Source organism: Apium graveolens, unplaced genomic scaffold, assembly GCF_009905375.1.
Source record: "Apium graveolens cultivar Ventura unplaced genomic scaffold, ASM990537v1 ctg9139, whole genome shotgun sequence".
In the NCBI taxonomy this organism is placed as follows: Eukaryota; Viridiplantae; Streptophyta; class Magnoliopsida; order Apiales; family Apiaceae; genus Apium; species Apium graveolens.
In genome coordinates, this window is record NW_027421771.1 from 2,128 (window position 1) to 74,216 (window position 72,089).

Here is a 72,089-nt window from a genome sequence, read left to right on the forward strand (position 1 = left end):
TTAAATTATAAATAGTTGGTTCTGTTTATTTTTAATTATACATATGGCAATTCTGGTTAATAATATTCTGGTTGCTAATTTTTACGTGTGTTTTATAGTGGGCAGCCAAAACTCGAAAGTCCTACACAAGGCAGGAGCTGGATGAGGTGCGGATGGAGGTGCTTGAATTTATCCAAGACAAAATGTAAAAATGATAAGTATCTATATATAGCTTTCCTCTGAACTATGTGAATTGATATTGTGTTTGCTGGTGGTTGGTGGTTAATTAAGGGATGTTTGGTGACAATTACATCCATCATTCTGATTTATGTTTGGAATTGTCGAAATTTGACAAGTGGTACATATTAACTAGTCAAACACGTTTAGAATGTTGGATGTAATAACTAGAGAATTTGGGTTTTATTATTTTTAGTTGGGATGTTTATTTTAGACTTGGAATGTAATGTCCGAATTGAGCTCTTGTTGGATTGAATGTTAGTAAATTTGGTATCAATGTATACCTCTATATTTTTACAAATTTGGTTGGATGTATTGCATATTGTTGGTATTTTTCTGGTTGAAAATGCAATTGGTTCCCTGGGCTATTAATAGTACCAGGATGGCATATGCAATTTACAGTATATATAAACATCAGAATGGTAATTTAAAACGATGTAAAAATGAACAAAAGACATCAGGTGAAACAATATTAAAAGAAAAAGAACTACAAAAACCAATGTCAAATAGTCATTTGACATCGGTTCTGTAAAAAAATCAATGTATTTTAAGCCAAATAACATCGAATTTTCAATAGCTGATGTCTTAAATTTTACAATATTAAAGATTAAACATCGGTTAGAAAAAAACACTGATGTTAAACAAAAGGATTTAACATCACCAAATGAACGAAACCGATGTCTAACCCATTATTTTACATCGGTTGATAAAAGTACCCGATGTCTGATGGACCATTTCACATCGGTCAGACAACATAACCGATGTTTGATCTAGATTTTCACATCGGTTTGTTTGAAAGATTTTTAAAAAAATATCTTTTAGAGCTTGTAGGTTTCATGTTTTAATGGATAATTACCCCATAATATATATTCACCTAGAAATACTGTAATATAAGCTAAAATTTGTTGCAAAGACATCAGAATTATTCTTAAAACCGATGTATAGCACTGTAATAGACATCGGCTGTGAACCGATGTCAAAGCCTGATGACATTTAACATCACACGCGAAGACATCGGCTCAGTTTTTTTTAACATCGGTTCAGAACCGATGTCTGATCCCATATTTTTAGTAGTGTAAAAGCAAATCTTTACTTTTATTTAGATAAAACAGGGATTTATCTATTGTATCTCTTTTGAATGCACTTTCAAGTAGAAACTGAGCAAGGGTTTCATACCATGCTCTAGGTGCTTGCTTCAGTCCATAGAGTGCTTTATCAAGTCTATAAACATAATCAGGATGTTTAGGATCGACAAATCCTAGTGGTTGTTCAACATAGACTTCTTCTTCAAGTTCTCCATTGAGAAATGCACTCTTGATATCCATCTGGAAGACTTTGAACTTCTTGTGAGTAACATATGCCAAGAAGATTCTAATTGCTTCCAACCTAACAACAGGAGCAAATGTCTCATCATAGTCAATACCTTCCTGTTGAGAATATCCTTTTTCCACCAATCTTTCCTTGTTTCTGATGATTGTTCCATCGAGATCAGTCTTATTTCTAAAGACCCACTTTGTGCCCAAAATTGACATGTTCTTAGGTCTAGGTACCAGATTCCACACTTCATTTCTTTCGAACTCATTCAATTCTTCTTATATGGCCATGACCCAATCTGCATTCTTCAGTGCATCTTCTACTTTCTTTGGCTCTTTTTTGAAAGTAGATTATGATATAAACATTCATTCTGAGTTGCACTTATTGTCTTTACACCATCATCAGGATTTCCAATGATCAGATCAGGAGTATGATTCTTAGTCCATTTTATGGCACTGGGAAGTATCCTTCTGGAACTAGATGCTCCCCCTAAATTGTATGCCTCATCAAATCCATTTGAGGCTCCCCCTAAATCTGTTGGGTTATTTCCTGATGAATTATTGGGACTTGACTCATGTTCTTCTGATATTGAATCACATTATATTGAGAAGAACTTTAAGATGATTCTTCAGTGTTAGTATCATCAGCTGACCTTCGCTGTTGCTCCCCCTCAACTTGTGTAGGCTCATTAGCACAATGATTATCTTCAGAATCTGAAGGAGTGTCAGGATTTAGATCATCAGGATTTGACAGTTCATTAGAGTTTGATCCAGATTCCAACAATGCTTTTTCATTTGCAAATATTAGACTTTCATGAGTGTCTTCTTCAAAACCAGGAATCTTCTTATCATCAAAAGATATATTGATGGAGATTACAACAGTGTGTGTTCTTAGATTGAACACTCTGTAAGCTTTTGATGGTGAGTATCCAATAAAGATTCCTTCATCAGCCTTTGATTCAAACTTTCCAAGCTGATCAATATGAGTTCTTAAAATAAAGCACTTACATCCAAATAAATGAAAATGTTTGAGGCTGAGCTTCTTTTCTTTTAGCATTTGATAAGGATTAACACCATGTCTATTTATCAGAGTGACATTCTGAGTATAACATGCTGTGTTTACTGCTTCAGCCCAGAATAAGTGGGTAGTTTTGCTTCTTCTAGCAGAGTTCTACCAGCTTCAATTAGGTTCTGTTTTTCCTCTCAACAACACCATTTTGTTGAGGTGTACCGGGAGTTGACAATTGTTGCTCTATACATTTGTACTTACAGAATTCCTTTATCTTTGAGTTTTTGAATTCAGTGCCATTCTCACTTCTCAGGATTTTCACTTTGTGGGTAGATCCATTTTCAATTTGCCTTATGTGATCCAGAAGAATTTCTGGAGCTTCATCTTTCCTATGTAGAAAATAGACCCATATATCTAGTGAAATCATCAACAATTACAAGTGTGTACCTTTTCTTGTTGATGGACATTATATTTACTAGTCCAAAAAGGTCCAGGTGCAACATGTGATATAGCTCAGAGATAGAGAATTCTGTTTTGGTTTTGAAAGATACTCTTCTTTGTTTAGACTTTTGGCAAGCATCACAAAGACCATCACTTGAGTATAGCATGTTTGGCAATCCTCTTACAAGCTCCTTCTTGGCAAGTTCATTGATTGAGTTGAAATTGAGATGTGAGAGCTTCTTATGCTAGTTCCAGCTCTGATCTACTGATGCCTTAGAGATAAGGCAAGTAACTTCCTTTTCAAGACTTTCATGTAGCCTTGCTTCATAAATATTACCATGTCTGTATCCTATCAAGACAATTTTCTTTGACTTGTTATGAACAACTTCGTAGTGTGAGTCTTAGTATATAACATGATAACCTTTGTTAGTGATTTGACTGATGCTCAGAAGATTATGCTTCAGTCCTTCCACTAGAACTACATTCTCTATTGCTACCTTTCCAATTATCAAGTTGCCATATCCCAGAGTATGTCCTACATTTCCATCTCTATAAGATACATCTGGGCCAGCCTTCTTCTCAAATTCTGACAGCAGGGATTTATTTCCAGTCATGTGTCCTGAAAATCCACTATCCAAGATAAGTGTATTTTTCTTGTTACCCTGTAATCAAAAGAATAATCAATTAGAAGGACTTTTAAGGACCCACACTTGTTGGGCCCTCTTTTTGGACAACTTAAGCCTTTGTGTGTCAGGAGTACTTTTGACAGTCTTTCCTTTGTCAGGATTTGTCTTGTCAGAAGCAAGTTTAGTAAAACCAACAGAATTAATCACACAAGCAACTTTATTAAACTTAGGCAAATGTTCATAGTAATTGTGATAGAACTTGTGATAAGAACTACAAGTATAAATCAAATGCCAACTACTACCACAATGAAAACAAGGATTTTGTGGTTTATAAAATACTGATCTACCCCTAACATCAGACTCAGGAATAGCAGTTTTCCTTTTCTTATTCCTCCTGTAATCAATAGCAAGATAATTAGTATCTCCACAGTTAAAACAAGTTTTCCTAGGAGCATTGGGAACAACCTTGTAAATTGAATCCTTAGAAATACCTTGCTTACCATTCCTGTTTCTCTTAGGACTTTTTGCTTGAGGTTTGTCAATACCTCATATATTTTTTTTCAATTAATTTGCTGACAAAAGTCCTATGTTTTTTTTTTCTTAACAGACTTAATGGTTTCCTTGCTTTTCTTTCTTTGAGTTTTATCATTTACCAGTTCTTCTTGTGATACTGATGTTGAACCCTTTTCAAAAGTAGATTTGGGTTCATCAGCTTCTGATTAAATAAACTTAACAGGAGTTTTAAGGGAAATTTTATTTTCAGTGTCAACATCCTTAATTCCATCTTTATAGCCTAGGCATCCTTTCCAGTTTTTCTTTGAGATCATCTCATGAACCTTTTTTCCTGAATCAGTCCAGGCTTTAAGGGTTTTTCTCTCATTCTCCAGATTCTTTTCTAACATACTGTATCTAGCCTCAAGAATCTTAACTGTATGTATCAAGTCAGACTCTAACTGATCATTCCTAGATTTCAATGTCTTAATTTCAGTTATAAGTCTATCATTTTCTAAAGTCTTATTCTTAAAACTACCATGCAAAGATTTAAGAATAGATTTCAATTCAGATATATTTTCAGTATCAAAAGTGAAGAAAGGAGTTTGTACCTTAGGCTCAGAAGCAGCAGGATCATCAAGACTGTCCATCAGTGCATATCATGTATTTTCATCTTCAGAGTCAGAGGAGTCCACCCAATTCTTGCTTGAAGTGATCAGGGCTTTGCTCTTCCCTTGATCATTTTTATTTTCTTGCACTCTGAGGCAAAGTGACCAGGTTCAGCACAGTTGTAACACTTGATCTTTGTCCTGTCTAGCTTCCCAGCTTTAGAGTCCTTTCCATCTTTTCTCCCAATTGACTTCTTTTCACCTCCAATGAACTTCTTCCTGAAGCTTCTGTTGTTCCTAGACTTCCTGAATTGCATTCTCCTGAAGCCCTTAACCAGTAATGCAGCCATTTGCATGACATCAGAATTTGTCATGTTCTCATCAGTTTCAAAATCAGTATCATCATCTGGAAATGATGATGAATCATCAGTATCTAATTCTGGCAATTTGTTCTTCTTTCGTACAGCTCCAACAGACTTTTCTTTTGAAGCTTTATCATTAACTTTCAAAGCAACAGATTTCCCTTTGCTGCTTTTCCTCTCTATCCTTTGCGAACCTCCAAATTATGAGTTCTTACCATGCCATAGACTTCATCCAGAGTAATTACGTCCAAATCATACTGATATCGTATGATTGAAGTCTGAGTCTCCCATTCTTCACTTAATGCTCTTAAAAAATTGGTGTTTAAATCCTCTCGATCATACACCTTTCCTACCAAAGACAGATTATTGAGTAGAGTCAGAAATCTGTCATAGATATCAGTGAGACTTTCATCAGGCTTGGCCTCAAAGTGTTCATATTCTTGAATCAGAATATCCCTTCTGTTCTTCTTGATGGCCATGGTTCCTTGACATTGAGTTTCAAAGCATCCCATATTTCTTTGGCAGTCTTGTAGGCTATGATCCTATTTGACATCACAGAATTAAACTGTTATGCAAAATGTTTATTACCTTTGCATCTTTCAACACAACTACTTTCTCTTCTGGTGTCCATTCTATCTTCTCCTTCAGTTGATAGTGTTCAGCAACCGAAGGAGTTGCAAGCACCAGTTTTGTTGGCATGAAGGGTCAATCATTGATTACGTCTAGATAATCTGGATCTGTAGCTTCCAGGTACATGAGCATCTTCACCTTCCATGTTGGATATTCAGTCTTTTTCAGAATGGGAATTTTAATACTTTCATACTTGTTCAGAGACATATTTAGATCGTTTCTGATTATAAATTTATCAGTGTGCTCTGATACCAATTGTTTCCAGTAAAGATACAATTGTTCAGGGGGGTTGGATACAATTGTATAAATATTTCGAACAAGTAATAAAATATAACAGCTTTTTATATTTATGATAAAAACTGTTACAAAATTCTCTCAAGAAATACCGATGTTCTTGAGAGCTGCTAGGTCGAATGATCCTCGAGTGTTGTTCACTATGTGATGACCTAAACCGTGTTTATATACTACACAGCTACAACAGATTAATCTAAGATATACATTATCAAAAACTAACCGAAACTGATACATATCTTAAACTAAACAGATAAAGTCCTATCTCTCAGACGTAACAGATATCTGCTCCCCATTATAAGGAACAAAACAAATCCTCTAATGCTGACTGTCTTCAAATACTGATGTCATACAAATCCTGATGACATACCAAATCCTGACGGTACATCAGATCCCGATGACATCTGAACAGCCAGATCCTGAGCTTCTTCTGATCATTGAGAATTCAATATATAACAAAGCCAACAAAAGATTTAATCCCAATTCCTTGACTCCCAGCGACCCAAAAAGATGACTTTTATTGGAGCTTCTTTAAAGGAACCCCTGACGTTGATAAAGTTCTGACAAGAGAACAATGACATTTTTGCGTGGTCAGCAGTTGATATGCCGAGTATTGTTTTGAATTGATAACTCATAAGCTAAATATCGACCCTAACCGAAATACAGTAAAGCAAAAGAAAATGAGTTTTGCTTTGAAAAGAAAAGAGGCCATAAAACATAAGGTAAAAAAGCTCTTAGAGGTTGGGTTCAATGAGGAAATACAATTCATGGAATGATTGGCTAATCGGTGATGGTGAAAAAAGCTAATGGAAAGTGGAGGATGTATGTTGACTTCACTAACCTGAACGATGCATGTCCAAAGGATAATTTTCCTTTCCCACAGATAGACACTTTGATAGATTCCACTGGAGGGCATGAGATGCTGAGTTTCATGGATGGATTGAGCGGCTATAATCAAATCAAAATGCATAAAAATGACAATCCAAAAGGTATTATTCATCACCAACTTTGGTATTTTTTTATTATCTTGATTATGACATTTGGTCTCAAGAATGCAGGAGCCACTTACCAATGGTTGGTGAATAAGATTTTTAAGGATCTTATTGGAAAGATCATGGAGGTCTACGAAGATGACATGTTAGTCAAGAGCCTTCTAAAGGTTGATCATATAGCCCATTTGAGGAAAACTTTTGAGGTTTTGAGATATCACAAGATGATGTTGAATTTCGCCAGGTGTCCTTTTGGTGTAGGATCTGGAAAGTTTTTAGGATTAATGGTCTCCAGAGGGGAATTGAGGCCAATCCTAACATGATAAAGGCCATCCTGGATATGGAACATCCACGCTCTGTAAAGGACATTCAGAAACACAATGAAATGATTACTGCTTTGGGACGGTTCATCTCCAAGTCCGGAGACAAGTGCCAGCCATTCTTCAAATCTTTAAAGAAAGTAAAAGATTTTTCCTGGACCGATGAATGTCAGATGTCGTTTAAGGAATTAAAGAAATACAAGGTTCAAGCCCCGTTGTTGGCCAAACCAGTTCAGAATGAAACTCTGTATTTGTACTTGGTTGTTTTTGAAAGAGCCTTGAGCGTTGTATTGGTAAAAAAGGAAGCCAAAACCCATAAACATATCTATTATGTCAACAAGATTCTACACGCAGCTGAGTTGAACTATTAACTATAGTAAAAGTTTGCTTTGGCCTTGGTCATGACTTTAAGAAAGTTACTCCCTACTTCCAAGCACATAAAATCGAAGTGTTAAAAAATATAAGCCTTTGAGAAACATCATCCATAGTTCTAAGGTCAGTGGAAGGCTGATCAAATGGGCCTATAGAGCTTGAAGAATTGACATTAAGTATAAGCCTAGACCATCGATAATAGCTCAGTCTTGACTGACTTCGTGGTTGAATGTACTATTGACAACCAAGAAGTCGGAGGCAGGAAGATATAAATCAAGGGCAATGGATGGCCAAGATGGAGAAAAGATAGTTGAGAACAAAGAGTTCTGAGTGCTCTATTTAATGGGGCATTGAAAAAAATTCAAGTGGAGCGGGATGATTTTACAAAGCCTCGATGGTGTCTTGATTGAGTATAATATAAAGTAAGATTTTCCTTCCACAAATAATGAGGCGGAATATGAAGCCCCACATTGCAGGACTTGGCTTAGCTGGAACCTTGAGGGTTAAAAACTTGAAGGTCTGTGGAGACTCGAAACTTGTGGTGTCCCAGGTCAATGGAGAATTTGAGGACGAGAGATGAGACCATGGCCATATATGATGCGACTTGTGAGAGCTGTGTGACTTAGTTTGATGACTGTCATATTTGTATAGGGGACAAGTAAAAAGCCAATCAACTAAAGCATGGTGGTAAAACTAGTTTTATGGCACTTATCGGTATTTCTTGGAACCAGATAAACCGTTGAGAATGATTATAAAGTTTGGAATAACCTGAAGCACATTCAGTTTACATGTTGTTATTTAGGATCGCTAGTATGGAGTCTTTGTGAGGATATGCAGTTTCCTCCTTCAGGAAAGACGTCTCAAAGAAAATGGAAGAACTATGGTGTGACACATTTATATGTCTATCTCTGTAAAACACCTAATAGAACACCAGGAAAGTTGTTTATTGCCTTGAAGATATAGACTTAGTAAATTAGCTTCAAAGCTACGTCACAAATTTAACACAAATAATTATTCAATATAATTTACTATGGTTTATCTTGTAGAACACCTCATAAACAAATAATTAGTTAAGAGTAAAATTTTACAATATGCTAGAGAACCTTTGTGTCTACTATGTATGAAATTTTTTTAGTGAATTTAAAAAAAAGTACTTGCACATTTTTCAGAAGCAAGGAACTTTTTATTTTTTTAATAGTAATCATATTTGTACTTTAAATTTGATCAAAATTTGTCGCTTTTATAAACTCGACCAACTCAAATGGAGTCATATTTATAATTTTTGACCAAAAAGTAACCTAGTCAAATTATAAAATTGATTGATTTTAACGTCGTTGGCCGACACATTTGTAACAACAGGCGGGAAATTCAATTTTTTATCGAAATTTTTGAGACAAAAGTCAAAATATAAAATTGACTGTTCGAAGTCAATTTTAGTCTATCAAAATTGAAAAATTGAGCAATCATATTTAGTCCGTCAAATTTAACTAAATTTGACCTATTTAGCTAAATTTGACCGGCCTAGTACGTCAAATTTAATTAAATTTGACATTTTTAGCTAAATTTGACCATCCTAATAATGACCAATGCAATTCAGTCATATTTAACTTAATTTGACCATTGGCGGTCATTTTTGCTTAAATATGACCAAAACATTTTGATCAAATTTAGCCAATGTTTCTCCTAACAATATAAAAGTTAAAGGAAGTTTAAAGATACAACGCTATTATTTAGCTTTATTAAGCCTATTTAAAAATAGTAGTACTTTTTATTTTTATCTTAATGACACTATATGATTAATTGACACTTTTCTTGAGTGTTAATATAGGAAATATGAAAATTTAGCTGAATATTGCTCTTTTCACTTTGATTACACCATACAAAATGTATATAATAATTATCTTATGGGTAAATATTGTATTTAGTATGTATGTGTGTGAATTCGAATATATATGTACAAAAAGCATAATATATAGACAGATTTCTATAAAATTCTGCGTAAATATGAATTTTTACTTCTTATTTCACATGATTATATATATGAATTATTTTTTCACTTATTTTTTAATCAACTTATGTTGATATTTTTATTTTATAAATGCGAACATGATAAAAAAATACAATGTACATTTAAGATCAATATAAGTTTGAAATTAATCACATATACTCATATAAGAATAACAATAATAATAATAATAATAATAATAATAATAATATAATAATAAAATTTAATGTAATAATAACAACAACAACACGAATTATAATGATAATGATAATAATAATAATAATAATAATAATAATAATAATAAATAATAATAGTGGAAGTTTACTTAATTCTAAACTTCGTATATTATAGGATTACTAGTCATTTTCTGCTCCAGATAAGCACAACATTAGTTAGCCAACATTAGTTAGCCATTGGCAACAAATGTTATAGAAGTTTCTCTGGGCCTTGGCTACAAATGTAAACATATTAGGTTTAATTAATTCAATATTATTTATGCTTGTAGGCTAATTTGAAAGAATGTCCAAAATACCCCATTTTTCCAGCCCCAACTGCCAAAAATACCCAGATGCGCGCGAACTGCCCAAAATACCGACAGATTACGCTTTACATTACTGCGATACAACCTTCAGTTTTTTTGTAAAGGACACGCATGTGGACTATGCGTACTCACTTTTTTTGAAAAACAAGGAATACACATTTCACACATGCGTATTCCCTAAAAACAAAAAATGAAATACGCATTTCACATATGTGTATCCTTTATAAATTTTAAAAAACGAAATTCGCATGTTGGACATGCGTATTCAACACGTAATTTGGACACTCCGTCCCGCCAAATGGTATTTTGGGTACTAAGCCCCCAAATGGTGGCTATTTTGGTTTTTCACCCGGCTAATATTTCAAAAATATTTAGAGGATTAAAAATATAAAATATTTTTTAAAAAATCTAGTTTTCTAAAATACAATTTAATGATTCAACATAAAGGTTTGTAAATAGTGGTGACAAATAAAAATAAAAACTAATACTGTCATGTTATTTTTTTAGTTATAGTCATTACTATAAGAATTTTGTTATGATTATGTATAATTGATTGCTACAAAATAATAATAATTTGGATTTTATTCTTAATTCATTTTGTTTATTGAAAGTTAAATCTGCTTTTATTGTATGTAAATTTAATCATGCTTTAGGAGTTTGATAGTCTCTTCCAATGTTCTAAAAATCGGTCTAGGTGACCGTCTAGGCGGTTCTTATGCCTTAGGCGGTGGTAAAACGCCCTGACTCGGACCTAGGTGGTGATTTATTGCTCTTTTTGCTGAAAATCGGGTCAAAATCAGAATTAGCGGGCTAAGCGGTCATAGGCGGTCTGGTCAAAAAATAATTAAAAATCATTGTTTTTTATCTTTTTATGATTTTAATTCATTAATTTGATAATTTTACACAATATCATGCCAATTTCTAATATAAAGTATTGGTAAAAAGTAATAAGTAATCTAACATATTTATTTTCCCACTTGAAATATAAAATGACATATTGTAATTAGTTTCGAAGTGTGAATTAAAATATTAGTTAATATTGTAAACTCAATAATTAGTAAATAACGAATGTCAAATGTGTAGATATTGTTTAATACCATTCTAATTTCTTTTGTCAAATAAATATCTGACATATTTATTATTTTATAATAATAAAAGTTAAAAATAATATTTATATTCTCCCTATTAATGTTCCGATTAATCAGTCCGATTAATCAGTTCCATTAATGTTCCAATTAATGGCTCTCATTAATTTTTAGGGGCTCGGAAATTTGAGTGTTGTGCACTATGTAGTTGTGGTTTCTACTATCTAATCTCATTTGTCAGATTTCATAGCAGTTATTAGTGAACACTTTACTTTTGTTATATCTATCTATGTACTATTCCTTAAATAGAGACCACTGACTTCATCAAACCTTAAACGTGGTTCCTTTTGTATATAAGGTTACCAAAATTAATTATATATTTTGGTTATCATTTCTTCTCTTATAATTTTTCCCATAAAATCAGATCATATGGTTGCTAGGTTTCAAACTCAAGCATTAAATTAATTGTTTTTGTAATAAAATTACAATCACTATTTCTTGATGAGAGCATATGTTACAATTTTTTTTATTTAGGCTTAAAATGTAAATAATTATAAAGACAACTAAAGTGTAATAAGTGTAAGGTATATTTCAGTATTCTTCAACTAAAAGCAAATAATAATCACAAGAAGTGTTCTAAAAATCTCCAATTTAACCAATTAATTCGTCGATTAATCCCCCGCAAGGTATCCAACAGATTCAATTTTTGAAATCCGATTAGTCCTTAGGAATTTTTCTGTATTGGAGTATATATAATTATTTAATAAAATTAAAATTATTACATTCCTTTAAATATGAATAAATATAAAAAGTAAGATATAATAAATATATATTTGTTAATAAATAACTAATATAATCATAATAATATATTAAATATAATTTAATATTATAATACATCCGTTTTTTACTACGATTAATCTCCTGTTTCAATTAATCCCAAATTGGTAGCACCACCGATCTTCCCCAATTCCCGATTTTTTACAAATCACAAGTAACTAAATTTAAATTATTTCTATTTTTTTGGTTTGAAAATTTAACAAATTAAATTATTTATTGGAACTGATTTTTTTTTTTGACCGAGGAAGGCATTGACCATACTTATTGATATATATTATTTTAGTAAATTTAATTTAAAATATTATATACTTTCTTATTTCATATTTCACATTCCAATAATTTTTTGATAATTAAATTATAATTCACTTTAAATAGAACTTTAAATAAAATATATTGCATCTTTTCTTATCAAATATCAATAATAAAATGTCTATTGTTTCAAAATAAGTAAACAAGATACTCAAATTTAATTTAACCATATGTTCTATAAGATTTTTCCCATCTAACAATTTGCTTGTAGGTGAACTTTTGGTATAGGTTGGAACATTTTTTCATACTCTAAGAGAAAATATTTTTACATTATATTTAATTTGTAATATATTGAATCCCTTTGTTTTTTTACCCCAATAATAACTCATTAATAAAATTTGGATTTAATTGTTAAATTACTCTAACAATGACTTTGGTAACATACATTATAATTTATAGTTAAATACCTAAAATTACTACTTGGACAATGCCCAAAATTAATTTTTTTTATGCTAAAAGTTCACATTTCAGAGAAATAGAATTACCTTTACTTCTTGTAATTCTAAAGTCAAATTATCTCATTAATTTAGATGCAAGGTTAACAAGATTATTAAGATAGAACTAAGAAGCATGAATATTGTAAAAATTAGCTACAAACTTTCTCGTTTGAAATGATAACAAATCCTAAGAATTGCAAATCAAGATCATCATTATCCCGATCTTAAAAGATGAAATTTGAAAGGTTGTTTAATTAATTATCTTAAATAACAAAGAGAAAATAAAATAAAATGTAAAAGACTAAATTTAAGATATGACATAATCACTTTGTGGGTGATAACTAAAAATGAAAAAAAATTAAAAGAGATTAAATTCTACATGTGACATAACCATCTTTTTAGGAGATAAATAATTATAACATCTCAAGGATCACTTATCTAATGATTATGAAGATCATTCTGATCATTGAACCATCCACCCCATTTGCTACGTCATTTCCCTGCAGCAGTGACATAAAGAACTCTGAATTATCAAACTCAATGCCAGGTAGCTCAGGAAGCCCAGCATTTTTCTTGTGGCATTATATAAGATTCAGGAACAACAGTTGTGGGTACTACCCCCATGCCAGACTGAGCCATTCCAATATTTTGCTGAGGCACCATGTATGATCCATATGCTGGCACAAGATCAACCATTGTAGGAGCAACCATTCCCCTTGCGGACGGAACCCGCATTGTTGACCCCGTTAGCATGGTAGGTATAGGACGGTTCAGTGCAGGTCCCACAAAAAGATTCATGTGAAGATGCCAAGCCACACATTAATGTTTGCACCAAGACAGGACCAGGAGGTGTCACAGTGAGGGTTGAAGTAGCACTTATTGGTGCAAAGGAGGATGGTGAAGACATGGGTAGACTCATAGTTGAAAAGGAGGATGGTAGAGACACGGGGAGACTCGGCTTCCAAGTAGCATTTACGGTGCAAAGGAGGATGGTGGAGACATGGGGAGATTCATGGTGGAAGTATCAAAGGAGCACAGGGGAGATAGGGGGAGACTCATGGTTGAAGTAGCAAAGGAGGACAACGGAGACAGGGGGATACTCATGGTTGAAGTAGCACTTACAGGTGCAAAGGAGGATGGTGGAGACATGGGGAGACTCAGGGACCGAGTTGATTCAGGGACATCAGGCATTGATCCGGTACCTGTATAACGCCTGATAGCAGGCTCAGCTTCACGGAGAAGCCATTCAATGGTTTGCCCATCATTGTTGTGACCTAGTTCCTTGTCAATTGAAAAATTCTTGCAGCTGTTATTATTGGAAGTCTGACTCTGGGTCATACACCTTTTTGTGCCCAGAATTCTTAACCATCTTTGATTATTTTTAACGGGACTTGGTGTTCAGAGTAAAGTGATGGACTACAGAGGATCAGTAAGACCATATTTATACAATATCAGTATGTATTTATGAATTATGGTGAACTGTCTTCCACACCTAAATGTTTACTTAACAACCACTTACCAATACGAGTGAGCAGTGAAATTTTAATTATAATCATATAAAAGTACAAAATTTCAAAAACTGTTATATACTTGATGCCAAATTTACATGCATATAGTTACTGGACTTTTAAATGTGCTCGGTCGTGTACATGTTTAATATGGATTAAATTTAAAATAAAACATGTGTGGATAGTTATTTTTACCAGTTTTTCTATCTTAAAAAATATTGTTAATTTTAATAAATTTAGTTAGTCAATATTTTTTATTTGTTGCACAAATTTTGTACTAGGAGAAAGGGTACCGAGTGATATAAGATTTTAAATCTTAGATAATACATAAACATAAGCACTTTAAATTCAATTTATTATTGATGTAAAAATGTCCTATGTCAATAACCTCAGATATTTTCTTTTTCAATTAATTTGCTGATAAAAGTCCTATGTTCTTTTTTTTCTTAACAGACTTAATGGTTTCCTTGCTTTTCTTTCTTTGAGTTTTATCATTTACCAGTTCTTCTTGTGATACTGATGTTGAACCCTTTTCAAAAGTAGATTTGGGTTCATCAGCTTCTGATGAAATAAACTTAACAGGAGTTTTAAGGGAAATTTTATTTCAGTGTCAACATCCTTAATTCCATCTTTATAGCCTAGGCATCCTTTCCAGTTTTTCTTTGAGATCATCTCATGAACCTTTTTTCCTGAATCAGTCCAGGCTTTAAGGGTTTTTCTCTCATTCTCTAGATTCTTTTCTAACATACTGTATCTAGCCTCAAGAATCTTAACTGTATGTTTAGCTCTCTTACATTCTTTCTTCAAATCTATCTGATGTATCAAGTCAGGCTCTAACTGATCATTCCTAGATTTCAATGTCTTAATTTCAGTTATAAGTCTATCATTTTCTATAGTCTTATTCTTAAAACTACCATGCAAAGATTTAAGAATAGATTTCAATTCAGATATATTTTCAGTATCAAAAGTGAAGAAAGGAGTTTATACCTTAGGCTCAGAAGCAGCAGGATCATCAAGACTATCCATCAGTGCATATCATGTATTTTCATCTTCAGAGTCAGAGGAGTCCACCCAATTCTTGCTTGAAGTGATCAGGGCTTTGCTCTCCCCTTGATCATGCTTTGTTTCTTGCACTCTGAGGCAAAGTGACCCAGGTTCATCACAGTTGTAGCACTTGATCTTTGTCCTGTCTAGCTTCCCAGCTTTAGAGTCCTTTCCATCTTTTCTCCCAATTGACTTCTTTTCACCTTCTAATGAACTTCTTCCTGAAGCTTCTGTTGTTCCTAGACTTCCTGAATTGCATTCTCCTGAAGCCCCTTAACCAGTAATGCAAGCCATTTGCATGGCATCAGAATTTGTCATGTCTCTCAGTTTCAGAAATCAGTATCATCATCAGGATATGATGATGAATCAATCAGTATCTAATTCTGGCAATTTGTTCTTCTTTCGTACAGCTCCAACAGACTTTTCTTTTGAAAGCTTTATCATTAACTTTCAAAGCAACAAGATTTCCCTTTGCTGCTTTTCCTCTCTCTCCTTTGCTGAACCTCCAAATTATGAGTTCTTAGCATGCCATAGACTTCATCCAGAGTAATTACGTCCAAATCATACTGATATCGTATGATTGAAGTCTGAGTCTCCCATTCTTCACTTAATGCTCTTAGAAACTTGGTGTTTGAATCCTCTCGATCATACACCTTTCCTACCAAAGACAGATTGTTGAGTAGAGTCAGAAATCTGTCATAGATATCAGTGAGACTTTCATCAGGCTTGGCCTCAAAGTGTTCATATTCTTGAATCAGAACATTCCCTTTTGTTCTTCTTGATGGCCATGGTTCCTTGACATTGAGTTTCAAGAGCATCCCATATTTCTTTTGCAGTCTTGTAGGCTATGACCCTATTTGACATAACAGAATTAAGACTGTTATGCAAAATGTTTCTTACCTTTGCATCTTTCAGCACAACTACTTTCTCTTATGGTGTCCATTCTGTCTTCTCCTTCAGTTGATAGTGTTCAGCAACCGAAGGAGTTGCATGGCACCAGTTTTGTTGGTATGAAGGGTCCATCATTGATTACGTCTAGATAATCTGGATCTGTAGCTTCCAGGTACATGAGCATCTTCACCTTCCATGTTGGATATTCAGTCTTTTTCAGAATGGGAATTTTAATACTTTCATACTTGTTCAGAGACATGTTTAGATCGTTTCTGATTATAAATTTATCAGTGTGCTCTGATACCAATTGTTTCCCAGTAAAGATACTAATTGTTCAAGGGGGGGGGGTTGATACAATTGTATAAATATTTCGAACAAGTAATAAAATATAACAGCTTTTATATTTATGATAAAAACTGTTACCAAATCCTCTCAAGAAATACCGATGTTCTTGAGAGCTGCTAGGTCGAATGATCCTCGAGTGTTGTTCACTAAGTGATGACCTAAACTGTGTTTATATACTACACAGCTACAATATATTAATCTAAGATATACATTATCAAAAACTAACCGAAACTGATACATATCTTAAACTAACAGATAAAGTCCTATCTCTCAGACGTAACAGATATCTGCTCCATATTATAAGGAACATAACAAATCTTCTAATGCTGACTGTCTTCAAATACTGATGTCATACAAATCCTGATGACATACCCAATCCTGACGGTACATCAGATCCCGATGACATCTGAACAGCCAGATCCCGAGCTTCTTCTGATCATTGAGAATTCAATATATAACAAAGCCAACGAAGATTTAATCCCAATTCCCTCGACTCCCAGCGACCTGAAAAAGATGACTTTTATTGGAGCTTCTTTAAAGGAACCCCTGACGTTGATAAAGTTCTGAAAGAGAACAATGACATTTTTGCGTGGTCAGCAGTTGATATACCGAGCATTGTTTTGAATTGATAACCTCATAAGCTAAATATCGACCCTAACCGAAATACAGTAAAACAAAAGAAAATGAGTTTTGCATTGAAAAGAAAAGAGGCCATAAAACATGAGGTTAAAAAAGCTCTTAAGGTTGGGTTCAATGAGGAAATACAATTCATGGAATGGTTGGCTAATCCGGTGATGGTGAAAAAAGCTAATGGAAAGTGGAAGGATGTATGTTGACTTCACTAACCTGAACGATGCATGCCCAAAGGATAATTTTCCTTTCCCACAGATAGAGACTTTAATAGATTCCACTGGAGGGCATGAGATGCTGAGTTTCATGGATGGATTTAGCGGCTATAATCAAATCAAAATGCATAAAAATGATAATCCAAAAGGTATTATTCATCACCAACTTTAGTATTTTTTATTATCTTGATTATGGACATTTGGTCTCAAGAATGCAGGAGCAACTTACCAATGGTTGGTGAATAAGATTTTTAAGGATCTTATTGGAAAGATCATGGAGGTCTACGAAGATGACATGTTAGTCAAGAGCCTTCTAAAGGTTGAGCATATAGCCCATTTGAGGGAAACTTTTGAGGTTTTGAGATATCACAAGATGATGTTGAATTTCTCCAGGTGTTCTTTTGGTGTAGGATCTGGAAAGTTTTTAGGATTAATGGTCTCCAAGAGGGGAATTGAGGCCAATCCTAACATGATAAAGGCCATCCTGGATATGGAACATCCACGCTCTGTAAAGGACATTCAGAAACATAATGAAATGATTACTGCTTTGGGACGGTTTCATCTCCAAGTCCGGAGACAAGTGTCAGCCATTCTTCAAATCTTTAAAGAAAGTAAAAGATTTTTCCTGGACCGATGAATGTCAGATGTTGTTTAAGGAATTAAAGAAATACAAGGTTCAAGCCCCGTTGTTGGCCAAACCAGTTCAGAATGAAACTCTGTATTTGTAGTTGGTTGTTTCCGAAAGAGCCTTGAGCGTTGTATTAGTAAAAAAGGAAGCCAAAACCCATAAACATATCTATTATGTCAACAAGATTCTACACGCAGCTGAGTTTACCTGTTAACTATAGTAAAGTTTGCTTTGGCCTTGGTCATGACGTTAAGAAAGTTACGTCCCTACTTCCAAGCACATAAAATCGAAGTGTTAAAAATAAGCCTTTGAGAAACATCATCCATAGTTCTAAGGTCAGTGGAAGGCTGATGAAATGGGCCATAGAGCTTGAAGAATTTGACATTAAGTATAAACCTAGAACATCTATCATAGCTCAGGTCTTGACCTGACTTCGTGGTTGAATGTACTATCGACAACCAAGAAGTCGGGGGCAGGAAGATATAACTCAAGGCATGGATTGCCAAGATGGAGAAAAGATAGTTGAGAACAAGAGTTCTGAGTGCTCTATTTAATGGGGCATTGAAAAAATTCAAGTGGAGCTGGGATGGTTTTACAAAGCCTCGATGGTGTCTTGATTGAGTATAATATAAAGTAAGATTTTCTTACCACAAATAATGAGGCGGAATATGAAGCCCACATTGGAGGACTTGGCTTAGTTGGAACCTTGAGGGTTAAAAACTTGAAGGTCTGTGGAGACTCGAAACTTGTGGTGTCCCAGGTCAATGGAGAATTTGAGGCGAGAGATGAGACCATGGCCATATATGTGCGACTTGTGAGAGCTATGATGACTTAGTTTGATGAATGTCATATTTGTATGGGACAAGTAAAAAGCCAATCAACTAAAGCATGGTGGTAAAACTAGTTTTTATGGCACTTATCGGTATTTCTTGGAACCAGATAAACCGTTGAGAATGATTATAAAGTTGGAAGAACTGAAGCATATTTTGTTCATGTCGTTATTTAGGATCGCTAGTATGGAGTCTTTGTGAGGATATGCAAGTTTCCTCCTTCAGGAAAGACGTCTCAAAGAAAATGGAAGAACTATGGTGTGACACATTTATATGTCTATCTCTGTAAAACACCTAATAGAACACCAGGAAAGTTGTTTATTGCCTTGAAGATATAGACTTAGTAAATTAGCTTCAAAGCTACGTCACAAATTTAACACAAATAATTATTCAATATAAATTTACTATGGTTTATCTTTGTAGAACACCTGATAAATACAATAATTAGTTAAGAGTAAAATTTTACAATATGCTAGAGAACCTTTGTGTCTACTATGTATGAATTTTTTTAGTGAATTTAATAAAAAAGTACTTGCACATTTTTCAGAAGCAAGGAACTTTTATTTTTTTAATAGTAATCATATTTTGTACTATAAATTTGATCAAAATTTGTCGCTTTTATAAACTCGACCAACTCAAATGGAGTCATATTTATAATTTTTGACCAAAAGTAACCTAGTCAAATTTATAAAATTGATTGATTTTAACTCGTTGGCCGACATATTTGTAACAACAGGCGGGAAATTCAATTTTTATCGAAATTTTTGATGACAAAAGCAAAATATAAAATTGACTGTTCGAAGTCAATTTTAGTCTATAAAAATTGAAAAATTGAGCAATCATATTTAGTCCGTCAAATTTAACTAAATTTGACCTATTTAGCTAAATTTGACCTGGCCTAGTACGTCAAATTTAATTAAATTTGGCCTTTTTAGCTAAATTTGACCATCCTAATAATGACCGATGCAATTCAGTCATATTTAACTTAATTTGACCATTGGCGGTCATTTTTGCTAAATATGACCAAAACATTTTGATCAAATTTAGCCAATGTTTCTCCATAACAATATAAAAGTTAAAGGAAGTTTAAAGATACAACGCTATTATTTTAGCTTTATTAAGCCTATTTAAAAATAGTACTTTTTATTTTTATCTTAATGACACTATATGATTAATTGATAACTTTTCTTGAGTGTTAATATAGGAAATATGAAAATTTAGCTGAATATTGCTCTTTTCACTTTGATTACACCATACAAAATGTATAGAATATATATTTATGGGTAAATATTGTATTTAGTGTATGTGTGTGAATTCGAATATATATGTACAAAAAGCATAATATATTACAGATTTCTATAAAATTGTGCGTAAATATGAATTTTTACTTCTTATTTCACATGATTATAATATGAATTATTTTTTCACTTATTTTTTAATTAACTTATGTTGATATTTTTATTTTATAAATGCGAACATGATAAAAAAATACAATGTACATTTAAGATCAATATAGGTTTGAAATTAATCACATATACTATATAAGAATAAAATAATAATAATACTAATATAATAACATTATTATAATAACAACACAATAAAAATAACAACAACAAGAATTATAATGATCATGATAATGAAAATGATAATAATAATATAATAATAATAATAATAATAATAATAGTGGAAGTTTACTTAATTCTAAACTTCGTATATTATAGGATTACTAGTCATTTTTCTGCTCCAAGATAAGCACAACATTAGTTAGCCAACATTAGTTAGCCATTGGCAACAAATGTTAGAGAAGTTTCTCTGGGCCTTGGCTACAAATGTAACATATTAGGTTTAATTAATTCAATATTATTTATGCTTGTAGGCTAATTTGAAAGAATGTCCAGAATACCCATTTCCAGCCCCAACTGCCAAAAATACCCAGATGCGCGCGGACTGCCCAAAATACCGACAATTACGCTTTACATTACTGCGTATACAACCTTCAGTTTTTTTGTAAAGGACACGCATGTGGGCTATGCGTACTCACTTTTTTGAAAAACAAGGAATACACATTTCACACATGCGTATTCCTAAAAACAAAAAAATGAATACGCATTTCGCATTTCACATATGTGTATCCTTTATAAATTTTAAAAAAACGAAATTCGCATGTTGGACATGCGTATTCAACAGGTAATTTGGACACTCCGTCCCGCCAAATGGTATTTTGGGTACTAAGCCCCCAAATGGTGGGTATTTTGGTTTTTCACCCGGCTAATATTTCAAAAATATTTAGAGGATTAAAAATAAGAAGTATTTTTAAAAAATCTAGTTTTCTAAATACAATTTAATGATTCAACATAAAAGTTTTAAATATGGTGACAAATAAAAATAAAACTAATACTGTCATGTTATTTTTTTAGTTATAGTCATTACTATAAGAATTTTGTTATGATTATGTATAATTGATTGCTATAAAATAATAATAATTTGGATTTTATTCTTAATTCATTTTGTTTATTGAAAGTTAAATCTGCTTTTATTGTATGTAAATTTTAATCATGCTTTAGGAGTTTGATAGTCTCTTCCAATGTTCTAAAAATCGGTCTAGTGACCGTCTAGGCTGTTCTTATGCCTTAGGCGGTGGTAAAACGCCCTGACTCGGACCTAGGTGGTGATTTATGCCTTTTGCTGAAAATCGGTCAAAATCAGAATTAGGCGGGCTAAGCTCATAGGCGTCTGGTCGAAAAAATCATTGTTTTTTACCTTTTTATGATTTTAATTCATTAATTTGATAATTTTACACAATATCATGCCAATTTCTAATATAAAGTATGGTAAAAAGTAATAAGTAATCTAACATATTTATTTTCCCCTTGAAATATAAAATGGCATTTGTAATTAGTTTAGAAGTGTGAATTAAAATATTAGTTAATATTGTAAACTCAATAATTAGTAAATACGAATGTCAAATGTGTAGATATTGTTTAATACCATTCTAATTTCTTTTCAAATAATATCTAACATATTCATCATTTTAAAATAATAAAGTTAAAATAATATTTATATTTCTCCTATTATGTTCCTAATCAGTCCGATTAATCAGTTTGATTAATCAGTCCGATATCAGTTGATTCAGGGACATGCATTAATCCGGTACCTGTATAACGCCTGATAGCAGGCTCAGCTTCACGGAGAAGCTTCAATGGTTTGCCCATCATTGTTGTGACCTAGTTCCTGTGTCAATTGAAAAATTCTTGCAGCTGTTATTTTGGAAGTCTGACTCTGGGTTCTCGGCCATACACCTTTTGTGTCCCAGAATTCTTAACCATCTTTGATTATTTTTAACGGACTTGGTGTTCAGAGTAAAGTGATGGACTACAGAGGATCAGTAAGACCATATTTATACAATATCAGTTATGTATTTATGAATTATGGTGAACTGTCTTCCACACCTAAATATTTACTTAACAACCACTTACCAACCAGTGAGCAGTGAAATTTTAATTATAATCATATAAAATACAAAATTTCACAAACCGTTATATACTTGATGCCAAATTTACATGCATATAGTTACTGGACTTTTAAATGTGCTTGGTCGTGTACATGTTTAATATGGATAAATTTAAAATAAAACATGTGTGGATAGTTATTTTTACCAGTTTTTCTATCTTAAAAAATATTGTTAATTTTAATAAATTTTAGTTAGTCAATATTTTTTAATTGTTGCACAATTTTGTACTAGGAGAAAGGGTACCGAGTGATATAAGATTTAAATCTTAGATAATACATAAACATAAGCACTTTAAATTCAATTTATTATTGATGTAAAAATGTCCTATGTCAATAACCTCAGATATTTTCTTTTTCAATTAATTTGCTGATAAAAGTCCTATGTTCTTTTTTTCTTAACAGACTTAATGGTTTCCTTGCTTTTCTTTCTTTGAGTTTTATCATTTACCAGTTCTTCTTGTGATACTGATGTTGAACCCTTTTCAAAAGTAGATTTGGGTTCACAGCTTCTGATGAAATAAACTTAACAGGAGTTTTAAGGGAAATTTTATTTTCAGTGTCAACATCCTTGATTCCATCTTTATAGCCTAGGCATCCTTTCCAGTTTTTCTTTGAGATCATCTCATGAACCTTTTTTCCTGAATCAGTCCAGGCTTTAAGGGTTTTTCTCTCATTCTCTAGATTTTTTTCTAACATACTGTATCTAGCCTCAAGAATCTTAACTGTATGTTTAGCTCTCTTACATTCTTTCTTCAAATCTATCTGATGTATCAAGTCAGACTCTAACTGATCATTCCTAGATTTCAATGTCTTAATTTCAGTTAAAAGTCTATCATTTTCTAAAGTCTTATTCTTAAAACTACCATGCAAAGATTTAAGAATAGATTTCAATTCAGATATATTTTCAGTATCAAAAGTGAAGAGTTTATACCTTAGGCTCAGAAGCAGCAGGATCATCAAGACTGTCCATCAGTGCATATCATGTATTTTCATCTTCAGAGTCAGAGGAGTCCACCCAATTCTTCTTGAAGTGATCAGGGCTTTGCTCTTCCCATGATCATGCTTTGTTTTCTTGCACTCTGAGGCAAAGTGACCAGGTTCATCACAGTTGTAGCACTTGATCTTTGTCCTGTCTAGCTTCCCAGCTTTAGAGTCCTTTCCATCTTTTCTCCCAATTGACTTCTTTTCACCTCTAATGAACTTCTTCCTGAAGCTTCTGTTGTTCCTAGACTTCCTGAATTGCATTCTCCTGAAGCCCTTAACCAGTAATGCAGCCATTTGCATGGCATCAAATTTGTCATATTCTCATCAGTTTCGAATCAGTATCATCATCAGGATATGATGATGAATCATCAGTATCTAATTCTGGCAATTTGTTCTTCTTTCGTACAGCTCCAACAGACTTTTCTTTTGAAGCTTTATCATTAACTTTCAAAGCAACAGATTTCCCTTTGCTGCTTTTCCTCTCTCTCCTTTGCTGAACCTCCAAATTATGAGTTCTTAGCATGCCATAGACTTCATCCAGAGTAATTACGTCCAAATCATACTGATATCGTATGATTGAAGTCTGAGTCTCCCATTCTTCACTTAATGCTCTTAAAAACTTGGTGTTTGAATCCTCTCGATCATACACCTTTCCTACCAAAGACAGATTGTTGAGTAGGAGTCAGAAATCTGTCATAGATATCAGTGACACTTTCATCAGGCTTGGCCTCAAAGTGTTCATATTCTTGAATCAGAACATCCCTTTTGTTCTTCTTGATGGCCATGGTTCCTTGACATTGAGTTTTCAAGAGCATCCCATATTTCTTTGGCAGTCTTGTAGGCTATGACCCTATTTGACATAACAGAATTAAGACTGTTATGCAAAATGTTTCTTACCTTTGCATCTTTCAGCACAACTACTTTCTCTTATGGTGTCCATTTCGTCGTTCTTCCTTCAGTTGATAGTGTTCAGCAACCGAAGGAGTTGCAGGCACCAGTTTTGTTGGTATGAAGGGTCCATCATTGATTACGTCTAGATAATCGGGATCTGTAGCTTCCAGGTACATGAGCATCTTCACCTTCCATGTTGGATATTCAGTCTTTTTCAGAATGGGAATTTTAATACTTTCATACTTGTTCAGAGACATGTTTAGATCGTTTCTGATTATAAATTTATCAGTGTGCTCTGATACCAATTGTTTCCCAGTAAAGATACAATTGTTCAAGGGGGGGGGTTGGATACAATTGTATAAATATTTCGAACAAGTATAAAATATAACAGCTTTTTATATTTATGATAAAAACTGTTATAAAATCCTCTCAAGAAATACCGATGTTCTTGAGAGCTGCTAGGTCGAATGATCCTCGAGTCTTGTTCACTAAGTGATGACCTAAACTGTGTTTATATACTACACAACTACAACAGATTAATCTAAGATATACATTATCAAAAACTAACCGAAACTGATACATATCTTAAACTAAACAGATAAAGTCCTATCTCTCAGACGTAACAGATATCTGCTCCACATTATAAGGACAAACAAATCCTCTAATGCTGACTGTCTTCAAATACTGATGTCATACAAATCCTGATGACATACCAAATCCTGACGGTACATCAGATCCCGATGACATCTGAACAGCAGATCCTGAGCTTCTTCTGATCATTGAGAATTCAATATATAACAAAGCCAACGAAAGATTTAATCCCAATTCCCTTGACTCCCAGCGACCCGAAAAAGATGACTTTTATTGGAGCTTCTTTAAAGGAACCCCTGACGTTGATAAAGTTCTGACAAGAGAACAATGACATTTTTGCGTGGTCAGCAGTTGATATGCCGAGTATTGTTTTGAATTGATAACTCATAACTAAATATCGACCTTAACCGAAATACAGTAAAGCAAAAGAAAATGAGTTTTGCTTTGAAAAGAAAGAGGCCATAAAACATGAGGTAAAAAAGCTCTTAAGGTTGGGTTCAATGAGGAAATACAATTCATGGAATGGTTGGCTAATCCGGTGATGGTGAAAAAAGCTAATGGAAAGTGGAGGATGTATGTTGACTTCACTAACCTGAACGATGCATGTCTAAAGGATAATTTTCCTTTCCCACAGATAGACACTTTGATAGATTCCACTGGAGGGCATGAGATGCTGAGTTTCATGGATGGATTTAGCGGCTATAATCAAATCAAAATACATAAAAATGACAATCCAAAAGGTATTATTCATCACCAACTTTGGTATTTTTTATTATCTTGATTATGACATTTGGTCTCAAGAATGCAGGAGCCACTTACCAATGGTTAGTGAATAAGATTTTTAAGGATCTCATCGGAAAGATATGGAGGTCTACGAAGATGACATGTTAGTCAAGAGCCTTCTAAAGGTTGTTCATATAGCCCATTTGAGGGAAACTTTTGAGGTTTTGAGATATCACAAGATGATGTTGAATTTCGCCAGGTGTTCTTTTGGTGTAGGATCTGGAAAGTTTTTAGGATTAATGGTCTCCAAGAGGGGAATTGAGGCCAATCCTAACATGATAAAGGCCATCCTGGATATGGAACATCCACGCTCTGTAAAGGACATTCAGAAACACAATGAAATGATTACTGCTTTGGGACGGTTCATCTCCATGTCCGGAGACAAGTGCCAGCCATTCTTCAAATCTTTAAAGAAAGTAAAAGATTTTTCCTGGACCGATGAATGTCAGATGTCGTTTAAGGAATTAAAGAAATACAAGGTTCAAGCCCCGTTGTTGGCCAAACTAGTTCAGAATGAAACTCTGTATTTGTACTTGGTTGTTTTTGAAAGAGCCTTGAGCGTTGTATTGGTAAAAAAGGAAGCCAAAACCCATAAACATATCAAATATGTCAACAAGATTCTACACGCAGCTGAGTTGAACTATTTAACTATAGTAAAGTTTGCTTTGGCCTTGGTCATGACTTTAAGAAAGTTACGTCCCTACTTCGAAGCACATAAAATTGAAGTGTTAAAAAATAAGCCTTTGAGAAACATCATCCATAGTTCTAAGGTCAGTGGAAGGCTGATCAAATGGGCCATAGAGCTTGAAGAATTTGACATTAAGTATAAGCCTAGAACATCGATCATAGCTCAGACTGACTTCGTGGTTGAATGTACTATCGACAACCAAGAAGTCGGGGGCAGGAAGATATAACTCAAGGCATGGATGGCCAAGATGGAGAAAAGATAGTTGAGAACAAAGAGTTCTGAGTGCTCTATTTAATGGGGCATTGAAAAAATTCAAGTGGAGCTGGATGGTTTTATAAAGCCTCGATGGTGTCTTGATTGAGTATAATATAAAGTAAGATTTTCCTACCACAAATAATGAGGCGGAATATGAAGCCCACATTGCAGGACTTGGCTTAGCTGGAACCTTGAGGGTTAAAAACTTGAAGGTCTGTGGAGACTCGAAACTTGTGGTGTCCCATGTCAATGGAGAATTTGAGGCGAGAGATGACACCATGGCCATATATGTGCGACTTGTGAGAGCTGTGATGACTTAGTTTGATGAATGTCATATTTGTATGGGACAAGTAAAAAGCCAATCAACTAAAGCATGGTGGTAAAACTAGTTTTTATGGCACTTATCAGTATTTCTTGGAACCAGATAAACCGTTGAGAATGATTATAAAGTTTGGAAGAACTGAAGCACATTCAGTTACATGTTGTTATTTAGGATCGCTAGTATGGAGTCTTTGTGAGGATATGCAGTTTCCTCCTTCAGGAAAGACGTCTCAAAGAAAATGGAAGAACTATGGTGTGACACATTTATATGTCTATCTCTGTAAAACACCTAATAGAACACCAGGAAAGTTGTTTATTGCCTTGAAGATATAGACTTAGTAAATTAGCTTCAAAGCTCGTCACAAATTTAACACAAATAATTATTCAATATAATTTACTATGGTTTATCTTTGTAGAACACCTGATAAACAAATAATTAGTTAAGAGTAAAATTTTACAATATGCTAGAGAACCTTTGTGTCTACTATGTATGAATTTTTTTTAGTGAATTTAAAAAAAAGTACTTGCACATTTTTCAGAAGCAAGGAACTTTTTATTTTTTTAATAGTAATCATATTTTACTTTAAATTTGATCAAAATTTGTCGCTTTTATAAACTCGACCAACTCAAATGGAGTCATATTTATAATTTTGACCAAAAATAACCTAGTCAAATTTATAAAATTGATTGATTTTAACTCGTTGGCCGACACATTTGTAACAACAGCGGGAAATTCAATTTTTATCGAAATTTTTGATGACAAAAGTCAAAATATAAAATTGACTGTTCGAAGTCAATTTTAGTCTATCAAAATTGAAAATTGAGCAATCATATTTAGTCCGTCAAATTTAACTAAATTTGACCTATTTAGCTAAATTTGACCGGCCTAGTACGTCAAATTTAATTAAATTTGACCTTTTTAGCTAAATTTGACCATCCTAATAATGACCGATGCAATTCAGTCATATTTAACTTAATTTGACCATTGGCGGTCATTTTTGCTTAAATATGACCAAAACATTTTGATCCAATGTTTCTCCGTAACAATATAAAAGTTAAAGGAAGTTTAAAATACAACGCTATTATTTTAGCTTTATTAAGCCTATTTAATGACTTTATTCAGGGACATCAGGCATTGATCCGGTACCTGTATAACGCCTGATAGCAGGCTCAGCTTCACGGAGAAGCCATTCAATGGTTTGCCCATCATTGTTGTGACCTAGTTCCTGTGTCAATTGAAAAATTCTTGCAGCTGTTATTATTGGAAGTCTGACTCTGGGTTCTCCGCCATACACCTTTTTGTGCCCAGAATTCTTAACCATCTTTGATTATTTTTAACGGACTTGGTGTTCAGAGTAAAGTGATGGACTACAGAGGATAGTAAGACCATATTTATACAATATCAGTTATGTATTTATGAATTATGGTGAACTGTTTCCACACCTAAATGTTTACTTAACAACCACTTACTAATACCAGTGAGCAGTGAAATTTTAATTATAATCATATAAAAGTACAAAATTTCACAAACGTTATATACTTGATGCCAAATTTACATGCATATAGTTTACTGGACTTTTAAATGTGCTCTGTCGTGTACATGTTTAATATGGATAAATTTAAAATAAAACATGTGTGGATAGTTATTTTTTACCAATTTTTCTATCTTAAAAAATATTGTTAATTTTTAATAAATTTAGTTAGTCAATATTTTTTATTTGTTGCACAAATTTTGTACTAGGAGAAAGGGTCCGAGTGATATAAGATTTTAAATCTTAGATAATACATAAACATAAGCACTTTAAATTCAATTTATTATTGATGTAAAAATGTCCTATGTCAATAACCTAGATATTTCTTTTTCAATTAATTTGCTGATAAAAGTCCTATGTTCTTTTTTTTCTTAACAGACTTAATGGTTTCCTTGCTTTTCTTTCTTTGAGTTTTATCATTTACCAGTTCTTCTTGTGATACTGATGTTGAACCCTTTTCAAAAGTAGATTTGGGTTCATCAGCTTCTGATGAATAAACTTAACAGGAGTTTTAAGGGAAATTTTATTTCAGTGTCAACATCCTTATTCCATCTTTATAGCCTAGGCATTCTTTCCAGGTTTTCTTTGAGATCATCTCATGAACCTTTTTTCCTGAATCAGTCCAGGCTTTAAGGGTTTTTCTCTCATTCTCTAGATTCTTTTCTAACATACTGTATCTAGCCTCAAGAATCTTAACTGTATGTTTAGCTCTCTTACATTCTTCCTTCAAATCTATCTGATGTATCAAGTAAGACTCTAACTGATCATTCCTAGATTTCAATGTCTTAATTTCAGTTAAAGTCTATCATTTTCTAAAGTCTTATTCTTAAAACTACCATGCAAAGATTTAAGAATAGATTTCAATTCAGATATATTTTCAGTATCTAAAAGTGAAGAAAGGAGTTTGTACCTTAGGCTCAGAAGCAGCAGGATCATCAAGACTGTCCATCAGTGCATATCATGTATTTTCATCTTCAGAGTCAGAGGAGTCCACCCAATTCTTGCTTGAAGTGATCAGGGCTTTGCCCTTCCCTTGATCATGCTTTGTTTTCTTGCACTCTGAGGCAAAGTGACCAGGTTCATCACAGTTGTAGCACTTGATCTTTGTCCTGTCTAGCTTCCCAGCTTTAGAGTCCTTTCCATTTTTTCTCCCAATTGACTTCTTTTCACCTCCAATGAACTTCTTCCTAGACTTCTTGAATTGCATTCTCCTGAAGCCCTTAACCAGTAATGCAGCCATTTGCATGACATCAGAATTTGTCATGTTCTCATCAGTTTCAGAATCAGTATCATCATCAGGATATGATGATGAATCATCAAGTATCTAATTCTGGCAATTGTTCTTCTTTCGTACAGCTCCAACAGACTTTTCTTTTGAAGCTTTATCATTAACTTTCAAAGCAACAGATTTCCCTTTGCTTGCTTTTCCTCTCTCTCCTTTGTTGAACCTCCAAATTATGAGTTCTTAGCATGCCATAGACTTCATCCAGAGTAATTACGTCCAAATCATACTGAGTCTCCCATTCTTCACTTAATGCTCTTAAAAACTTGGTGTTTGAATCCTCTCGATCATACACCTTTCCTACCAAAGACCGATTGTTGAGTAGAGTCAGAAATCTGTCATAGATATCAGTGAGACTTTCATCAGGCTTGGCCTCAAAGTGTTCATATTATTGAATCAGAACATCCCTTTTGTTCTTCTTGATGGCCATGGTTCCTTGATATTGAGTTTCAAGAGCATCCCATATTTCTTTGGCAGTCTTGTAGGCTATGACCCTATTTGACATCACAGAATTAAGACTGTTATGCAAAATGTTTCTTACCTTTGCATCTTTCAGCACAACTACTTTCTCTTCTGGTTTCCATTCTGTCTTCTCCTTCAGTTGATAGTGTTCAGCAACCGAAGGAGTTGCAGGCACCAGTTTTGTTGGCATGAAGGGTCCATCATTGATTACGTCTAGATAATCTGGATCTGTAGCTTCCAGGTACATGAGCATCTTTACCTTCCATGTTGGATATTCAGTCTTTTCAGAATGGGAATTTTAATACTTTCATACTTGTTCAGAGACATGTTTAGATCGTTTCTGATTATAAATTTATCAGTGTGCTCTGATACCAATTGTTTCCCAAGTAGAGATACAATTGTTCAAGGGGGGGGGGGTTTGATACAATTGTATAAATATTTCGAACAAGTAATAAAATATAACAGCTTTTTATATTTATGATAAAAACTGTTATAAAATCCTCTCAAGAAATACCGATGTTCTTGAGAGCTGCTAGGTCGAATGATCCTCGAGTCTTGTTCACTAAGTGATGACCTAAACTGTGTTTATATACTACACAACTACAACAGATTAATCTAAGATATACATTATCAAAAACTAACCGAAACTGATACATATCTTAAACTAAACAGATAAAGTCGTATCTCTCAGACGTAACAGATATCTGCTCCACCTTATAAGGAACTAGAATAAATCCTCTAATGCTGACTGTCTTCAAATACTGGATGTCATACAAATCCTGATGACATACCAAAATCCTGACGGTACATCAGATCCCGATGACATCTGAACAGCCAGATCCTGAGCTTCTTCTGATCATTGAGAATTTCATATATAACAAGCCAACGAAAGATTTAATCCCAATTCCCTTGACTCCCAGCGACCGGAAAAAGATGACTTTTATTGGAGCTTCTTTAAAGGAACCCCTGACGTTGATAAAGTTCTGACAAGAGAACAATGACATTTTTGCGTGGTCAGCAGTTGCATATGCCGAGCATTGTTTTGAATTGATAACTCATAAGCTAAATATCGACCCTAACCGAAATACAGTAAAGCAAAAGAAATGAGTTTTGCTTTGAAAAAGAAAAGAGGCCATAAAACATGAGGTAAAAAAGCTCTTACAGGTTGGGTTCAATGAGGAAATACAATTCATGGAATGGTTGGCTAATCCGGTGATGGTGAAAAAAGCTAATGGAAAGTGAAGGATGTATGTTGACTTCACTAATCTGAACGATGCATGCCCAAAGGATAATTTTCCTTTCCCACAGATAGAGACTTTGATAGATTCCACTGGAGGGCATGAGATGCTGAGTTTCATGGATGGATTTAGCGGCTATAATCAAATCAAAATGCATAAAAATGACAATCCAAAAGGTATTATTCATCACCAACTTTGGTATTTTTTATTATCTTGATTATGGCATTTGGTCTCAAGAATGCAGGAGCCACTTACCAATGTTTGTTGAATAAGATTTTTAAGGATCTTATTGGAAAAATAATGGAGGTCTAAGAAGATGACATGTATTAGTCAAGAGCCTTCTAAAGGTTGATCATATAGCCCATTTGAGGGAAAACTTTTGAGGTTTTGAGATATCACAAGATGATGTTGAATTTCACCAGGTGTGCTTTTGGTGTAGGATCTGGAAAGTTTTTAGGATTAATGGTCTCCAAGAGGGGAATTGAGGCCAATCCTAACATGATAAAGGCCATCCTGGATATGGAACATCCACGCTCTGTAAAGGACATTCAGAAACACAATAAAATGATTACTGCTTTGGGACGGTTCATCTCCAAGTCCGGAGACAAGTGTCAGCCATTCTTCAAATCTTTAAAGAAAGTAAAAGATTTTTCCTGGACCGATGAATGTCAGATGTCGTTTAAAGAATTAAAGAAATACAAGGTTCAAGCCCCGTTGTTGGCCAAACCAGTTCAAAATGAAACTCTGTATTTGTACTTGGTTGTTTTTGAAAGAGCCTTGAGCGTTGTATTGGTAAAAAAGGAAGCCAAAACCCATAAACATATCTATTATGTCAACAAGATTCTACACGCAGCTGAGTTGAATTATTTAACTATAGTAAAGTTCGCTTTGGCCTTGGTCGTGACGTTAAGAAAGTTACGTCCCTACTTCCAAGCACATAAAATCGAAGTGTTAAAAAATAAGCCTTTGAGAAACATCATCCATAGTTCTAAGGTCAGTGGAAGGCTGATCAAATGGGCCATAGAGCTTGAAGAATTTGACATTAAGTATAAGCCTAGAACATCGATCATAGCTCAGGTCTTGACTGACTTCAGTGGTTGAATGTACTATCGACAACCAAGAAGTCGGGGGCAGGAAGATATAACTCAAGGCATGGATGGCCAAGATGGAGAAAAAGATAGTTGAGAACAAAGAGTTCTGAATGCTCTATTTAATGGGGCATTGAAAAATTCAAGTAGGAGCTGGGATGGTTTTACAAAGCCTCGATGGTGTCTTGATTGAGTATAATATAAAGTAAGATTTTCCTACCACAAATAATGAGGCAGGAATATGAAGCCCACATTGCAGGACTTGGCTTAGCTGGAACCTTGAGGGTTAAAAACTTGAAGGTCTGTGGAGACTCGAAACTTGTGGTGTCCCAGGTCAATGGAGAATTTGAGGCGAGGGATGAGACCATGGGCCATATATGTGCGACTTGTGAGAGCTGTGATGACTTAGTTTGATGAATGTCATATTTGTAGGGGACAAGTAAAAAGCCAATCAACTAAAGCATGGTGGTAAAACTAGTTTTTATTGGCACTTATCGGTATTTCTTGGAAGCAGATTAACCGTTGAGAATGATTATAAAGTTTGGAAGAACTGAAGCACATTCAGTTACATGTCGTTATTTAGGATCGCTAGTATGGAGTCTTTGTGAGGATATGCAGTTTCCTCTTCAGGAAAGACATCTCAAAGAAAATGAAAGAACTATGGTGTGACACATTTATATGTCTATCTCTGTAAACACCTAATAGAACACCAGGAAAGTTGTTTATTGCCTTGAAGATATAGACTTAGTAAATTAGCTTCAAAGCTACGTCACAAATTTAACACAAATAATTATTCAATATAAATTTACTATGGTTTATCTTGTAGAATACCTGATAAACAAATAATTAGTTAAGAGTAAAATTTTACAATATGCTAGAGAACATTTGTGTCTACTATGTATGAATTTTTTTAGTGAATTTAAATAAAAGTACTTGCAAATTTTTCAGATGCAAGGAACTTTTTATTTTTTTAATAGTAATCATATTTTGTACTTTAAATTTGATCAAAATTTGTCGCTTTATAAACTCGACCAACTCCAATGGAGTCATATTATAATTTGACCAAAAGTAACCTAGTCAAATTTATAAAATTGATTGATTTTAACTCGTTGGCCGACACATTTGTAACAACAGGCGGGAAAATTCAATTTTATCGAATTTTTGATGACAAAAAGTCAAAATATAAAATTGACTGTTCGAAGTCAATTTTAGTCTATCAAAATTGAAAAATTGAGCAATCATTTTAGTCCATCAAATTTAAACTAAATTTGACCTATTTAGCTAAATTTGACCGGCCTAGTACGTCAAATTAATTAAATTTGACCCCTTTTAGCTAAATTTGACCATCCTATAATGACCGATGCAATTCAGTCATATTTAACTTAATTTGACCATTGGCGGTCATTTTTGCTTAAATATGACCAAAACATTTTGATCAAATTTAGCCATGTTCTTCTCCGTAACAATATAAAAGTTAAAGGAAGTTTAAAAGATACAACGCTATTATTTAGCTTTATTAAGCCTATTTAAAAATAGTAGTACTTTTTATTTTTATCTTAATGACACTATATGATTAATTGATAACTTTTCTTGAGTGTTAATATAGGAAATATGAAAATTTAGCTGAATATTGCTCTTTCACTTTGATTACCCCATACAAAATGTATAGAATAATATATTTATGGGTAAATATTGTATTTAGTGTATGTGTGTGAATTCGAATATATATGTACAAAAAGCATAATATAATACATATTTCTATAAAATTGTGCGTAAATATGAATTTTTACTTCTTATTTCACATGATTATATATATGAATTATTTTTTCACTTATTTTTTAATTAACTTATGTTGATTTTTATTTTATAAAGTGCGAACATGATAAAAAATACAATGTACATTTAAGATCAATATAAGTTTGAAATTAATCACATATACTCATATAAGAATAATAATAATAATAATAATCATAATCATAATAATAACATTTTATTAATAATAACAACAACAATAAAAACAACAACAACAAGAATTATAATGATAATGATAGATAATATAATAATAATAATAATATAATAATAATAATAATAATAATAATAATAATAATAATAATGAAGTTTACTTAATTCTAAACTTCGTATATTATAGGATTACTAGTCATTTTTCTGCTCCAAGATAAGCACAACATTAGTTAGCCATTGCAACAAATGTTAGAGAAGTTTCTCTGGGCCTTGGCTACAAATGTAACATATTAGGTTTAATTAATTCAATATTATTTATGCTTGTAGGCTAATTTGAAAGAATGTCCAGAATACCCCATTTTCCAGCCCCAACTGCCAAAAATACCCAGATGCGCGCGACTGCCAAAACCGACAGATTACGCTTACATTACTGCGTATACAACCTTCAGTTTTTTTATAAAGGACACACATGTGGGCTATGCGTACTCACTTTTTTGAAAAAAAGGAATACACATTTCACACATGCGTATTCCCTAAAAACAAAAAATGAATACGCATTTCACATATGTGTATCCTTTATAAATTTTAAAAAAACGAATTCGCATGTTGGACATGCGTATTCAACAGGTAATTTGGACACTCCGTCCCGCCAAATGGTATTTTGGGTACTAAGCCCCCAAATGGTGGGTATTTTGGTTTTTCACCGGCTAATTTCAGGCCCAGTTTGACTAATGATTATCAAAAATATTTAGAGGATTAAAAATATGAAGTATTTTTAAAAAATCTAGTTTTCTAAAATACAATTTAATGATTCAACATAAAAGTTTGTAAATAGTGGTGACAAATAAAAATAAAAACTAATACTGTCATGTTATTTTTTAGTTATAGTCATTACTATAAGAATTTTGTTATGATTATGTATAATTGATTGCTACAAAAATAATAATAATTTGGATTTTATTCTTAATTCATTTTTTTATTGAAAGTTAAATCTGCTTTTATTGTATGTAAATTTTAATCATGCTTTAGGAGTTTGATAGTCTCTTCCAATGTTCTAAAAATCGGTCTAGGTGACCGTCTAGGCGGTTCTTATGCCTTAGGCGGTGGTAAAACGCCCTGACTCGGACCTAGGTGGTGATTTGCCTTTTTGCTGAAAATAGGGTCAAAATCAAATTAGGCGGGCTAAGCGGTCATAGGCGGTCTGGTCGAAAAATAATTAAAAATCATTGTTTTTTACCTTTTTATGATTTTAATTCATTAATTTGATAATTTTACACAATATCATGCCAATTTCTAATATAAAGTATTGGTAAAAAGTAATAAGTAATCTAACTATTTATTTTCCCTTGAAATATAAAATGACATATTGTAATTATTTTAGAAGTGTGAATTGAAATATTAGTTAATATTGTAAACTCAATAATTAGTAAATAACGAATGTCAAATGTGTAGATATTGTTTAATACCATCTAATTTCTTTTGTCAAATAAATATTGACATATTTATCATTTTATAATAATAAAAGTTAAAAATAATATTTATATTCTCCCTATTAATGTTCCGATTAATCAGTCCGATTAATGTTCCAATTAATGGCTCTCATTAATTTATAGGGGCTCGGAAATTTGAGTGTTGTGCACTACATAGTTGTGGTTTCTACTATCTAATCTAATTTGTCAATTTTATAGTATATTAGTGAACACTTTACTTTTGTTATATCTATCTATGTACTATTCCTTAAATAGAGACCACTGACTTCATCAAACCTTAAACGTGGTTCCTTTTGTATATAAGGTTACCAAAATTAATTATATATTTTGGTTTTCATTTCTTCCCTTATAATTTTTCCCATAAAATCAGATCATATGGTTGCTAGGTTTCAAACTCAAGCATTAAATTAATTGTTTTTGTATAAAATTACGATCACTATTTCTTGATGAGATCATATGTTACAATTTTTTTATTTATGTTAAAATGTAAATAATTATAAAGACAACTAAAGTGTAATAATGTGTAAGGTATATTTCAAGTATTCTTCAACTAAAAGCAAATAATAATCACAAGAAGTGTTCTAAAAATCTCCAATTTAACCAATTAATTCGCGATTAATCCCCCGCAAGGTATCCAACAGATTCAATTTTTGAAATCCGATTAGTCCTTAGGAATTTTTCTGTATTGGAGTATATATAATTATTTAATAAAATTAAAATTATTATATTCATTTAAATATGAATAAATATAAAAATTAAGATATAATAATATATTTTGTTAATAAATAACTAATATAATCATAATAATATATTAAATATAATTTAATATTATAATACATCCGTTTTTTACTACGATTAATCTCCTGTTTCAATTAATCCCAAATTGGTAGCACCACCGATATTCCCCGATTCCCGATTTTTACAAATCACAAGTAACTAAATTTAAATTATTTCTATTTTTTTGGTTTGAAAATTTAATAAATTAAATTATTTATTGGAACTGATATTTTTTTTTGGACCGAGGAAGGCATTGACCATACTTATTGATATATATTATTTTAGTAAATTTAATTGAAAATATTATATACTTTCTTATTTCATATTTCACATTCCAATAATTTTTTGATAATTAAATTGAATTCACTTTAAATAGAACTTTAAATAAAATATATTGCATCTTTTCTTATCAAATATCAATAATAAAATGTCTATTGTTTCAAAATAAGTAAACAAGATACTCAAATTGAATTTAACCATATGTTCTATAAGATTTTTCCCATCTAATAATTTGCTTGTAGGTGAACTTTTGGTATAGGTTGGAACATTTTTTCCAATACTCTAAGAGAAAATATTTTTACATTATATTTAATTTGTAATATATTGAATCCCTTTGTTTTTTACCCCAATAATAACTCATTTAATAAAATTTTGGATTTAATTGTTAAATTACTCTAACAATGACTTTGGTAACATACATTATAAATTTATAGTTAAATACCTAAAATTACTACTTGGACAATGCCCAAAATTAATTTTTTTTTATGCTAAAGTTTCACTTTCAGAGAAATAGAATTACCTTTACTTCTTGTAATTCTAAAGTCAAATTATCTCATTAATTTAGATGCAAAGTTAACAAGATTATTAAGATAGAAGCACTACAAGAAAAAGGCTAAATTCGACCGAAAAAAATCGGTCGAATTAGCTTAATTCGATCGCGCACGGTCCAAATTTATCTTATTTCGACTGATTTTAAATCGGTTGTAATAAAGGGAGTCGAATTTAGAAGTCGGCGTATTTAACTAAATTCGAACCGTCTAATTACGACCGAATAAATATGACCGCTTAAATTCAACGAAAAAAATTCGACCGAAGACGGTTAAATTTAAATTTTTGTTTGAAATTTGAAATTTCCACTCAAAAAAATGAATATTTTTTGAAAAAGCTAAAAGGCCCGCCCAAAACTTGAATTCGACTGCATCTTGATTGAAAATACAGATTCTAAATTTAACCATATCGGTCGATTTAACCAACACCAATTTTAAAAAAATAAAATGATTAATCGGAACCCAGTTTCCGGTCATGTGTTCCAGTAACCACGAACAAGCACGGACCAAGTTTGTTTTGGCATCAAAATGAATTGGTTGCTCTGTTTTTATGTCCATTTTTGTATAATGGTAAAGGACAATCAACACAACAAACAACAGTCCAAATCCCAACCTTAATCCGGTTAATTTCAAACAAAAACCGATGACGACTCCGGCAAAACTCAATTTTAATTGAATCTTAATTAAAAGCAATAATATCAAATTATAGTTTACAATCATACAAAGCTATCATAGGTGTATAGTCCTCCTAGGAATAACTTTAAAAAATTCTATTCTAAATTACAACATAAATAGATATATGAGCGTAGATAAAAAATGTGAGCACCTCGACAATTAGTTGCTCATCTTGAAGCAAATTCCAAAATATTTTTTCAGACTCGACCAGTTGACTCAGTGAAATCGTCCGAGTCAACTCAGTGAGTCGGCCAAGTTGACCCATCGACTTGTGTTGATTTGGCACTGATTTTCATGTCTTCTGCCATTTTAGCTTCTTAATCCATCAGTTTTCTTCTTCATTCTTCATTAATTCTGCACCAAAACACTCAAACATAAATTAGGGTTATAATAATTTGAACATAAATCTAGCCTAAATATACATATATCCGTGTAATCGTGTGTGTGAATGTTTGATTTCGAATCAAACTCAAGTTCTATCGATTAGAACTCAAGTGGATTTGATCCAAAATTATTCGATTTTACCAACCCATCCAATTAATGAACGATTCAACAGATTTTGCATTGAATAGCTCGAATAGAGTGTATAGTATCTGATAGAGAAAGGATTATTTGAGATTGGTTCGGAATCATTGATGAACTCGACGGAAAAATAAAAGATATCAGCCGAGTTCTTGAGAGAGAATAAGAGAGAATTGAGACACGGCTGAGAGGCACATACACACAGCTTAGTAGTAAACCCTATTTTAGTGTATATTTGTTTTCACATGTACGGCTAGGATTAGATATTGAATGAGATGGACGGCCAAGATTGTAGGGTTTTTTTAATGAATTGGGCTGATTTGAATACTAATGGGCTTGGTATAAATCAGTTATAAAATTATTTAAGTTTGGTCTGGCCTTATATTAGGATGATTGGGTTGGGCTTTTTAATATTTAAAAGATGAAAACTTTTATTTTTGTTTTTAAGAAAGTAATTTTCAAAATGTTTTTCAAATAATATATTATATAAAATAAAATTTTGATGCTTTTTTGTCACGATTTTGAAACTTTTTATGTGTAAAAATATTTAATTTATTTTTAAATTAATTTCTTTTTCAATGCACTTGATCTAACCGTAAGGATGTCAATATTATATATATATATATATATATATATAGTTAATGATTTAACCGAAGTTTCATAACAATATAATTTTATTTGGTTTCCCATTTTAAAAGTCAAACATGAGTTTGACTAGTATAAACTAACTAGTGATATAAATATATATATATATTAGTGATATAATGAAAGTTTCAAATCAAAATAATTTTATTTAATTTGCCATTTTAATAGTCAGGCAACAGTTTGACCAGTACAGCTAATTAGTATTTAGTCTTGAATTGGTGTTTTATTTTTTTTTATAAATTTTTTCCATCGATTCAACCGTATGGATGCTTATATATATATTAGTGTTATGACCAAAATTTCATATCAAAATAATTTTATTTGTTTGTCATTTTAAAAGTCAAATATCGGTTAGACTTATACTCATAACTAGCATCAATTATATTTTTTAAACAAATAAAGAAATTTGAAAATTCTTATAGCGCATAATTTATTTTTCAAGAACTAATTTTTTTTATTGGATAACTTTTAAATATCCATAATTTCAAAATATTCACTAACATTTAAATAATTTTTTTTATTAAAAATTAAATTGAAAAAAGTTATAAATACAACCGAATTTCGTTGAAATATACCTTCAAAATGGGCGGGAAATTTCCCTCATTTTTTTAAAAGTGCAAAAGTATGGGTAAATTTCCCTCCATTTTTAAATATAAAATTTGACCGAAATCGGTTAAATTTAGGAGTGGCAAATAAATTACTTAGCGGGAAAATTCCCTCCATTTTTTTGGGCTAAATTCGAACGGAAATTCGACTAGTTTAATTTCGACCGTTTTAATTTCAACCGTTTTCAGTTAAAATTGATTGTAAATACGACTGTTTAAATACAACCGTTTGAATTCGACTGAGGCCGATCGAATTTAGCCGTGTCCAAAGGATTCGACCGCTTGCGGTCGAATTTAACCCCCGGCCGAATTTAAATCAGTTGTATTTAACCTTGTTTTCTTGTAGTGAAGGTAAGAAGCATGAATATTGTAAAAATTAGCTACAAACTTTCTGGTTTGAAATGATAACAAATCCTAAGAATTGCAAATCAAGATCATCATTATCCCGATCTTAAAAGATTAAATTTGAAAAGTTGTTTAATTAATTATCTTAAATAACAAAGAGAAAATAAATAAAATATAAAAAACTAAATTTAAGATATGACATAATCACCTTTGTGGGTGATAACTAAAAATGAAAAAAAATTAAAAGAGATTAAATTCTACATGTGACATAACCATCTTTTAGGAGATAAATAATTATAACATCTCAAGGATCACTTATCTAATGATTATGAAGATCATTCTGATCATTGAACCATCTACCCTCATTTGCTACGTCATTTCCCTGCAGCAGTGACATAAAAAACTCTGAATTATCAACTCAATGCCAGGTAGCTCAGGAAGCCCAGCATTTTCTTGTGGCATTATATAAGATTCAGGAACAACAGTTGTGGGTACTACCCCCATGCCAGACTGAGCCATTCCAATATTTTGCTGAGGCACCATGTATGATCCATATGCTGGCACAAGATCAACCATTGTAGGAGCAACCATTCCCCTTGTGGACGGAACCCGAATTGTTGACCCCGTTAGCATGGTAGGTATAGGACGGTTTAGTGCAGGTCCCACAAAAGATTCATGTGAAGATGCCAAGCTACACATTAATGTTTGCACCAAGACAAGACCAGGAGGTGTCACAGTGAGGGTTGAAGTAGCACTTACAGGTGCAAAGGAGGATGGTGGAGACATGGAGAGATTCATGGTCGAAGTATCAAAGGAGCACAGGGGAGATAGGGGGAGACTCATGGTTGAAGTAGCAAAGGAGGACAACGGAGACAGGGGGATACTCATGGTTGAAGTAGCACTTACAGGTGCAAATGAGGATGATGGAGACATGGGGGAGACTCAGGGACCGAGTTGATTCAGGGACATAAGGCATTGATCCGGTACCTGTATAATGCCTGATAGCAGGGCTCAGCTTCACGGAGAAGCCATTCAATGGTTTGCCCATCATTGCTGTGACCTAGTTCCTGTGTCAATTGAAAAATTCTTGCAGCTGTTATTATTGGAAGTCTGACTCTGGGTTCTCGGCCATACACCTTTTTGTGCCCAGAAATTCTTAACCATCTTTGATTATTTTTAACGACTTGGTGTTCAGAGTAAAGTGATGGACTACAGAGGATCAGTAAGACCATGTTTATACAATATCAGTATGTATTTATGAATTATGGTGAACTGTCTTCCACACCTAAATGTTACTTAACAACCACTTACCAATACCAGTGAGCAGTGAAATTTTAATTATAATCATATAAAAGTACAAAATTTCACAAACGGTTATATACTTGATGCCAAATTTACATGCATATTGTTACTGGACTTTTAAATGTGCTCTGTCGTGTACATGTTTAATATGGATAAATTTAAAATAAAACATGTGTGGATAGTTATTTTTACCAGTTTTTCTATCTTAAAAAATATTGTTAATTTTAATAAATTTTAGTTAGTCAATATTTTTTATTTGTTGCACAAATTTTGTACTAGGAGAAAGGGTACCGAGTGATATAAGATTTTAAATCTTAGAATATACATAAACATAAGCACTTTAAATGCAATTATTATTGATGTAAAAATGTCCTAAGTCAATAATCTCAGATATTTTCTTTTTCAATTAATTTGCTGATAAAAGTCCTATATTCCTTTTTTTCTTAACAGACTTAATGGTTTCCCTTGCTTTTCTTTCTTTGAGTTTTATCATTTACCAGTTCTTCTTGTGATACTGATGTTGAACCCTTTTCAAAAGTAGATTTGGGTTCATCAGCTTCTGATGAAATAAACTTAACAGAGTTTAAGGAAAAATTTTATTTTCAGTGTCAACATCCTTAATTCCATCTTTATAGCCTAGGCATTCTTTCCAGTGTTTCTTTGAGATCGTCTCATGAACCTTTTTTCCTGAATCAGTCCAGGCTTTAAGGGTTTTTCTCTCATTCTCTAGATTCTTTTCTAACATACTGTATCTAGCCTCAAGAATCTTAATTGTATGTTTAGCTCTCTTACATTCTTTCTTCAAATCTATCTGATGTATCAAGTCAGACTCTAACTGATCATTCCTAGATTTCAATGTCTTAATTTCAGTTATAAGTCTATCATTTTCTAAAGTCTTATTCTTAAACTACCATGCAAAGATTTAAGAATAGATTTCAATTCAGATATTATTTCAGTATCAAAAGTGAAGAAAGGAGTTTATACCTTAGGCTCAGAAGCAGCAGGATCATCAAGACTGTCCATCAGTGCATATCATGTATTTTCATCTTCAGAGTTAGAGGAGTCCACCCAATTCTTGCTTGAAGTGATCAGGGCTTTGCTCTTCCCTTGATCACACTACTAGAAATATGGCATCAGACATCGGTTCTGAACCGATATTAAAAAAAATCTGAACTGATGTCTTCGCGTGTGATGTTAAATGTCATTAGCCTTTGACATCGGTTAACAACCGATGTCTATTACGGTGCTATACATCGATTTTAAGATTAATTGTGATGTCTTTGCAACAAATTTCAACTTATATTACAGTATTTCTAATTGAATATGAGTATATTAAGAGGTATTTATCCATTAAAATATGAAACTTTACAAGCTCTAGAAGCCATTTATTAAAATTCATTCGAACAAACCGATGTCAAAATAGAGAATCAACATCGGTTTATTTATTTGCCCGATGTGAAATGCGGGATTAGACATCGGTTCATTTAGACGTCCCATATGAAATGTAGGATTAGACATCGGTTTTGTTTCTGTATCCAATGTGAAATCATTGAGTTTCTTTTCAGAACTGATGTCAAATGACTATTTCACATCGGATTTTTTAGTTCTTTTTTTTAATATTATTTTACCTGATGTCTTTCTTATATTTTTTACATCGGTTTATATTTACCAATGTGATGTTAATGTCTTGTATATTGCATGCCATCCTAATACTGTTCACATCCACAGGAACCAATTACATTTACAACCAAAAAATACCAAACAATGCAACATAAACATAAAGCTACATTGATACCAAATTTCTTAACATTAAATATTCCAAGAAGTGGTCAATTCAGACACATTCCAAGTCTAAAATAAATATCACAACCACAAACAATAAAACCCAAATTTAATAATTATTACATCCAACAATCTAAACATATTTGACTTGGAACAGATATGTCAAAGGAAATCATAGAAGCCAAGCAAAAAAGCCAATCGTCCCAGTCAAAGATAAAGAAGGCAAACAACGCGATTGACATATACCCAAAATACAAGATACCGGAAACTAGCTTTATAATCTCCAACTTTGTGAAAAAGTAGAAAATGGAGTAGAGGAACAGGTACAAGGAAGATGATCCTGCTGTAGGGTAAGCCCTCCACCACCAATTATAATCTTCACTGCATGTTATTACCAGAATAACAAAAACTATGAATATGAGGATGCAAGCCACATAACGTGGAGTTTAAAATCATGTCTTCCTCTATCTGACATGACTTAGCTACCTAAAATATTGCATAAAATGAGAATTCTTGTTTAAAGGACTCAAGGATTAATGGAAAAGAAGCAGGATTGTTTTTTGCAGCTACTTTCATTTTAGAATTTTAACATACTTCTGGAATCTGGTAATCATTTGTGATTATGTCCAAACAAATTGGAAGACAACTCTCTTTGTTCTAATTTAGAACAAGTTATATTTATCTATGTTTAACAATTCAGAGTATATTTCCGGTGTAACGCAGATCTCTACCACAACCTTGAATCGTAAACAGCTGCAACACATCGACGTCCCATCTAATAATGTTTGTAGCAGACCGTCTGACCCCAGTAGGGACGCGTTAACCAGTTAGAAAGTATCTGTAGAAAAATAAATTAGGTGCTAGTACCCAAACCATCTACTACCATATTCTTAACTTTTAATTTTAATTATGTTTTGGCTAATAAACACCCGAGAAGTGCCTATATATCAGAGATATGCGCCTTTCGCAAATTATGTTTAACACACTCATCTACTTGAGAGAAGAGTGCTTCAGTACCTTCATCATGCATCTATATTCTAAAATGCATAATTAACATAAAAACGTAGATATCGAAAGAAACTTTTGCACGACCTTTACCTCATTGATTCATCTATATCTTTCACGCTGCCTTGGATTGCCCCAGCATGTTGTTCATCTTCCTCTGTATCACTTGTAAAAAGTTGAAACGATAGAGGAAGCTATCAAGCACATAGGATAAGTTAATTATTTGAACACAAGTAAGTTGCTCACCTACAGAATTGATCTTTGTACTATTAAATTCTAGGTCACTATTGTTCAACAGCATGGTACATATCTTCGGTCTCGTCCTCTAACAGTGACTGGCAAAAATCAACTTGAAAATAATGTGAAAAACAAAAACATTTTACGTATTGTATTTCGATTTTAAAAATGGCATCGACTCAGATTCAAATTCTAAAGCTATAACATTCTACATTAATATATCCGATGTATGTTTACAAAGAACATGTATATTAAACAACTTAACCTGAAGTAGTCCCATTCTATCTAGAATTGACGTCTGTGACATTCCCATTCTCCAGAATACCGACCCAAATATCATAGCTGATGCAATTGACATTCTTGTTCGAACTTTATTGGTCGGTCCCATCGCGAGAAAGCCTAGTCATAGCTGATGCAATTTTGCTATATTTTGTCTTGGAAAAGTAATGGTCTGCTGTATTTATTCCATAAATTGCCTTCTCTTTCTATCTACACCAGAATTAGAGGAAACAGAAGAAGACACTGAGACATATGAAAATAGAGTTATATTGTTATAGTAACAGTGAGCCTGGAAAAGTTATATCAACAGTGATATTAATCTTACTAGCCCGAAAAACTGAACATACAATCTTTTTAGAAGTACTTACGAAAATTTAACTAGTCACAGATTTAGATACATCGTATGGGGGTAATTAAGGGGATTAGAGGGTGGTAATTAATTGGGAGCAAAACAATAAGAAAAATGTTCTTTAAAGCATTAAAAAATTTATTTCTTCCTGCCAAATAACATAAAAGACACGCATGTGGAAAATCAACGTGTTCAAGGCACGAATAAACATAATTCTGATTAACCAAAATAGAGAGTATGCACTGGTTAGAATAAGTAACTTATGAACTCTTTAAAAAAAGGGATGCAATATGATATATGTGGTTAATCACATGCCACTAAATTATTCTTTCTACAGATAAAGAAAAAAGTAATAACAGAAACAAGAAATTAACAAACCAATCCTCAGGCCAAATATATACATTTTAACTCCCATATAATACTGTATCAAGTGTCCCAGTGAACAGACCTGTCGTACTAAATACAACAGGGGTAAACATGAACCATAGCTAATATGGTAAGAGGAAGCAAATTTTAACCAAGATGAAGGACTTACTTGCTGGGTGATCTTTCATCGTAACAAGTATCCCAACAAATATTGAGGCCAACGAAACATAGAATGATAGTCACTATGATCCCGTAAATCTGGAGGTCATGTAAGCTTGGGTTTTTATAGGCTCAGCAACTGTTGTCCCATTTACTATCATAATTGTCTCTGCACTTAAAGATAGCAACTGCAATCAAGTGGGTGTGATTTGGATTACTTAATCTAGCTACCCCAAAAAGGTTAAAAAGATTTGAAAACATAACTTAACTAGTTGTTAGCTTGAAAACTAAAACTGACAATTATTTTGAGCACGAAAAGTGCAAGCTTCAGATCCAAAAAGCTCAGGTTGTGTTAATTCCTGTTCTTGCTCTATTAATGAGGTCATCCCCATAGCTTAATTAACTAAAACGAAGGAGTGCATCATCCGTATCTATGTCAATTCTTCAAATAAGATATGATGTATCAGACCAAGCACATTTTTTGCCTGATGGAAGCTAGAACAAAAACTTTTAAGATCCATACTAACAGACGTAGCAAATAATTTAAAAACAAACTCTGATCTGTAAGATCTAAACTCTTTCACTGTAAAATCAGACCTAAAAATAAACTCATAAATTAAAACACATAGCCTTCACCCGAAAGAAATCAAAATACTTCAATATATTTATACCAAAATATTACTAATGTAAGAATGAGTACAAAAAATGAAAACATACACATGAAATGGATCTAATAAATCTGTTTGAAGTTATCCGTTAGAAAAAGTCTATTTTTCTTGTAGTTGAGAGATCATTTTTTATGTATTCATAATACCACTGTAAATCTAAAGGAACCAACAGAACTTGAAGAAGATCCATGCTTTTGTATCCTTCTTTGTTTTTTTAACACCTAAACTTAATAGCAGAACATAATAGAATAAACAAACTGAACATACAAATATAATATACACTGACAGATCTATATAAATACACAATGGATGTAATAACGCTAAAAGAAAGAGATATTTTACGATTGAAGGATATGTTTCAAGCTCCAAAGCTTCAGACCTATAAACAAAAGCTTCATTAAAATCAAAATGTAAAATTTTGAAACAAATTTAAAATTTACATATATAATCAAACCAAACATTTGCTTTCTCGACTCGATTTTAAGCTACCAAATTAATAAGACCACCAATTTTTAGCCCGATTTGTAACGGAAAAACTCCTTCCCTTTCTTCAAACCATCGTCAATCGCTTCATCATGGCCAGAGTCTAACCTTCACCAATCGATTTTATATAATCGAAGCTTCCACCAAGATCTAGATAGGGAGTCGAAGAGAGAGGAGAAAGAGATGGTAATAGAGAATACAAAGGTAGAGTGGAGAAAGAGAGAGACGGAAAGAGAGAGGGGGAGAGAGGGGGGAGAGAGGGGGGAGAGAGATGAAGTTCGATATTTAAGAGAGAGAATTAGGGTTTTTGAGATAGAGCAAAGGTTTGAGAGAGAATTACAATCGTGGTCTGAGAGAGAGAGAGCAAAGAGAGAGCCGCAAGTTTGAGAGAGAGAAAGAGCCCTGATGTGTGAGTCGAGGTTTGGGGGAGAGAGATAAAGATGGAGATAGCTACAGAGATAGAGATGTATGGGTGTGTGAGTAAAAGGGGAAGGGGAAATAATTTTTTAACTTTTTTGTTACCGGAAAAATTTGGGTACGTACTCAGCGGGGGAACTGAAACATTTATTTAGTCATTTTTTTAGAAATGGTTATAGACAACGGTTAGTATAAATAACCGATGTTAAAGTGAAAAACATTAATTTGTTATTATTTTAAAATTAAACATAGACAACGGCTACTATGTAAAATCGATGTTAAACAGGCTTTTCACATCGTTTTTTTTTAAACCGATGTTAAATATGCTTTTAACATCGGTGTAATTACATACCGATGTTTAAGCACGATGTCGTATCTACTATTTTTAGTAGTGTCATGCTTTATTTTCTTGCACTCTGAGGCAAAGTGACCAGGTTCATCACAGTTGTAGCACTTGATCTTTATCCTGTCTAGCTTCCCAGCTTTAGAGTCCTTTCCATCTTTTCTCCCAATTGACTTCTTTTCACCTCCAATGAACTTCTTCCTGAAGCTTCTGTTGTTCCTAGACTTCCTGAATTGCATTCTCCTGAAGCCCTTAACCAGTAATGCCAGCCATTTGCATGGCATCAGAATTTGTCATGTTCTCATCAGTTTCAGAATCAGTATCATCATCAGGATATGATGATGAATCATCAGTATCTAATTCTGGCAATTTGTTCTTCTTTCGTACAGCTCCAACAGACTTTTCTTTTGAAGCTTTATCATTAACTTTCAAAGCAACAGATTTCCCTTTGCTGCTTTTTCCTCTCTCTCCTTTGCTGAACCTCCAAATTATGAGTTCTTAGCATGCCATAGACTTCATCCAGAGTAATTACATCCAAATCATACTGATATCGTATGATTGAAGTCTGAGTCTCCCATTCTTCATTTAATGCTCTTAAAAACTTGGTGTTTGAATCCTCTCGATCATACACCTTTCCTACCAAAGACAGATTGTTGAGTAGAGTCAGAAATCTGTCATAGATATCAGTGAGACTTTCATCAGGCTTGGCCTCAAAGTGTTCATATTCTTGAATCAGAACATCCCTTTTGTTCTTCTTGATGGCCATGGTTCCTTGACATTGAGTTTCAAGAGCATCCCATATTTCTTTGGTAGTTTTCTAGGCTATGACCCTATTTGACATCACAGAATTAAGACCGTTATGCAAAATGTTTCTTACCTTTGCATCTTTCAGCACAACTACTTTCTCTTCTAGTGTCCATTCTGTCTTCTCCTTCAGTTGATAGTGTTCAGCAACCGAAGGAGTTGCATGCACCAGTTTTGTTGGCATGAAGGGTCCATCATTGATTACGTCTAGATAATCTGGATCTGTAGCTTCCAGGTACATGAGCATCTTCACCTTCCATGTTGGATATTCAGTCTTTTTCAGAATGGGAATTTTAATACTTTCATACTTGTTCAGAGACATGTTTAGATCATTTCTGATTATAAATTTATCAGTGTGCTCTGATACCAATTGTTTCCCAGTAAAGATACAATTGTTCAAAGGGGGGGGGGGTTGGATACAATTGTATAAATATTTCGAACAAGTAATAAAATATAACAGCTTTTATATTTATGATAAAAACTGTTACAAAATCCTCTCAAGAAATACCGATGTTCTTGAGAGCTGCTAGGTCGAAAGATCCTCGAGTGTTGTTCACTAAGTGATGACCTAAACCGTGTTTATATACTACACAGCTACAACAGATTAATCTAAGATATACATTATCAAAAACTAACCGAAACTGACACATATCTTAAACTAAACAGATAAAGTCCTATCTCTCAGACGTAACAGATATCTGCTCCACATTATAAGGAACAGAACAAATCCTCTAATGCTGACTGTCTTCAAATACTGATGTCATACAAATCCTGATGACATACCAAATCCTGACGGTACATCAGATCCCGATGACATCTGAACAGCCAGATCCTGAGCTTCTTCTGATCATTGAGAATTCAATATATAAAATAATCATCTACCCCTAACATCAGACTCAGGAATAGCAGTTTTCCTTTTCTTATTCCTCTTGTAATCAATAGCAAGATAATTAGTATCTTCACAGTTAAAACAAGTTTTCCTAGGAGCACTGGGAACAACCTTGTAAATTGAATCCTTAGAAATACCTTGCTTACCATTCCTGTTTCTCTTAGGACTTTTTGCTTGAGGTTTGTCAATAACCTCAGATATTATCTTTTTCAATTAATTTGCTGACAAAAGTCCTATGTTTCTTTTTTTCTTAACAGACTTAATGGTTTCCTTGCTTTTCTTTCTTTGAGTTTTATCATTTACCAGTTCTTCTTGTGATAATGATGTTGAACCCTTTTCAAAAGTAGATTTGGGTTCATCAGCTTCTGATGAAATAAACTTAACAGGAGTTTTAAGGGAAATTTTATTTTTAGTGTCAACATCCTTAATTCCATCTTTATAGCCTAGGCATTCTTTCCAGTTTTTCTTTGAGATCATCTCATGAACCTTTTTCCTGAATCAGTCCAGGCTTTAAGGGTTTTTCTCTCATTCTCTAGATTCTTTTCTAACATACGGTATCTAGCCTCAAGAATCTTAACTGTATGTATCAAGTCAGACTCTAACTGATCATTCCTAGATTTCAATGTCTTAATTTCAGTTATAAGTCTATCATTTTCTAAAGTCTTATTCTTAAAACTACCATGCAAAGATTTAAGAATAGATTTCAATTCAGATATATTTTCAGTATCAAAAGTGAAGAAAGGAGTTTGTACCTTAGGCTCAGAAGCAGCAGGATCATCAAGACTGTCCATCAGTGCATATCATGTATTTTCATCTTCAGAGTCAGAGGAGTCCACCCAATTCTTGCTTGAAGTGATCAGGGCTTTGCTCTTCCCTTGATCATTCTTTGTTTTCTTGCACTCTGAGGCAAAGTGACCAGGTTCAGCACAGTTGTAACACTTGATCTTTGTCCTGTCTAGCTTCCCAGCTTTAGAGTCCTTTCCATCTTTTCTCCCAATTGACTTCTTTTCACCTCCAATGAACTTCTTCCTGAAGCTTCTGTTGTTCCTAGACTTCCTGAATTGCATTTTCCTGAAGCCCTTAACCAGTAATGCAGCCATTTGCATGACATCTGAATTTGTCATGTTCTCATCAGTTTCAAAATCAGTATCATCATCAGGATATGATGATGAATCATCAGTATCTAATTCTGGCAATTTGTTCTTCTTTTGTACAGCTCCAACAGACTTTTCTTTTGAAGCTTTATCATTAACTTTCAAAGCAATAGATTTCCCTTTGCTGCTTTTCCTCTCTCTCCTTTGCTGAACCTCCAAATTATGAGTTCTTAGCATGCCATAGACTTCATCCAGAGTAATTACGTCCAAATTATACTGATATCGTATGATTGAAGTCTGAGTCTCCCATTCTTCACTTAATGCTCTTAAAAAATTGGTGTTTGAATCCTCTCGATCATACAACTTTCCTACCAAAGACAGATTGTTGAGTAGAGTCAGAAATCTGTCATAGATATCAGTGAGACTTTCATCAGGCTTGGCCTCAAAGTGTTCATATTCTTGAATCAGAATATCCCTTCTGTTCTTCTTGATGGCCATGGTTCCTTGACATTGAGTTTCAAGAGCATCCCATATTCCTTTGGCAGTCTTGTAGGCTATGATCCTATTTGACATCACAGGATTAAGACTGTTATGCAAAATGTTTCTTACCTTTGCATCTTTCAACACAACTACTTTCTCTTCTGGTGTCCATTCTATCTTCTCCTTCAGTTGATAGTGTTCAGCAACCGAAGGAGTTGCAGGCACCAGTTTTGTTAGCATGAAGGGTCAATCATTGATTACGTCTAGATAATCTTGATCTGTAGCTTCCAGGTACATGAGCATCTTCACCTTCCATGTTGGATATTCAGTCTTTTTCAGAATGGGAATTTTAATACTTTCATACTTGTTCAGGGACATGTTTAGATCGTTTCTGATTATAAATTTATCAGTGTGCTCTGATACCAATTGTTTCCCAGTAAAGATACAATTGTTCAGGGGGGGGGTTGGATACAATTGTATAAATATTTCGAACAAGTAATAAAATATAACAGCTTTTTATATTTATGATAAAAACTTTACAAAATTCTCTCAAGAAATACCGATGTTCTTGAGAGCTGCTAGGTCGAATGATCCTCGAGTGTTGTTCACTAAGTGATGACCTAAACCGTGTTTATATACTACACAGCTACAACAGATTAATCTAAGATATACATTATCAAAAACTAACCGAAACTGATACATATCTTAAACTAAAAAGATAAAGTCCTATCTCTCAGACGTAACAGATATCTGCTCCCCATTATAAGGAACAAAACAAATCCTCTAATGCTGACTGTCTTCAAATACTGATGTCATACAAATCCTGATAACATACCAAATCCTGACGGTACATCAGATCCCGATGACATCTGAACAGCCAGATCCTGAGCTTCTTCTGATCATTGAGAATTCAATATATAACAAAGCCAATAAAAGATTTAATCCCAATTCCCTTGACTCCCAGCGACCCGAAAAGATGATTTTTATTGGAGCTTCTTTAAAGGAACCCCTGACGTTGATAAAGTTCTGACAAGAGAACAATGACATTTTTGCGTGGTCAGCAGTTGATATGGCGAGTATTGTTTTGAATTGATAACTCATAAGCTAAATATCGACCCTAACCGAAATACAGTAAAGCAAAAGAAAATGAGTTTTGCTTTGAAAAGAAAAGAGGCCATAAAACATAAGGTAAAAAAGCTCTTAGAGGTTGGGTTCAATGAGGAAATACAATTCATGGAATGATTGGCTAATCCGGTGATGGTGAAAAAAGCTAATGGAAAGTGGAGGATGTATGTTGACTTCACTAACCTGAACGATGCATGTCCAAAAGATAATTTTCCTTTCCCACAGATAGACACTTTGATAGATTCCACTGGAGGGCATGAGATGCTGAGTTTCATGGATGGATTGAGCGGCTATAATCAAATCAAAATGCATAAAAATGACAATCCAAAAGGTATTATTCATCACCAACTTTGGTATTTTTTTATTATCTTGATTATGACATTTGGTCTCAAGAATGCAGGAGCCACTTACCAATGGTTGGTGAATAAGATTTTTAAGGATCTTATTGGAAAGATCATGGAGGTCTACGAAGATGACATGTTAGTCAAGAGCCTTCTAAAGGTTGATCATATAGCCCATTTGAGGGAAACTTTTGAGGTTTTGAGATATCACAAGATGATGTTGAATTTCGCCAGGTGTCCTTTTGGTGTAGGATCTGGAAAGTTTTTAGGATTAATGGTCTCCCAGAGGGGAATTGAGGCCAATCCTAACTTGATAAAGGCCATCCTGGATATGGAACATCCACGCTCTGTAAAGGACATTCAGAAACACAATGAAATGATTACTGCTTTGGGACGGTTCATCTCCAAGTCCGGAGACAAGTGCCAGCCATTCTTCAAATCTTTAAAGAAAGTAAAAGATTTTCCTTGGACCGATGAATGTCAGATGTCGTTTAAGGAATTAAAGAAATACAAGGTTCAAGCCCCGTTGTTGGCCAAACCAGTTCAGAATGAAAGTCTGTATTTGTACTTGGTTGTTTTTGAAAGAGCCTTGAGCGTTGTATTGGTAAAAAAGGAAGCCAAAACCCATAAACATATCTATTATGTCAACAAGATTCTACACGCAGCTGAGTTGAACTATTTAACTATAGTAAAGTTTGCTTTGGCCTTGGTCATGACTTTAAGAAAGTTACGTCCCTACTTCCAAGCACATAAAATCGAAGTGTTAAAAAATAAGCCTTTGAGAAACATCATCCATAGTTCTAAGGTCAGTGGAAGGCTGATCAAATGGGCTATAGAGCTTGAAGAATTTGACATTAAGTATAAGCCTAGAACATCGATAATAGCTCAGGTCTTGACTGACTTCGTGGTTGAATGTACTATTGACAACCAAGAAGTCGGGGGCAGGAAGATATAACTCAAGGCATGGATGGCCAAGATGGAGAAAAGATAGTTGAGAACAAAGAGTTCTGAGTGCTCTATTTAATGGGGCATTGAAAAAATTCAAGTGGAGCTGGGATGATTTTACAAAGTCTCGATGGTGTCTTGATTGAGTATAATATAAAGTAAGATTTTCCTTCCACAAATAATGAGGCGGAATATGAAGCCCACATTGCAGGACTTGGCTTAGCTGGAACCTTGAGGGTTAAAAACTTGAAGGTCTGTGGAGACTCGAAACTTGTGGTGTCCCAGGTCAATGGAGAATTTGAGGCGAGAGATGAGACCATGGCCATATATATGCGACTTGTGAGAGCTGTGATGACTTAGTTTGATGAATGTCATATTTGTATGGGACAAGTAAAAAGCCAATCAACTAAAGCATGGTGGTAAAACTAGTTTTTATGGCACTTATCGGTATTTCTTGGAACCAGATAAACCGTTGAGAATGATTATAAAGTTTGGAAGAACTGAAGCACATTCAGTTACATGTTGTTATTTAGGATCGCTAGTATGGAGTCTTTGTGAGGATATGCAGTTTCCTCCTTCAGGAAAGACGTCTCAAAGAAAATGGAAGAACTATGGTGTGACACATTTATATGTCTATCTCTGTAAAACACCTAATAGAACACCAGGAAAGTTGTTTATTGCCTTGAAGATATAGACTTAGTAAATTAGCTTCAAAGCTACGTCACAAATTTAACACAAATAATTATTCAATATAAATTTACTATGGTTTATCTTTGTAGAATACCTCATAAACAAATAATTAGTTAAGAGTAAAATTTTACAATATGCTAGAGAACCTTTGTGTCTACTATGTATGAAATTTTTTTAGTGAATTTAAAAAAAAGTACTTGCACATTTTTCAGAAGCAAGGAACTTTTTATTTTTTTAATAGTAATCATATTTCGTACTTTAAATTTGATCAAAATTTGTCGCTTTTATAAACTCGACCAACTCAAATGGAGTCATATTTATAATTTTGACCAAAAGTAACCTAGTCAAATTTATAAAATTGATTGATTTTAACTCGTTGGCCGACACATTTGTAACAACAGGCGGGAAATTCAATTTTTATCGAAATTTTTGAAGACAAAAGTCAAAATATAAAATTGACTGTTCGAAGTCAATTTTAGTCTATCAAAATTGAAAAATTGAGCAATCATATTTAGTCCGTCAAATTTAACTAAATTTGACCTATTTAGCTAAATTTGACCGGCCTAGTACGTCAAATTTAATTAAATTTGACATTTTTAGCTAAATTTGACCATCCTAATAATGACCGATGCAATTCAGTCATATTTAACTTAATTTGACCATTGGCGGTCATTTTTGCTTAAATATGACCAAAACATTTTGATCAAATTTAGCCAATGTTTCTCCATAACAATATAAAAGTTAAAGGAAGTTTAAAGATACAACGCTATTATTTTAGCTTTATTAAGCCTATTTAAAAATAGTAGTACTTTTTATTTTTATCTTAATGACACTATATGATTAATTGATAACTTTTCTTGAGTGTTAATATAGGAAATATGAAAATTTAGCTGAATATTGCACTTTTCACTTTGATTACACCATAAAAAATGTATAGAATAATATATTTATGGGTAAATATTGTATTTAGTGTATGTGTGTGAATTCGAATATATATGTACAAAAAGCATAATATATATACAGATTTCTATAAAATTGTGCGTAAATATGAATTTTTACTTCTTATTTCACATGATTATATATATGAATTATTTTTTCACTTATTTTTTAATTAACTTATGTTGATATTTTATTTTATAAATGCGAACATGATAAAAAAATACAATGTACATTTAAGATCAATATAAGTTTGAAATTAATCACATATACTCATATAAGAATAACAATAATAATAATAATAATAATAATAATAATAATAAAATTTATTAATAATAACAACAACAATAAAAACAACAACAACAAGAATTATAATGATAATGATAATGATAATAATAATAATAATAATAATAATAATAATAATAATAATAATAGTGGAAGTTTACTTAATTCTAAACTTCGTATATTATAGGATTACTAGTCATTTTTCTGCTCCAAGATAAGCACAACATTAGTTAGCCAACATTAGTTAGCCATTGGCAACAAATGTTAGAGAAGTTTCTCTGGGCCTTGGCTACAAATGTAACATATTAGGTTTAATTAATTCAATATTATTTATGCTTGTAGGCTAATTTGAAAGAATGTCCAAAATACCCCATTTTCCAGCCCCAACTGCCAAAAATACCCAGATGCGCGCGGACTGCCCAAAATACCGACAGATTACGCTTTACATTACTGCGTATACAACCTTCAGTTTTTTTGTAAAGGACACGCATGTGGGCTATGCGTACTCACTTTTTTGAAAAACAAGGAATACACATTTCACACATGCGTATTCCCTAAAAACAAAAAATGAATACGCATTTCACATATGTGAATCCTTTATAAATTTTAAAAAAACGAAATTCGCATGTTGGACATGCGTATTCAACAGGTAATTTGGACACTCCGTCCCGCCAAATGGTATTTTGGGTACTAAGCCCCCAAATGGTGGGTATTTTGGTTTTTCACCCGGCTAATATTTCAAAAATATTTAGAGGATTAAAAATATAAAGTATTTTTTAAAAAATCTAGTTTTCTAAAATACAATTTAATGATTCAACATAAAAGTTTGTAAATAGTGGTGACAAATAAAAATAAAAACTAATACTGTCATGTTATTTTTTTAGTTATAGTCATTACTATAAGAATTTTGTTATGATTATGTATAATTGATTGCTACAAAAATAATAATAATTTGGATTTTATTCTTAATTCATTTTGTTTATTTAAAGTTAAATCTTCTTTTATTGTATGTAAATTTTAATCATGCTTTACGAGTTTGATAGTCTCTTCCAATGTTCTAAATATCGGTCTAGGTGACCGTCTAGGCGGTTCTTATGCCTTAGGCGGTAGTAAAACGCCCTGACTCGGACCTAGGTGGTGATTTATGTCTTTTTGCTGAAAATCGGGTCAAAATCAGAATTAGGCGGGTTAAGCGGTCATAGGCGGTCTGGTCGAAAAATAATTAAAAATCATTGTTTTTTACCTTTTTATGATTTTAATTCATTAATTTGATAATTTTACACAGTATCATGCCAATTTCTAATATAAAGTATTGGTAAAAAGTAATAAGTAATCTAACATATTTATTTTCCCACTTGAAATATAAAATGACATATTGTAATTAGTTTAGAAGTGTGAATTAAAATATTAGTTAATATTGTAAACTCAATAATTAGTAAATAACGAATGTCAAATGTGTAGATATTGTTTAATACCATTCTAATTTCTTTTGTCAAATAAATATCTGACATATTTATCATTTTATAATAATAAAAGTTAAAAATAATATTTATATTCTCCCTATTAATATTCCGATTAATCAGTCAGATTAATCAGTTCGATTAATGTTCGAATTAATGGCTCTCATTAATTTTTAGGGGCTCGGAAATTTGAGTGATGTGCACTATGTAGTTGTGGTTTCTACTATCTAATCTCATTTGTCAGATTTCATAGCAGTTATTAGTGAACACTTTACTTTTATTATATCTATCTATGTACTATTCCTTAAATAGAGACCACTGACTTCATCAAACCTTAAAAGTGGTCCCTTTTGTATATAAGGTTACCAAAATTAATTATATATTTTGGTTATCATTTCTTCTCTTATAATTTTTCCCATAAAATCAGATCATATGGTTGCTAGGTTTCAAACTCAAGCATTAAATTAATTGTTTTTGTAATAAAATTACAATCACTATTTCTTGATGAGATCATATGTTACAATTTTTTTTATTTATGTTAAAATGTAAATAATTATAAAGACAACTAAAGTGTAATAATGTGTAAGGTATATTTCAAGTATTCTTCAACTAAAAGCAAATAATAATCACAAGAAGTGTTCTAAAAATCTCCAATTTAACAATTAATTCGCGATTAATCCCCCGCAAGGTATCCAACAGATTCAATTTTTGAAATCCGATTAGTCCTTAGGAATTTTTCTGTATTGGAGTATATATAATTATTTAATAAAATTAAAATTATTATATTCCTTTAAATATGAATAAATATAAAAATTAAGATATAATAAATATATATTTGTTAATAAATAACTAATATAATCATAATAATATATTAAATATAATTTAATATTATACTACATCCATTTTTTACTACGATTAATCTCTTGTTTCAATTAATCCCAAATTGGTAGCACCACCGATCTTCCCCAATTCCCGATTTTTACAAATCACAAGTAACTAAATTTAAATTATTTCTATTTTTTTGGTTTGAAAATTTAACAAATTAAATTATTTATTGGAACTGATATTTTTTTTTTGGACCGAGGAAGGCATTGACCATACTTATTGATATATATTATTTTAGTAAATTTAATTTAAAATATTATATACTTTCTTATTTCATATTTCACATTCCAATAATTTTTTGATAATTAAATTATAATTCACTTTAAATAGAACTTTAAATAAAATATATTGCATCTTTTCTTATCAAATATCAATAATAAAATGTCTATTGTTTCAAAATAAGTAAACAAGATACTCAAATTTAATTTAACCATATGTTCTATAAGATTTTTCCCATCTAACAATTTGCTTGTAGGTGAACTTTTGGTATAGGCTGGAACATTTTTTCTATACTCTAAGAGAAAATATTTTTACATTATATTTAATTTGTAATATATTGAATCCCTTTGTTTTTTACCCCAATAATAACTCATTTAATAAAATTTTGGATTTAATTGTTAAATTACTCTAACAATGACTTTGGTAACATACATTATAAATTTATAGTTAAATACCTAAAATTACTACTTGGACAATGCCCAAAATTAATTTTTTTTATGCTAAAGTTCACTTTTAGAGAAATAGAATTACCTTTACTTCTTGTAATTCTAAAGTCAAATTATTTCATTAATTTAGATGGAAGGTTAACAAGATTATTAAGATAGAACGTAAGAAGCATGAATATTGTAAAAATTAGCTACAAACTTTCTCGTTTGAAATGATAACAAATCCTAAGAATTGCAAATCAAGATCATCATTATCCCTATCTTAAAAGATTAAATTTGAAAAGTTGTTTGATTAATTATCTTAAATAACAAGAGAAAATAAAATAAAATGTAAAAGACTAAATTTAAGAAAGGGGAGATAGGGGGTGACTCATGGTTGAAGTAGCAAAGGAGGACAACGGAGACAGGGGGATACTCATGGTTGAAGTAGCACTTACAGGTGCAAAGGAGGATGGTGGAGACATGGGGAGACTCAGGGACCGAGTTGATTCAGGGACATCAGGCATTGATCCGGTACCTGTATAACGCCTGATAGCAGGCTCAGCTTCACGGAGAAGCCATTCAATGGTTTGCCCATCATTGTTGTGACCTAGTTCCTGTGTCAATTGAAAAATTCTTGCAGCTGTTATTATTGGAAGTCTGACTCTGGGTTCTCAGCTATACACCTTTTTGTGCCCAGAATTCTTAACCATCTTTGATTATTTTTAACGGACTTGGTGTTCAGAGTAAAGTGATGGACTACAGACCATATTTATACAATATCAGTTATGTATTTATGAATTATGGTGAACTGTCTTCCACACCTAAATGTTTAATTAACAACCACTTACAAATACCAGTGACCAGTGAAATTTTAATTATAATCATATAAAAGTACAAAATTTCACAAACGGTTATATACTTGATGCCAAATTTACATGCATATAGTTACTGGACTTTTAAATGTGCTTGGTCGTGTACATGTTTAATATGGATAAATTTAAAATAAAACATCTGTGGATAGTTATTTTTTACCAGTTTTTCTATCTTAAAAAATATTGTTAATTTTAATAAATTTTAGTTAGTCAATATTTTTTATTTGTTGCACAAATTTTGTAGTAGGAGAAAGGGTACCGAGTGATATAAGATTTTAAATCTTAGATAATACATAAACATAAGCACTTTAAATTCAATTTATTATTGATGTAAAAATGTCCTATGTCAATAACCTCAGATATTTTCTTTTTCAATTAATTTGCTGATAAAAGTCCTATGTTCTTTTTTTTCTTAACAGACTTAATGGTTTCCTTGCTTTTCTTTCTTTGAGTTTTATCATTTACCAGTTCTTCTTGTGATACTGATGTTGAACCCTTTTCAAAAGTAGATTTGGGTTCATCAGCTTCTGATGAAATAAACTTAACAGGAGTTTTAAGGGAAATTTTATTTTCAGTGTCAACATCCTTAATTCCATCTTTATAGCCTAGGCATCCTTTCCAGTTTTTCTTTGAGATCATCTCATGAACCTTTTTTCCTGAATCAGTCCAGGCTTTAAGGGTTTTTCTCTCATTCTCTAGATTCTTTTCTAACATACTGTATCTAGCCTCAAGAATCTTAACTGTTAATGTATCAAGTCAGACTCTAACTGATCATTCCTAGATTTCAATGTCTTAATTTCAGTTATAAGTCTATCATTTTCTAAAGTCTTATTCTTAAAACTACCATGCAAAGATTTAAGAATAGATTTCAATTCAGATATATTTTCAGTATCAAAAGTGAAGAAAGGAGTTTGTACCTTAGGCTCAGAAGCAGCAGGATCATCAAGACCGTCCATCAGTGCATATCATGTATTTTCATCTTCAGAGTCAGAGGAGTCCACCCAATTCTTGCTTGAAGTGATCAGGGCTTTGCTCTTCCCTTGATCATTCTTTGTTTTCTTGCACTCTGAGGCAAAGTGACCAGGTTCAGCACAGTTGTAACACTTGATCTTTGTCCTGTCTAGCTTCCCAGCTTTAGAGTCCTTTCCATCTTTTCTCCCAATTGACTTCTTTTCACCTCCAATGAACTTCTTCCTGAAGCTTCTGTTGTTCCTAGACTTCCTGAATTGCATTTTCCTGAAGCCCTTAACCAGTAATGCAGCCATTTGCATGACATCTGAATTTGTCATGTTCTCATCAGTTTCAAAATCAGTATCATCATCAGGATATGATGATGAATCATCAGTATCTAATTCTGGCAATTTGTTCTTCTTTCGTACAGCTCCAACAGACTTTTCTTTTGAAGCTTTATCATTAACTTTCAAAGCAACAGATTTCCCTTTGCTGCTTTTCCTCTCTCTCCTTTGCTGAACCTCCAAATTATGAGTTCTTAGCATGCCATAGACTTCATCCAGAGTAATTACGTCCAAATGATACTGATATCGTATGATTGAAGTCTGAGTCTCCCATTCTTCACTTAATGCTCTTAAAAAATTGGTGTTTGAATCCTCTCGATCATACAACTTTCCTACCAAAGACAGATTGTTGAGTAGAGTCAGAAATCTATCATAGATATCAGTGAGACTTTCATCAGGCTTGGCCTCAAAGTGTTCATATTCTTGAATCAGAAATCCCTTCTGTTCTTCTTGATGGCCATGGTTCCTTGACATTGAGTTTCAAGAGCATCCCATATTCCTTTGGCAGTCTTGTAGGCTATGATCCTATTTGACATCACAGGAATTAAGACTGTTATGCAAAATGTTTCTTACCTTTGCATCTTTCAGCACAACTACTTTCTCTTCTGGTGTCCATTCTAGTCTTCTCCTTCAGTTGATAGTGTTCAGCAACCGAAGGAGTTGCAGGCACCAGTTTTGTTAGCATGAAGGGTCCATCATTGATTACGTCTAGATAATCTGGATCTGTAGCTTCCAGGTACATGAGCATCTTCACCTTCCATGTTGGATATTCAGTCTTTTTCAGAATGGGAATTTTAATACTTTCATACTTGTTCAGGGACATGTTTAGATCGTTTCTGATTATAAATTTATCAGTGTGCTCTGATACCAATTGTTTCGCAGTAAAGATACAATTGTTCAGGGGGGGTTGGATACAATTGTATAAATATTTCGAACAAGTAATAAAATATAACAGCTTTTTATATTTATGATAAAAACTGTTACAAAATCCTCTCAAGAAATACCGATGTTCTTGAGAGCTGCTAGGTCGAATGATCCTCGAGTGTTGTTCACTAAGTGATGACCTAAACTGTAGTTTATATACTACACAGCTACAACATATTATCTAAGATATACATTATCAAAAACTAACCGAAACTGATACATATCTTAAACTAAACAGATAAAGTCCTATCTCTCAGACGTAACAGATATCTGCTCCCCATTATAAGGAACAAAACAAATCCTCTAATGCTGACTGTCTTCAAATACTGATGTCATACAAATCCTGATGACATACCAAATCCTGACGGTACATCAGATCCCGATGACATCTGAACAGCCAGATCCTGAGCTTCTTCTGATCATTGAGAATTCAATATATAACAAAGCCAATAAAAGATTTAATCCCAATTCCCTTGACTCCCAGCGACCCTGAAAAAGATGATTTTATTGGAGCTTCTTTAAAGGAACCCCTGACGTTGATAAAGTTCTGACAAGAGAACAATGACATTTTTGCGTGGTCAGCAGTTGATATGCCGAGTATTGTTTTGAATTGATAACTCATAAGCTAAATATCGACCCTAACCGAAATACAGTAAAGCAAAAGAAAATGAGTTTTGCTTGAAAAGAAAAGAGGCCATAAAACATAAGGTAAAAAAGCTCTTAGAGGTTGGGTTCAATGAGGAAATACAATTCATGGAATGATTGGCTAATCCGGTGATGGTGAAAAAAGCTAATGGAAAGTGGAGGATGTATGTTGACTTCACTAACCTGAACGATGCATGTCCAAAGGATAATTTTCCTTTCCCACAGATAGACACTTTGATAGATTCCACTGGAGGGCATGAGATGCTGAGTTTCATGGATGGATTGAGCGGCTATAATCAAATCAAAATGCATAAAAACGACAATCCAAAAGGTATTATTCATCACCAACTTTGGTATTTTTTATTATCTTGATTATGACATTTGGTCTCAAGAATGCAGGAGCCACTTACCAATGGTTGGTGAATAAGATTTTTAAGGATCTTATTGGAAAGATCATGGAGGTCTACGAAGATGACATGTTAGTCAAGAGCCTTCTAAAGGTTGATCATATAGCCCATTTGAGGGAAACTTTTGAGGTTTTGAGATATCACAAGATGATGTTGAATTTCGCCAGGTGTCCTTTTGGTGTAGGATCTGGAAAGTTTTTAGGATTAATGGTCTCCCAGAGGGGAATTGAGGCCAATCCTAACATGATAAAGGCCATCCTGGATATGGAACATCCACGCTCTGTAAAGCACATTCAGAAACACAATGAAATGATTACTGCTTTGGGACGGTTCATCTCCAAGTCCGGAGACAAGTGCCAGCCATTCTTCAAATCTTTAAAGAAAGTAAAAGATTTTCCGTGGACCGATGAATGTCAGATGTCGTTTAAGGAATTAAAGAAATACAAGGTTCAAGCCCCGTTGTTGGCCAAACCAGTTCAGAATGAAAGTCTGTATTTGTACTTGGTTGTTTTTGAAAGAGCCTTGAGCGTTGTATTGGTAAAAAAGGAAGCCAAAACCCATAAACATATCTATTATGTCAACAAGATTCTACACGCAGCTGAGTTGAACTATTTAACTATAGTAAAGTTTGCTTTGGCCTTGGTCATGACTTTAAGAAAGTTACGTCCCTACTTCCAAGCACATAAAATCGAAGTGTTAAAAAATAAGCCTTTGAGAAACATCATCCATAGTTCTAAGGTCAGTGGAAGGCTGATCAAATGGGCTATAGAGCTTGAAGAATTTGACATTAAGTATAAGCCTAGAACATCGATAATAGCTCAGGTCTTGACTGACTTCGTGGTTGAATGTACTATTGACAACCAAGAAGTCGGAGGCAGGAAGATATAACTCAAGGCATGGATGGCCAAGATGGAGAAAAGATAGTTGAGAACAAAGAGTTCTGAGTGCTCTATTTAATGGGGCATTGAAAAAATTCAAGTGGAGCTGGGATGATTTTACAAAGCCTCGATGGTGTCTTGATTGAGTATAATATAAAGTAAGATTTTCCTTCCACAAATAATGAGGCGGAATATGAAGCCCACATTGCAGGACTTGGCTTAGCTGGAACCTTGAGGGTTAAAAACTTGAAGGTCTGTGGAGACTCGAAACTTGTGGTGTCCCAGGTCAATGGAGAATTTGAGGCGAGAGATGAGACCATGGCCATATATATGCGACTTGTGAGAGCTGTGATGACTTAGTTTGATGAATGTCATATTTGTATGGGACAAGTAAAAAGCCAATCAACTAAAGCATGGTGGTAAAACTAGTTTTTATGGCACTTATCGGTATTTCTTGGAACCAGATAAACCGTTGAGAATGATTATAAAGTTTGGAATAACTGAAGCACATTCAGTTACATGTTGTTATTTAGGATCGCTAGTATGGAGTCTTTGTGAGGATATGCAGTTTCCTCCTTCAGGAAAGACGTCTCAAAGAAAATGGAAGAACTATGGTGTGACACATTTATATGTCTATCTCTGTAAAACACCTAATAGAACACCAGGAAAGTTGTTTATTGCCTTGAAGATATAGACTTAGTAAATTAGCTTCAAAGCTACGTCACAAATTTAACACAAATAATTATTCAATATAAATTTACTATGGTTTATCTTGTAGAACACCTCATAAACAAATAATTAGTTAAGAGTAAAATTTTACAATATGCTAGAGAACCTTTGTGTCTACTATGTATGAAATTTTTTTAGTGAATTTAAAAAAAAGTACTTGCACATTTTTCAGAAGCAAGGAACTTTTTATTTTTTAATAGTAATCATATTTCGTACTTTAAATTTGATCAAAATTTGTCGCTTTTATAAACTCGACCAACTCAAATGGAGTCATATTTATAATTTTGACCAAAAGTAACCTAGTCAAATTTATAAAATTGATTGATTTTAACTCGTTGGCCGACACATTTGTAACAACAGGCGGGAAATTCAATTTTTATCGAAATTTTTGAAGACAAAAGTCAAAATATAAAATTGACTGTTCGAAGTCAATTTTAGTCTATCAAAATTGAAAAATTGAGCAATCATATTTAGTCCGTCAAATTTAACTAAATTTGACCTATTTAGCTAAATTTGACCGGCCTAGTACGTCAAATTTAATTAAATTTGACATTTTTAGCTAAATTTGACCATCCTAATAATGACCAATGCAATTCAGTCATATTTAACTTAATTTGACCATTGGCGGTCATTTTTGCTTAAATATGACCAAAACATTTTGATCAAATTTAGCCAATGTTTCTCCATAACAATATAAAAGTTAAAGGAAGTTTAAAGATACAACGCTATTATTTTAGCTTTATTAAGCCTATTTAAAAATAGTAGTACTTTTTATTTTTATCTTAATGACACTATATGATTAATTGACAACTTTTCTTGAGTGTTAATATAGGAAATATGAAAATTTAGCTGAATATTGCTCTTTTCACTTTGATTACACCATACAAAATGTATATAATAATTTATTTATGGGTAAATATTGTATTTAATGTATGTGTGTGAATTCGAATATATATGTACAAAAAGCATAATATATAGACAGATTTCTATAAAATTCTGCGTAAATATGAATTTTTACTTCTTATTTCACATGATTATATATATGAATTATTTTTTCACTTATTTTTTAATCAACTTATGTTGATATTTTTATTTTATAAATGCGAACATGATAAAAAAATACAATGTACATTTAAGATCAATATAAGTTTGAAATTAATCACATATACTCATATAAGAATAACAATAATAATAATAATAATAATAATAATAATAATAATAATAATAATAAAATTTATTAATAATAACAACAACAACAAGAATTATAATGATAATGATAATAATAATAATAATAATAATAATAATAATAATAATAATAATAATAGTGGAAGTTTACTTAATTCTAAACTTCGTATATTATAGGATTACTAGTCATTTTTCTGCTCCAAGATAAGCACAACATTAGTTAGCCAACATTAGTTAGCCATTGGCAACAAATGTTAGAGAAGTTTCTCTGGGCCTTGGCTACAAATGTAACATATTAGGTTTAATTAATTCAATATTATTTATGCTTGTAGGCTAATTTGAAAGAATGTCCAGAATACCCCATTTTCCAGCCCCAACTGCCAAAATACCCAGATGCGCGCGGAACTGCCCAAAATACCGACAGATTACGCTTTACATTACTGCGTATACAACCTTCAGTTTTTTTGTAAAGGACACTCATGTGGACTATGCGTACTCACTTTTTTGAAAAACAAGGAATACACATTTCACACATGCGTATTCCCTAAAAACAAAAAAATGAATACGCATTGATTCACATATGTGTATCCTTTATAAATTTTAAAAAAACTGAAATTCGCATGTTGGACATGCGTATTCAACACGGTAATTTAGACACTCCGTCCCGCCAAATGGTATTTTGGGTACTAAGCCCCCAAATGGTGGCTATTTTGGTTTTTCACCCGGCTAATATTTCAAAAATATTTAGAGGATTAAAAATATAAAATATTTTTTAAAAAATCTAGTTTTCTAAAATACAATTTAATGATTCAACATAAAGGTTTGTAAATAGTGGTGACAAATAAAAATAAAAACTAATACTGTCATGTTATTTTTTTAGTTATAGTCATTACTATAAGAATTTTGTTATGATTATGTATAATTGATTGCTACAAAAATAATAATAATTTGGATTTTATTCTTAATTCATTTTGTTTATTGAAAGTTAAATCTGCTTTTATTGTATGTAAATTTTAATCATGCTTTAGGAGTTTGATAGTCTCTTCCAATGTTCTAAAAAATCGGTCTAGGTGACCGTCTAGGCTGTTCTTATGCCTTAGCGGTGTAAACGCCCTGACTCGGACCTAGGTGGTGATTTATGCCTTTTTGCTGAAAATCGGGTCAAAATCAGAATTAGGCGGGCTAAGCGGTCATAGGCGGTCCTGGTCAAAAAATAATTAAAAATCATTGTTTTTTATCTTTTTATGATTTTAATTCATTATTTGATAATTTTACACAATATCATGCCAATTTCTAATATAAGTATTGGTAAAAAGTAATAAGTAATCTAACATATTTATTTTCCCACTTGAAATATAAAATGACATATTATAATTAGTTTAGAAGTGTGAATTAAAATATTAGTTAATATTGTAAACTTCAATAATTAGTAAATAACGAATGTCAAATGTGTAGAGATTGTTTAATACCATTCTAATTTCTTTGTCAAATAAATATCTGACATATTTATTATTTTATAATAATAAAAGTTAAAAATAATATTTATATTCTCCCTATTAATGTTCCGATTAATCAGTCCGATTAATCAGTTCCGATTAATGTTCCAATTAATGGCTCTCATTAATTTTTAGGGGCTCGGAAATTTGAGTGTTGTGCACTATGTAGTTGTGGTTTCTACTATCTAATCTCATTTGTCAGATTTCATAGCAGTTATTAGTGAACACTTTACTTTTGTTATATCTATCTATGTACTATTCCTTAAATAGAGACCACTGACTTTCATCAAACCTTAAACGTGGTTCCTTTTGTATATAAGGTTACCAAAATTAATTATATATTTTGGTTATCATTTCTTCTCTTATAATTTTTCCCATAAAATCAGATCATATGGTTGCTAGGTTTCAAACTCAAGCATTAAATTAATTGTTTTTGTAATAAAATTACGATCACTATTTCTTGATGAGATCATATGTTACAATTTTTTTATTTATGTTAAAATGTAAATAATTATAAAGACAACTAAAGTGTAATAATGTGTAAGGTATATTTCAAGTATTCTTCAACTAAAAGCAAATAATAATCACAAGAAGTGTTCTAAAAATCTCCAATTTAACCAATTAATTCGCGATTAATCCCCCGCAAGGTATCCAACAGATTCAATTTTTGAAATCCGATTAGTCCTTAGGAATTTTTCTGTATTGGAGTATATATAATTATTTAATAAAATTAAAATTATTATATTCCTTTAAATATGAATAAATATAAAAATTAAGATATAATAAATATATATTTGTTAATAAAGAACTAATATAATCTAATAATATATTAAATATAATTTAATATTATAATACATCCGTTTTTTACTACGATTAATCTCCTGTTTCAATTAATCCAAATTGGTAGCACCCACCGATCTTCCCCGATTCCCGATTTTTACAAATCACAGAGTAACTAAATTTAAATTATTTCTATTTTTTGGTTTGAAAATTTAACAAATTAAATTATTTATTGGAACTGATATTTGTTTTTGACCGAGGAAGGCATTGACCATACTTATTGATATATATTATTTTAGTAAATTTAATTGAAAATATTATATACTTTCTTATTTCATATTTCACATTCCAATAATTTTTTTGATAATTAAATTGTAATTCACTTTAAATAGAACTTTAAATAAATATATTGCATCTTTTCTTATCAAATATCAATAATAAATGTTCTATTGTTTCAAAATAAGTAAACAAGATACTCAAATTTAATTTAACCATATGTTCTATAAGATTTTTCCCATCTAACAATTTGCTTGTAGGTGAACTTTTGGTATAGGTTGGAACATTTTTTCTATACTCTAAGAGAAAATATTTTTACATTATATTTAATTTGTAATATATTGAATCCCTTTGTTTTTTTACCCCAATAATAACTCATTTAATAAATTTTGGATTTAATTGTTAAATTACTCTAACAATGACTTTGGTAACATACATTATAAATTTATAGTTAAAATACCTAAAATTACTACTTGGACAATGCCCAAAATTAATTTTTTTTTATGCTAAAGTTCACTTTCAGAGAAATAGAATTACCTTTACTTCTTGTAATTCTAAAGTCAAATTATCTCATTAATTTAGATGCAAAGGTTAACAAGATTATTAAGATAGAAGGCTAAGAAGCATGAATATTTGTAAAAATAGCTACAAACTTTCTCGGTTTGAAATGATAACAAATCCTAAGAATTGCAAATCAAGATCATCATTATCCCGATCTTAAAAGATAAATTTGAAAGGTTGTTTAATTAATTATCTTAATAACAAAGAGACAATAAAATAAAATGTAAAAGACTAAATTTAAGATATGACATAATCACCATTTGTGGTGATAACTAAAAATGAAAAAAAATTAAAGAGATTAAATTTCTACATGTGACATAACCATCTTTTAGGAGATAAATAATTATAACATCTCAAGGATCACTATTCTAATGATTATGAAGATCATTCTGATCATTGAACCATCCACCCCATTTGCTACGTCATTTCCCTGCAGGCAGTGACATAAAGAACTCTGAATTATCAAACTCAATGCCAGGTAGCTCAGGAAGCCCAGCATTTTCTTGTGGCATTATATAAGATTCAGGAACAACAGTTGTGGGTACTACCCCCATGCCAGACTGAGCCATTCCAATATTTTGCTGAGGCACCATGTTGATCCATATGCTGGCACAAGATCAACCATTGTAGGAGCAACCATTCCCCTTGCGGACGGAACCCGCATTGTTGACCCCGTTAGCATGGTAGGTATAGGACGGTTCAGTGCATGGTCCCACAAAGATTCATGTGAAGATGCCAAGCCACACATTAATGTTTGCACCAAGACAGGACCAGGAGGTGTCACAGTGAGGGTTGAAGTAGCACTTATTGGTGCAAAGGAGGATGGTGAAGACATGGGTAGACTCATAGTTGAAAAGGAGGATGGTAGAGACACGGGGAGACTCGGCTTCCAAGTAGCATTTACCGGGTGCAAAGGAGGATGGTGGAGACCATGGGGAGATTCATGGTGGAAGTATCAAAGGAGCACAGGGGGAGATAGGGGGAGACTCATGGTTGAAGTAGCAAAGGAGGACAACGGAGACAGGGGGATACTCATGGTTGAAGTAGCACTTACAGGTGCAAAGGAGGATGGTGGAGACATGGGGAGACTCAGGGACCGAGTTGATTCAGGGACATCAGGCATTGATCCGGTACCTGTATAACGCCTGATAGCAGGCTCAGCTTCCACGGAGAAGCCATTCAATTGGTTTGCCATCATTGTTGTGACCTAGTTCCTTGCAATTGAAAAATTCTTGCAGCTGTTATTATTGGAAGTCGACTCTGGGTCCATACACCTTTTTGTGCCCAGAATTCTTAACCATCTTTGACTTATTTTAACGGACTTGGTGTTCAGAGTAAATGTGATGGACTAACAGAGGATCAGTAAGACCATATTTATACAATATCAGTTATGTATTTATGAATTATGGTGAACTGTCTCCACACCTAAATGTTTACTTAACAACCACTTACCAATACGAGTGAACCAGTGAATTTTACTTAATCATATAAAAGTACAAAATTTCAAAAACTGTTATATACTTGATGCCAAATTTACATGCATATAGTTACTGGACTTTTAAATGTGCTCGTTCGTGTACATGTTTAATATGGATAAATTTAAAATAAAACATGTGTGGATAGTTATTTTTACCAGTGTTCTATCTTACAAAAATATTGTTAATTTTAATAAATTTTATTAGTCAATATTTTTTATTTGTTGCACAGATTTTGTACTAGGAGAAAGGGTACCGAGTGATATAAGATTTTAAATCTTAGATAATACATAAACATAAGCACTTTAAATTCAATTTATTATTGATGTAAAAATGTATGGAAGAGGCTATCAAATTTATCTCCTCTTAAAACATGATTCAAATTTAGATAACAATAAAAGTAGATTTAACTTTCAAAAAATAAAATGAAACTTTACTTAACAACCACTTACTAGTCAGCGGTAATAAGACCTTAATTACAATCATACAAAAGTACAAAATTTCACAAAGTGTATATTTGACTCCAAATTTACATGCATATACTTGCTGGACGTTTTAATATGTTATGTCCTCTGACTTTTGGTCAGGTTTAACCCTCATAACCGACCAACATAGTGGTCGGTTAACTGCATGGGCATTTTATTAAAATGTGGGGTCACTGTGTACACGTGTTGCCACATCACTAAGTCATAACCAACCGTAGGTTATTTGTTTTTAAAAAGTTGACTGAAACTCATGACCGACCGTGGTCAAAGTGTGCACATCGGTTAGTTTTATATGAGAAGCTAACTTAAATGTCATAACCGACCGTCCTAAATGTCATATTCGGTTTTCTAGGTTTTGTAATGGTCAAAAATGGTCGATTATGCCTATTGACGGTCGGTTTTAAGGTCTGATTTTAAAAAAAATTGAAGGTTTTTCTGCAGTCCCTATACAAAACCAAATCAAACAACCAAACAAAACAATATTCACAATCAAACAATATTCACAACCAAATATCCAATCCAATAAATAACTTATACTACTCAAAATCATTCCACCAAACTAGTAAATTTAATGATTAAACAATAGTAATTAAATCCAACGAAATCATTTACAAACTCCGATAACCGGAGGATTAAACCATATCATAATAATAAGCAATCTTAAATAACCGACAAAGTATCAAACCATAACAACGTATTAAATTTACATCCCATAACCATCAAAGTAGCAAATTACAATAGTCATAAAACCGATCAATGTAAACTAATCCGACAAATCAACATCAGACGATCCACTGCTATCACCGCCGCCATCATCAAAGTCCTCATCATCGGAGGCCTCATCCTCGGACGTGTAATCCTTATCGACTTCCATAGCACGCTGATTGTTTTCCTAGATATTTAAGTGCAGAATGATCTGTGTGAACAATGACTTTGGAACAAATTAGATAAGCACGAAACTTGTCAAGAGCATAGACCACAACTAGAAGCTCCTTCTCAGTAGTAGCATAGTTCCCCTGAGCTTCATCCAAGGTTTTACTTGCATAGTAGATAGCGTGCAATACCTTGTCTTTCCTCTGACCGAGAACTTCTCCAATAGCATAATCACTTGCATCACAAATGATTTCGAAGGAAAGATTCCAATCTGGAGGTTGTATGATAGTTGCAGTTATCAAAGCTTCCTTAATCCTGTAAAAGGACTCCAAACAAGCATCAATAAAGACAAAAGTGGCATCCTTAAACAATAATGGGTTAAGTATCACTTTGGTCACTGAAGTGAGTGGCATGTATCAAAAGGTTCACTGTAGTAATCGGGATATCAGTTGTACCACTATAGTGGTTAGTAATGACAGTCCGTCATAGTTGACCTGTTGACTTGACGGAAAACAGTGACATAGGCCTCTTACGTGTATTGTAACGGATAGTTGTAGGTTACGTGGCATTCATAACGGCTATATAGTATTGTAATTACAGACTTACAGTCTCTATATATTAGGGTTCTTGTTTTTTCCCCAAATTGAGAGAAGAGTTTGTAGAATTCAATTATTTGTACATATAGCATCTCAACATGGCGACAATTGAAAGTCCCATAGCCAAAAGTAGTGGTAGTTTTTCTTGCGATTCTGTTAAAAATTGGGGAGCACAGAAGTTGTCATTGTGGGAT

The 72,089-nt window shown here is 32.7% G+C and overlaps 1 protein-coding gene across 1 annotated transcript; it reads left to right on the forward strand.

Moving 5' to 3' along the window:
• Nucleotides 1-26,008: 26,008 nt before the first annotated feature.
• Nucleotides 26,009-26,996, forward strand: LOC141705630 (uncharacterized). Its single transcript, XM_074508522.1, has 2 exons — nt 26,009-26,606; nt 26,800-26,996. The coding sequence occupies exons 1-2, from the start codon at nt 26,009-26,011 to the stop codon at nt 26,994-26,996; spliced, it is 795 nt and encodes a 264-aa protein (XP_074364623.1).
• Nucleotides 26,997-72,089: the final 45,093 nt, after the last annotated feature.

Excerpts from the sequence above, each read along its gene's own strand:
- LOC141705630 (XM_074508522.1), top strand. The coding sequence starts at position 26,009 with ATGATAAAGGCCATCCTGGATATGGAACATCCACGCTCTGTAAAGGAC. Across the intron at positions 26,607-26,799 it reads GACTGACTTCGTGGTTGAAT|ATTTTCCTACCACAAATAAT; the intron begins GTACTATCGACA and ends ATATAAAGTAAG.